Source organism: Lethenteron reissneri, chromosome 69 (genome assembly GCF_015708825.2).
Source record: "Lethenteron reissneri isolate LAM-NWPU_2019-01 chromosome 69, ASM1570882v1, whole genome shotgun sequence".
In the NCBI taxonomy this organism is placed as follows: domain Eukaryota; kingdom Metazoa; phylum Chordata; class Hyperoartia; order Petromyzontiformes; family Petromyzontidae; genus Lethenteron; species Lethenteron reissneri.
In genome coordinates this window covers 6,096,043-6,159,674 of record NC_083847.1, presented here as the reverse complement: position 1 = coordinate 6,159,674, position 63,632 = coordinate 6,096,043, and the positions used below count along the sequence as shown (strand labels likewise).

Genomic DNA, 63,632 nt, shown 5'->3' with positions numbered 1-63,632 from the left:
CGTTGCTTTTAAAAAACGTTTTAAAAGGAATTTATTAGAATGGACGTCTCCAAAGAGCATCTTTACGACTGCAATGTAGAATGATAATAATTTAGGAACGAACACGTCTCACGTCTATTCTAAGTATCAACAATCGTAATGGGTTGTTTTTTTGGGTTAGATCGCGTAAATATATGAATGTGTCGTTAAAACCTGCCACCACCTGCCACAGCCAACTAGTAAGGGTTTTAGCGACACATTTATATATTTATGCAATCTAACCCCCAACAAAAACCTTATGGATGATATTGGTTGCGAAAGCCTGCTACGTGTTAAATCGTAATGTATTTTGCGAATTGAATGGATGCACTTAAGGCGGCGAGGTGCATCAACACAGTGACATGTATAAAGACGAGCATGTTACATCTATGATGAGGTGCCTGTGTAATGAGACGTGGGAAATCGCGTCATCTTTTGTGTGTGTATAGCAGGTGTGATATAAGCCCATTGTCTCACCATACCTGTCAACCCCTTATCAGTACCCTGCTTTATTACAGACCAATTCAGACCTTATTGGTCACCCCGTGCCCCTTATACATCTCAACGTTTAGCCCACAAAGCCCCATCACGAGGAGAGAAACAAACACATAGACAATATTTGTTGCCCGTATTGAAACGGCTGCACGCACGTATGGACTTGAACATAAAATTTCCCTGTACTAGAATACGATTAAACCCAATAGGTTGACAGGTATGTCTCACGATTTCTAGAAAGTGGTGTATTTTGGTTTCTCGTTCAACCACGACGACCCCTGTGTGGAGGCATATGTGAATTTGCCATGCAATAAACAATAACCTATACAGTCAATCCGTTTTCTGTTTTGTGTGCATTTGGTTTTCCCTGATGTTCCGGGCTCGTGCACGGGTGATTGGCCCTTCGTGATGACTTTTGTCACCGTAGTTCTTGGGGTTTAGGCGCTACCGTCGTTCCTGAAGAGAGAAAATTCTGGGTTAGGTAGAGACGAGCGCACGGACGGCAGTGGTGCAGACAGATCGGAGCCTTACTTTTTGGTTCTTTCGGTAAAGTCACGGAGGTATAAAATAAAATAAATTAAATCACGACGTTTCGGACGCAACACAAGCGTCCGTCATCAGGTGGGACAACCACAGCAAATCTAGATTATATCGGAGCCTGGTGAGTTTTGTGTGCATGGCAGGTTTGTTGACTCGTAGAAGGCAGATCTTTCAGCCTAGACGGGTGAACAAACCACTGGCCAGGCAATTGGCCAGCGACTGTAGTACTCAACTCCCACCAGCAGAGAGCGATGTCCCCGAGACGTTGGAGGAAATGGACCCAGAATGTCTGACGCTACGATGTCGTTAACTCGACTGCAGTGGCGGAATGATTTTCTCCGGTGAGGGCTTCCTTTGTGCGCACTCAATGGCATTTTTGCATGCATGCATGCGTGCATAGTGACTAACTCGGAGACAGTACTACTTGGAGGCACTTTTATTTCACGGACACCATTGGCATAACACCCTCCATGGGTGCACACTCTACAGTCACTAGCCTATACACAACTCCAACCCTCTAACACTGACGGCACTGAATGGAGACAGCCAACAACTGGCAGCGCAATATCGAGCGAAGAAGACAGCGACGATGTTGACGAGATGGTAACGACGATCTAGAACAGCCACGAGGTCTTCCACAGAGGCCCCTCTTATAGTCTCAGCGTGGCCTCGCACTGCCCCGGTGTAACAGGCCGTAGTATACCCCCAGGCCGTAGTATACCCGGGGTTAAAACGGCCTAGGCTAGATTATACCCGGGTATATTATGGCCTAGGCGAATTTATACTCTGGGGTATATTATGGCCTAGGCCAAATTATACCCCTCTAGGCCAAATCATACCCCCATGATAGTAATAGTGTTGAGCGATATACACAAGAATTACTAAATTTTTCCAACATTTTATTTAAAACTGTAAACACAGACTTTGATTGCTTCAACCAGAAAAACGTAAATAATAACCCTAACCCTATCCCTAACCCTATCCATATCCCTAACCCTAAAAATTCTTCAATTGATCAAATTGAGATTCTTCCATTTATACGCGTTTTAGATATCGATTGAAGTTCGTTTGAACTTTCACATGGGGCATATTCTGGCCTGGAGGGGTATGGTCTGGCCCAGTCGAGTTTAAACCCCCGGGTATAGTTTAGCCGAGGACACTTTATCCCCCCGGGTATACTCTGGCCTGGGCCAAACTATACCCGGGTTTAATCGGGGCAGGGGTTATTTTAGCCTGTTACACCGGGCACGCCACCGCCTCTGGAAACCTACTAGCGGGTTCCCGAGGCTTTCCGATGGGACTCCTCTGTGACCTTTCCCCTAGATGTCTCCATCTCGTGTCTATCGTGGCCTGCTGACTTGGAGGGGGGGGGGGGGGCAAATGTGACTCAGACCATCACTTGTCGGTGGCAACCCTGAAGGTTAAACTAAAGAAGGAAGCAAGACAAAGTCCTATCCCACCACTGAACCTTGAGGAATTTAAAGAGGATAGAGCAGCACAGTACACGGTAGAAATGTCTAACAGGTTCAAGGATCTGGAGTTGTTGAAAGAGAAAGAAACACCCAAGAACTTTGGAAGAGCACAAAAAACAGTACCCTTGGATGTTGCAAATGTAACAATCCATCAAGGCTAAGAGACAGAAAACCTGGATTTCTGATGAGACCTTCTTAATCGAAGAGAAAAGGGAAGCGAAGAGCAAAATACCTCAAACAATATCAAGATTTGAAGGCCGAAATACAGAAGAAGCTGCGAATTGGATAAGCAGATGTAGATAGTTGGATGATGTGTGGGTGAAGAACTGGAATCAGCAAACCAAAAAGGAAACGCGAGGAAACGTTTTTTTTTCCAGGCAGCCAGGACAATCACAATGAAATTTCAACCACGACCGCAATGCATCCAAAATGCGACTGGGGAAAAATCTCATGGAAGCTTCGCAGATTTGTCGTCGAGCCGTGGCGAGAGTATTGCGAAGACCTATATGATGAAACATAAATTAGCTGTTTTTATTGAAAATGCTATATTTGATATCTCAAAAACATGATGTGATAGACAAAAACAGATGCCAGATTTGGAATCAGCACCCCAAAATTACCTTAAAACCGTTAGAATACCTTATGCCAGAAAAAGTGTGTTGACCAGTATTATCAGACGAATCCAAGCAAACAAAGACAAAGATCCCCCATATAGCCTGTAACAGACTGTTGGGGCAAGTGCTGTTAGCGAGCAGCACCTATGAAGGCCGGTACGGCACACGAGGGGGTGGGTAGTCCAACACTACGCCCGACCGCCTTTGTCAACCCAGTGGCAATGCTTTTACGCATCGCACCGGGTACTCATTTGAGGCTGTCTCGACCTAGGGGAGGTTTAGATAATGGTCACTGGGTGTTGGTGACCGTGAGTGGGAATCGAACTTGGGTCGCCGGGTTCGCAGAGCAGCGTAGCGTTGACCGCTTGCAACACCGCTCCCCCATCACAACCACCACTTGTCAGACGAATCCAAAGCAAACAACACGACCCTTGCTCGTATTTCACACCGATGTTAATTACCAGCGTTGTGACCTCCATGGTGGTGGGGTCCTGTGGTGGGGGTCCCGTGGTGGGGGTCTCATGGTGGGGGTCTGGGCTGTCGTGGCTTCCTCTGGCGTGCCGAGATAATTAGAGGCACCAGTTTGGCAAGCGTACATCACAGACCGACGTTTACACTATGGGGACCTCATTTGCCAGTAAAAATATGATAATTGGTTCTTTACCCTTCTATCTGGCAACAAAACTGACACCTTTTTGCAAGGAGTCATGTTTGCATAGACCGCAATACCTGCAGTCATAAATACAAACAAAAGACATAACTCTGATAATGTGCACATTATCAGAGTTATGTCTTTTGTTTGTATTTATGACTGCAGGTATTGCGGTCTATGCAAACATGACTCCTTGCAAAAAGGTGTCAGTTTTGTTGCCAGATAGAAGGGTAAAGAACCAATTATCAGACCGACGTTTGTTTGGTCATTGGGCATTGCTGCTCTAAGGGACCCCGCGTGAACCTTTAGACTCGAGTCAATTAACAAACTCTGTGTTTGTGTCTCTATATAAACAGACTGTGTGTGTGTATATGTAATGGGTTCAACTGAGTCGCAGTTCAATCTTAATTTTGGAGCTTTCGTGACTGCAGGAATTATTCTTTAGTTTTTTCGGTAAAGTCACGTATAAAAATAAAATAATAAATTAAATAATAGCATACGACGTTTCGATTGCAACACAAGCAATCATCATCAGGTATAATGAAATAGCGACATATTTCATTATACCTGATGATGATTGCTTGTGTTGCAATCGAAACGTCGTATGCTATTATTTAATTTATTATTTTATTTTTATACGTGACTTTACCGAAAAAACCAAAGAATGAGTCGCAGTTGTAGACTTGAAGGCAACACATTTAATCAGTTCCAACACACGGGGTAACTTTCCCCTTAACAGAATAACAACCGATGGTTGTGACCACCAGGCTATCTACACTAGTTACAACATAACTGCTACTCCGGACCGGGACCAAAAGCTTCGGTCCGGGTCCACGTGTTGGAGACTCGTTGAATGGAGAACGTAGACTAAGGGGTTCTCTGTGGCGTGGCTGGCTCTGCCCTTGGCCACGGCCACCTTCCAGAATCCTCGGGAAGGATCTTGGTCCCAATCACGTGACCACCCCTAGCCCCCTCTTGGGGCCCCTTTGTAGACTTAACTGGTCACGTGCTCTCCCGGGTCAACCAGAGTGCCATGGCCTCGAATAACCTAATCCTTCGGCCGACACCCACACACCCTGTCCTGTAGGGTCGGCACTGCACGCAAAGCGTGATGCCATCCAGCGCTATCATTCAGCACTCACCGGGCCCCTCTAGGGCCGGACTACATCCACACCACTGTGGTATCCGCGATGTCGTTACACCGCACGCCGTGCCCCTCTGAGGACGGCACTGCACCCAGCATGTTGACATCCAGCGATATCACTACATATAGATAAGTAACTCACAATTGCCTGTCCTTCCGTCACACTCTGAATCACCCAAACTGTAAGTAACACCTAATAGAGGTTATTTTTTTAGGTGGTTAGATTGCGTAAATGTAAATGTTGTGTCGTTAAGTCCTCCACCGCCAGACGTAGTATTCAGTAAAAAGGTGGCTTGTCACGTCAACAAAACATGGCCAATTCGTTACTGACTATTGTATGTAGGGTGTTGATTTTAAGCTTTCGTGACTGCAGGAATCCATACTCTTTGGTTCTTTCGGTAAAGTAACGTAGGTATAAAATAAAATAAATCACGACGTTTCGGGCACAACACAAGCGTCCGTCATGAGGTGGGAAAGCATGGTCTGCTGCTGAGGCAGACTTTTAAAAGGTTTGAAATGAGTGTAGTCCAAGGGTCATAAAGAAGTGGCCGGGGCTATTGATGTTAATGTGAGAATTTAGCATGTAACTGTAAGATAGAAGAGCGGCCTCCTGGACGAGGGCACGGAAGTGGCTATGTTAATGTGAGAGATTAGCATGAAATAATAGCTGACACAGGCAGGTAGGATGGAAACATCACAGTCAGTTAAGACTTTACCTGGTTAATAACGTCCTTCCAATGATTGCTCAGTTTGTATCCATCCGCTTGGTTGAAGTTGTGTCCTTATTTATATATCTGGATGACTTCATGAACAAATCTCTGAAGGTAGCCGGTAGGTTTGCAGAGTACCTCCGTCTTGGAAAAATCTATTTCGTGTGAGCCCACAGCGTTTAAACAATGATCAGCAACGGCAGAGGTATTGGTCCTACCGTGTTTCAGATCTGCCTTGTGTTCACGAACGCGGTCCGAAACGTCGTTTCGTTCCCCCAATGTAACTTCTGCCACAACCACAAGTCAGTTTGTAGACACCAAGGTATTGCATGTCAGGAATCACATCCTTTACAGATGGGATTAAATCAAGGATTTTGTGTACTGTGTAGAAACGAACCTGGATCCTGTGTTTGTTTAAGATTTTGGAAATCTTTTTGATAACGCCTGCTATGTATGGCCAAGTGATAGTTTTGGTTGGATCCTCAGAAGGTTGTCTCCCCATGGCCGGGGAGGCAGTCTTGCGGATTGTACGGTCCTAGTATCCGTTCATCCTGAGGGCTTGGTGTACGTGCTCCAACTCACTAGCTAGGCGGTGCTGGTCGGAGATGCAACGGGCCCTATGGTGTCGTGTTTTGATGAGGGAATTCTTCTGGGCTGGATGGTGGTGGGAGTCAGGCTTTAGATAGGCATTCGTGTGGGTGGATTTCCTGTATAACGAATGTCCCAACGAGCCATCAGGTCTCTTCTCGATCAAAACATCCAGGAATGGTAGCTTGCCATACTTTTCCACTTCCATGGTGAATTTGATAGACGGGTGTATGGAATTGATGTGGTTGAGAAATTGGTTCAGTGCTGGCAGGCCATTTGGCCAGATGACGAACTACGTATCTCTTCCACAAGGTAGGACGTAGGGTGTGTGTCTGGATGGCATCTGTCTCAAATTTTTCCATGAAAACATTCGCTACCACTGGCGATAAGGGAAAACCCATTGGGGTACCCTCATTTTTTTGTAGAATGTACCATTCCAGGCGAAGTATGTGTTGGTAAGACAGTGCCTTACCAAAGTTAGTACATCTGGATGCAGTCCTTGTTGGACCAAGTCTTCAATGATTGCAATTGTGTCAAGTACAGGTACATTGGTGAACAGAGAGACTACATCGAAACTGAAAAGCAAATCATCCGGAGACAGTGAGATGTCCTTGATTAGAGAAACCAAGTGAGCTGAGTTAAGTACAGCTGAGGTGGACTTGCCCGTGAAAGGAAGCAGGGTCTCAGACAGAAATCGGGCCAGTTTGTAGGTGGGTGAGTTAATGGTGGAGATGATAGGACGGAGCAGGTTACCTACTTTTTCGATTTTTGGAAGGCCATAAAATCTGGGTGGTCGAGCAGCCGAATGGTTTAGGGAGCTCTGCTTGGTCTGATTGATTAGAGAAGTCTATTTAGTGATGATATTGTTGGTTTTAGTGGCTAGGCAGTTGGTGGGATCTCTGTTGTTTTTGGTATAGCTGCCATCATTAAGAAGGTCCTGAATTTTGTTGTTGTAAGTGGTTTTATCTATGATGACAGTGGCATTGCCCTTGTCGGCTGAGAGGATGACAATGTCATCTCTGTTTTTTTATTTAGAGAGTTCAAAACGCTCGTCCTTGCTGATGTTGCTAATGGGGTTCTCAGCGTTTTTGAGGACAGCAGCAATTTCAGATCTAGCAACGTCTGCCGAGATGTGTCCCAAGCCTTTGAGGGCTACGTCGACCTGGGCGATTATATCATCCCCTGGGATATGTTTAGGGGTGACTGCGAAATTCAACCCTTTAGCTAGTACCGATTTTAGGCTGTCGGAAATTGGGATGTTACTCTGATTGATGGCAATCTTGTTAACATCTAACTTTTGAACGTGTTGGTCTGGCTTCTTTTTTGACAGGCGGTTGAATTTAGCGATCAAGTTAACTTTACATTTGGTTGACATTGAAGTAGCAGAAGAGACTGTCATGTTATCTACATGGTCCCATGTAGATAACATGGAGGATGTGTAGTAGATACTACTGACTCTATTGTGTGTAGGGTGTGTAGTGATACTACTGACTCTATTGTATGTAGGGTGTGTAGTAGATACTACTGACTCTATTGTGTGTAGGGTGTGTAGTGATACTACTGACTCTATTGTGTGTAGGGTGTGTAGTGATACTACTGACTCTATAGGGTGTGTAGGGTGTGTAGTGATACTACTGACTCTATTGTATGTAGGGTGTGTAGTGATACTACTGACTCTATTGTGTGTAGGGTGTGTAGTAGATACTACTGACTCTATTGTATGTAGGGTGTGTAGTAGATACTACTGACTCTATTGTATGTAGGGTGTGTAGTGATACTACTGACTCTATTGTATGTAGGGTCTGTAGTAGATACGACTGACTCTATAGGATGTGTAGTAGATACTACTGACTCTATTGTATGTAGGGTGTGTAGTGATACTACTGACTCTATTGTATGTAGGGTGTGTAGTAGATACTACTGACTCTATTGTATATAGGGTGTGTAGTGATACTACTGACTCTATTGTGTGTAGGGTGTGTAGTAGATACTACTGACTTTATAGTATGTAGGGTGTGTAGTATATACTACTGACTATTGTATGTAGGGTGTGTAGGCATATACACTACCACCTATTGGAGAGACAAAGACAAAGATCCCCCGTACTGCCTGTAACAGATTGTTGGGGCAAGTGCTCTTAGTCGCGAGCAGCAGCGCACTGTGGCAACACGAGGGGTGGGTGGCCAGCACCACACCCGGTCGCCTTTGTCTCCCCCAGTGGCGATGTTTACGACACCACACTACTACACCAGGGATTCATTTCAGGCTGAGCAACGCACACACGCAAACACACACTGACACTGTGTGTGTACGAAGAGCGATGGGATTGGATTTTGCGCGTTCCACAGCTAATTTCAAATATCCATAATTCATTTCAGGCCTCTGGCCACAATGGGGATCACTTATCAGACGAATCCAAGCAAACAAAGACAAAGATCCCCCGTGTAGCCTGTAACAGACTGTTGGGGAAAGTGCTGTTTGCGAGCAGCACCTATGAAGGCCGGCAAGGCACACGAGGGGGTGGGTAGTCCAACGCCACGCCCGGCCGCCTTTGTCTCCCCAGTGGCGATGCTTTTACGCACTGCACCAGGTACTCATTTGAGGCTGAATCGACCCAGGGGAGGTTCAAATAATGGTCACTGGGTGTTGACCGCTTACACCACCACGCCTCCACCACCACCACCACTTGTCAGACGAATCCAAAGAAAACAACATGACCCTTGCTCGTATATCACGCCGGGGTTAATTACCAGTGTCGTGACCCCCGTGGTGGGGTCCCGTGGTGGGGGTCCCGTGGACACCCCACAACGGGGGTCTGGGCTGTTGTGGCTTTCTCTGGCGTGTCGAAATAATTAGTGGCAGCAGTCTGGCGCGCGTCCATCACGGCTGCTCTAAGGGACCCCGCGTGAACTTTTAGACTCGAGTCAATTAGCAGTCTCTCTCTCTCTGTGTTTGTGTCTCTATATAAACAGGCTATGTGTGTAGATAAGTAACTCACAATTGTCTGTCAGTCCGTCACACTCTGTATCACCCAAACGGTAAGTGACACCTAATAGAGGTTATTTCTTTTGGGGGTGGTTAGAACGCGTAAATGTAAATGTTGTGTCGTTAAATCCTCCACCACCCGACGTAGCCAATCAGTAAAAAGGTGGCGTGTCACGTCAACAAAACGTGGCCAATTCGTTACTGAGTACAGCACCGACCGGTTGTTGTGCGTTGGAGAGTCAAACCCACATTTTAATGGGTTTAACGACACACATTAATATACTGTACATACGAGATCTAACCACCCCCATAAAAAATAAATCTGTATTATGGATATTGCTCGCGAAATCCTACGACTTGCTGAACTGGTAAGTCACACACCGCATGGACTGTGGCTTGCTAACCCCATGCAGCTGCTGATGCCGCTGCTATCATTTGTGGTAACCAGGGTGGCTTCAGAAATGATAACCTCATAGGTCAGTGGGGCTTTGCCCGCTCAAAATAAAATCATGAAATTTTTGTTTAGTGATTTGCTCACAATTTCCTTCACTCTGCCCTCCTGTCGTGTGTTTAGTGTTGTGTTTGTTGTTGTAGTTTCTTTGACCCGACTGGACATCTGTGGACAAAGAGCTTCATAGCTCATCAGATTCCTCCTGCAGTATAAATACAATATTCTGATTCTGTCATTAATTGGATCATAAAGACGGCAGCTTGCATCGCTGCAATGCCATCGCACAGCAGTCGATGGCTCTCGTAGGGAGATAGAGAGAGATATGGAGAGAGATGGAGAGAGATAGAAAGAGATAGTGAGATAGACCTTTCACTTTAAAATAACTATTATTGCCGCAGAGAGAGATAGAGAGAGGGATAGAGAGAGATAGACATTTAAACAACTTTCATTGCCGCCAGCAGCAACAGCACTGGAAGCGATTCCGATACGAAACATACAAAGTCACCAGCAAACAAATAACCGCTATAAATCCACGCGCTGTGGCGCTAAATGCGCCGCGCACAACAAAAAATGAAAGTCACGTGGTGGTGGTCATCGTGCCCGACACTGTGACGAGCGAGCGCTTCAGAAGGTAAACACGAGGGTGCCGTGCACGCTGGTACAGAGGGCTTTTCCGGCTCCCCAGTGTTCGAAGAAGACTGGTATGTGTGTGGTATGCGTGCTCCAGCCGGAGCCGTGCCTTGAGCAGGCCCCTGAACACTGGACGCACAGAGCAGCCGTCAGTGTCACCTTCCAGCATCTTTTTCCTCGTTCTGTACACCGCCATCTTCGCCTGAACACAGGCGAAGATGGCAAGGTCATGGCGCTTGTTAGCCAGGTAAGGCACCACCCCATATACGAAGCTGCTGTTGTAGAAGGGAAGCCCCAGTTTCCTGAAGATTTCCCCCAAAAGGTTTGAGCCGCTAGCAACCTAAGTACCGGTGGGGCAGATCCTCCCTGGCACCGCAGGAAATGCACAAATCTGTTACCCCCGGCGAGATTCGGCTGAGCCACACGGCCGATGGCAACGTGCAGTGTGCCAATCTCCACTGGAGGTCACCACAGCGTTTGGCTACGGGAGACTTGTACATTTGTTTCCACTGGGGGGCGGCCGCAATGAGGGGAGAGAAATGGTCTCTCCATTTTGTGTCCGGTAGGTCAGCCATGTCCCGGGAATACAGCGCCTTGACACAGCCACGTGTAGAGCGCTTTGTTCGGCGTGCTCTTCAGGGGCATGTTCCTGCAGCGTCGGAGCATCAGTAGCTTGCCGGAGTCGCTGTGGTCAGGGGGGTGCATGCAGGAGACATACAACTCCGGGAAGGAGGAGGAGGGGAGGGGGGGGAGGGCCGCCACCATCCCCCGCTTCAGGCACAGCTCCTTCATGGTGCGGAGCGACCTCTCGCAGCAGCTTCTCCCCGGCGAGCGTGGAGCAGAGTCCCGTGGTGCTGGCGATCTCAGCTGCGGCCTTCCACTTGCGCTGGTGGGGCCTGCACGAGGTCGAAGACTGTCCGCAGCCCTGCTGATGTGAGGCATAGAGCCAGGGTCCTCTCTCCTCTGATCCCCTGGAAGAGGCCATTGCAGAACAAGGGCTCGTTCAGGAACTGCGCGAGGTCGTAGGGCGCGTGCGTTCTGCTCCACTCGAAGCTCCGCCACGCATCCAAGAAGCTCTGGTGATAACCTGGTAGCCTCGTGTAGTCGACCAGGCTCAGGTCCATCAGGAAGAGCTCCTTTCTATACCCCAGGCACCCCCTTGCATTCCTCAGCAGGGCGAGGGCCGGCGACTTCCACGGTAGCTCCTCCCGGTCGTACAGTAGCCGCCTGACTGCCATGAGCCTGAAACTCATGACCCTGGCGGCGACGTCCACCAGACCCTGGCCGCCCTCACCCACCGGCAGGCAGAGAACGCCCGGACAGTGTTTCCCATGCCAGACGAAGTGCGCGAGTGAGCGGTTGACTCTGGTGAGTAGCCAAGCAGGAGGCTGGAGGGCCTTAGTCTTGTGCCACAGCACGGATGCTGCCAGAGTGTTAGCGACAAGCACTCGTCCCCTGAAGGACATCTGCAGAGCGAGGCGTGTCCATGTCAGTAATTTAGCCTCGATTGTGTTGGCCAGCTCGGTCCAGTTGTTCAGAGCGACGTGTGGTTTCCCCAGGTAAACGCCCAGGTACTTGAAGAGATAGAGATTTAGAGAGAGATAGAGAGAGAGAGGTCGACTTGGGGGGCGGGGGAGAGGACGACTCAGAGAGAGATGGCGAGAGAGGACGACTAACACCACCACTACTAACCACCACTACTACCACCACCACTACCACCACCACCCCTACTACTACCACCACTACCACCTCCCCACCCTCTCCCCGCAGGGAGTGACTGGCGATGTCTCGTCTCTGGCTGCTATCGCTGCTGCTGCTGCTGAGCTTGCAAGCGCTGCCATCTGATGGTGCCATGGAGCTGGAACCGGCGAAGTGCTCCTGCACTTGCTCGAATGGTGAGGCGGGTGTAGACCAATCAATTTCAAGGACAGTGCCTCGGGTGTAGACCAATCAATTTCAAGGACAGTGCCTCGGGTGTAGACCAATCAATTTCAAGGACAGTGCCTCGGGTGTAGACCAATCAATTTCAAGGACAGCGCATACATTATCAGAGTTGTCTTTTTGTTTGCATTTTGACCGCAAGTGTTGTGGTTAATGCAAACATGATCCTTTGTATAAATGTATAAGTTTTGTTGCCAGGTAAAAGGGTAAAAACATATTACTATATCTTGCTACTGGCAAATGAGGTCTCATAATGTTTATGAGCTTACTTAAGAACGTAACATAAACGACTCAGAGGGAGACAGAACGACTCAGAGAGAGAGGCAATGGGGCACAAACCAGGGGTTATATATATTGAGTTAATGTGGAGAATATGGGGAGAGATATTAGGGAAGATATTAGCAAGTCAAAATTAATGAGAACGACTCGGAGGGAGACAAAACGACTCAGAGAGAGAGGTCAATGGGGCACAATCCAGGGGTTATATATATATTGAGTTAATGTAGAGAATATGGGGAGAGAGATTAGGGAAGAGATTAGCAAGTCAAAGTTAATTAGAACGACTCAGAGAGGCATAACGACTCAGAGAAAGACAGAACGACTCAGAGAGAGACAGAACGACTCAGAGAGAGAGAGAGAATGGCTCAGAGAGTAGCCGCGCCAGTGAGACACACAGCCTGTAGGATATCAAGGGCCATCGATACATCTAGGCTAAGGGAGGCCATGTTGGTGATACCTCAGCCCGTTATTGTAAAGGCATCAAACAGGTCAATGCAACTCAGAAAGTCGGAGGGTAACAGCCAAACGGTAGGCAGGATGGAAGCATCACAGCAAGTTATGACTAACCTGGTGAATAACGTCCTTCCAATGGTTGCTCAGCTTATGTCGATCTTCTCGGTTGAAGTTGTCTCTGTGTCAGTGGCGGCTCCTGCAAAATCTCTCAGGGGGGGCAAATGTCTGGATGATTGATAAGGATAAGGTCCACCCATGCAATGGATAAATTAACAGCTTAAGCATGTAAAGGCAACTTCACTTCTTTAATTTTAATGAAAAATAAAGTGACTCTTACAATACATCTTGTTTGTTTCTATACTCACTATTATTACAATCCACTCAGTTTTTTTTATTAGAGATTCCACTAGGTGGCGACAAATAATATTGTTGACTGAAACGTTCTTACGTATGATGACGTAAGCACGTTAGTGCGAGCCCTCCCGGAAGCCATAGAGAATGCATTGGAGCGCCCGCCGTTCTAAAAAAAACATCTTTGAATGTAAGTCTATGGGAACACTCTGGGCGATTCTCAGCCAGAGTGAAATCGCCCAAAAAGAGGCAGAACTCCACAGAACGTGACATGAAGCTGATTGGACTATATCCAGAGGCACAATAACGGCTAGCGTAACTCTGGTTGAATGACATTGGTGGTGCGTCGCCCAATCGCCCTAATGAAGAAACCGCCCCTGCTCTGTGTTTATATATCTGGATGGCTTCATGGATAAATCTTTGATGGTAGCCAGAAGGTTTGCAGAGTACCTTGTCTCGGAAAAAATAATGTCGTGTGAGCCCACTGCGTTATAACAATGGTCAGCCACGACAGAGGTATTGGTTCTGCCGTGTTTCAAATCTGCTTTGTGTTCGCGGACACGGTCCGAGACATGTCGTTTTGTTTTCCCAATGTAACTGCTACTGCAGACGCCACGGTACTCAAGTCCGCCTTCACAGCCAAGCTGTCGACGCCCAGACCGGCGTCGGGATTGCCCATAAAGTTCGACATGATACTCACCAACAGCGGGAATCACTACAATCCGAGCACGGGCAAGTTCACGTGCGTCTACCCGGGCACCTACTACTTCGTGATGCACGTGTGCGTGTTCTGGGAGAGCGTGTACGCGAACCTGAAGAGAAACGGGGAGGTGGTGAACAGGTACCACAGCGCTTGGGTGCATGGCTGGCCTGGAGTGGCCGTGAGTGGTGGGTCCGTGCTAAGTCTCAAGGCGGGGGATCAGGTCTGGTTGGAGGTGACGGGTGCCTACAACGGTATCTTCGTGCGCAATGATATAGACAGCTCCTTTTCTGGCTTTCTCCTGTCACCCGAGTGAATCAGACTTGAGAGTGCAACAAAGGGCGTTTGCAGGTAGAATTATGATACTATAAATCTAAATGCATAATTTTCTGAAGGCGATCATCATTTATAATCACTTTGATTTCGGAATAAAAAAAAACTTCATGAATTAACAGTTAAATTTGAATGATTTAAAAAAGGCTTCACGCTTTTCTGGCATAAAATGAAGACATTCTATAACAAGGCATAAAGTCTGCATTCACTACACAGACGTGTGGTAAAACATTCAAACTTGCTTTAATACTGTACGCACTATCCTTGAAACTGATTGGACTACACCAGAGATAGCCTCCTTCGTGGCTTCGTTTCACCACCAGTGTTAGACCAGAGGCTGCCAAGAGGAGGACAGTACATGGACAATGCAAACCCTGAAATTATCAACAGCTCCGGTTAAGCAGTTATAAAAAATGGGGCCCTTTTTGCCAGTCTTATTGAATACCTTTCTACTGGTGTAAGGATAAATCTTTACTTAAAGCTTTCGTGACTGCAGGATTTCGTATTCTTTGGGTCTTTCGGTAAAGTCACGTAGATAGGTAAAAAAATGACAAAAAACTAGGACGTTTCGATCGCAACACAAGCGATCGTCATCAGGTGGAGATGATCGCTTGTGTTGCGATTGAAACGTCGTAGTTTTTGTATAAATTTTTTTACCTATCTACGTGACTTTACCGAAAGACCCAAAGAATATAGTATAATGATGTTAAGACATCCTTGGATAGCGTCTTCGTAAGACATTGGGTTTACATGGATATTATAAACACCATAACCGCCACGAGGGGGCAGTACTGCATAAGGATAGCGAGGCTGTGGCCTGCTAGATGGTAATTGGTTGGAAGGTTTGAAAGAGGGGGAAGCCAGGAATACAGGTAGTCCCCGAGTTACGATGGTCCGACTTACGATATTTCGATTTTACGATGGCGATAGCGGTACGACAAAATTTCCATCAACAACCTAACATCGTTCAAGTATGCAGACGACGGACAGAATCTTGGTGAGTACAGTAATGATATGTTACGATACGTTCAATGCATGTATTATACGTAGCTTTAGCGATTTCATTTTAAGGTTACCACGATACGATACGTTCAATGCATGTTAAAAGTCTTTTTTTTTAGCAGATAGGATTGTTTCCTGAAAAAAAACTTTCTATTAATTTGCAGTTCATATAGGTAGGGTAAGAATTTACCTTGTTTTTTTACTTTACATTTTACTGTGCAATACAGTATTGTAATTAATACATACATACAGTATATAGTTTATACAGTACGGTACTGTAAATTGCTCTGTTTTGCCAAATTATCACCATGCTGTAAGACTCCTGGGTAGGCTAGGCCATTTTCGACTTACGATATTTTCGACTTAAGATGGGGTCGTCGTAACGCATCTCCATCGTAAGTAGAGGACTACCTTATTTGAAAGAGGCAATAAGGGGGAGGATCCGTCGGGGACTGTTAGAAGGGCAGCAGAGAGATTGGTTAGAAGGAAAGCATGGGCTAGGATTGGAGAGGGGAATAGGGAGGAGAAAAGGGAACAGGGAGGGGGGAACGACGGGCGCTCGGGAGAGAGAAGAAAGGGAATGGAGTTGGCTGGTGGTAGCCACTGGACGTTGTTGTTGTTAAGACAATAAACTTCATCCAAGATGTGACGCCTTTGGAGGCCTTCATTGCACTGGCAATCAGGGTACCAAAGAGGCATATTTATGCATTTTTTTCTTGAAAGTATTTTTCTGTAAAAGTGAGATTCAATAACTCCGCGCACACCGGAGCCACTAACCCCCATAACAAAGTTGACAACTCGCTGCCGTTAAGGTTTGTGAAGTGACGATTCTGTAATCTGTAAAGTGTATTCCTAAATGTGATTAAAGTGCACTCCTAAACTCTTTTATTGTACTGGTGTTTTTGTTGTTGTTCTCTCGCTGAGATCGCAACGTCTGTCGTTCTTACCAAACGTCATCGTACAAAAAACCCCTTAAAGAAGAACCGACCTCGTGGTGTTTGTTTGCAACATCGGAGTAAAGGCGTCTCTGGGTTTGTGTGCAAGACAAAGTTACATCTGTCGCAGAAGCCAAAAGAGATGCTCGCATTGTGAACACCGATTCTCAATACACCAAAACCTTGCCCATCGTGGGCGGTTCATCAGCATCACATCCATGTGCAGATAGCCCCGTAGTAGTTGGTATCCACTGCACATTTCGTCATTTGTTACCACTTTCTTTTTTCTTGTAGTGCCAATATGCTCAAGTAGAGCCACATCTTTCTGGTAACCAACCTCTTTTGATGTTGTCGTCAAGCCATTCTGTTAGGCCTTACTCTCCGTCTGATTCCTTACATTTTTCTTAACCACACACTTTTAATTTCCCTGTTGTGGTGTGGGTGAGGGCGAGAGGCCGCAAGCGTGCCCTGAGTGCGGCAAGGCCTTCTCCCTGCGCTCGGATTTAGAGCGAGACTAGTTTTTGAATTGTGTATACCGTGCCAAATCCTACTCTTGATTTTTTAGTTTTTCCTAAACTCTAGCTAATTCGTCAATTACTCCCTCAATATATGGTATTTTATATTGCTCAACGAAGTGGCTTATCATCGTCATCACGTGTACATTATAGCAGAATGCAAATAACTCGAAATGCGTGATGTTGAATATAAACTAAACTATATTTATTTTACCAGGTAAGGCCCCACTGAGCTGCAATGTGGTAGCTCTTTTTCATAAGCGATGTGGCTATCGCAAATGTTAGCTCAACGAAGTGGCTTATCACATGGAAATGGATAGCAGCCAAATCACTCTGAACGCGTGACCTTGATTCTAAATGTGGAGGGGAAAAGCGGAGGACCCGGAGAAAAATCCACGCGACCACGAGGAGAGAGAGAAAGACGCAAACTCCAAATCTACAGCAGCAGGCATTCTCAGGGTCGGGATCCAACCCACGACCTCCTGCACACCAGGCGAGGTAGTTAACATCTCGCCACACTCGTCGACGCGTGAGCGCGACTGAACATCAACAACGTTCGACGGTCGTGAGCTGCACGCGGATGACAGACTTCCAATCGTCGAGCGTGGTGGTCATCACTCGACTGGTAAGCTGTGCGTTACATTAGCTCCAATAATATATAGCTGTTGAATCGATATTACTTGAATGTCGATCGACTAACAGGAACTCGGTAATGTTAATTGACCGTCGATTGAGTTGTTGGTGGAAATGAAGATACGCACAACGAAGACTTTGATATTCAAGTTGATTTCAATAACAAAATACTGGTAACACTATGTAACACGATTTTTGTCCCTGGGTAGTAAGTGTTATTTACTAATTGATTATGCCTAAAAAGTACAGAAAATGGCTATTATTCCCCACAAACTTTGTGACCAGGACCGTGATAGTTTGAAATGTACCTATTTTCAATGAGAAAACGTGGTGTGCATTTGTGTCTTTCGTTCACGAAAGCTTTAAGTCAAGATCTCTTTACTCTTCTGTAAATCTTGATTTGAAGATTGTACATTTTCTTCAAACTTTTTTTCACCTTTCGCTTTTGCGTCTGAGGAGAAGAAATATGGTGCACGTGCAGAAAAGTATTCATATGGTACGTAATGGGTTTCCAGGAACGGAACCCCAATGTATAACATTGCGCCTACAGGAAACGAGGGGTTCGACTTACGACGCCTCGACTTGCGGCCATTGCCCAGGAACCAATTAGGTCGTAGTCGCGGGGGTCGCCTTTAGATTGCCGTTTTTGCGCGGAAATCTAATAATAAAATGGCGTTGCACCTCGTGCCGAGTTACTTTATTATTACAAGTGTAGAGACACAGTTGGATGTCTCTGTGGGTCGTGCTAATGGCACGTGACCGGAAGCCGGCCTCGATTGGACGAGCTAAAGTTTAGAGATGGGCGGGGCAGCTGATGTTGATGTGAACCTTTATAAACAGCTTGCCCTCAGAGACGAACCTCCCTGTTCCTGATGACGACCGCTTGTGTTGTGATCGAAACATTGTGATATTAGTATTTTTGTATTCACTTAATTTTCATTTTTGTTATTTAATTATAACATTTTCTATCTACGTGACTTTACCGAAAGAACCACAGAATATGAATTCCTGCAGCCACGAAAGTTTTAAGTCAAACTGTAACAGACTGTTGGGGCAAGTGCTCTTAGTCGCGAGCAGCAACGCACTGTGGCAACACGAGGGGGTGGGTGGCCAGCACCACGCCCGGCCGCCTTTGTCTCCCCCAGTGGCGTTGTTTACGACACCACGCCCGCCCTCTTACCCTGAGGCTGCACCCATCTCAGGCCTATATAAGACCTTGTTTCAGTACCTTTCTCTCTGTCACCTGAAGACGGTCGCTTGTGTTGCGATCGAAACGTCGTGAGCTATTCATTTTCTATCGACGTGACTTTACCGAAAGAACCAAAGGGTATGGATTCCTGCAGTCACGAAAGCTTCAAATTAAGATTACACCACACCCTTGCACTGATAACTATTTTGAGGCTGAGCGACACACACACACTGGTGCTGTGTGTGCACGAGGGGCGATGGGATTGGACTTTGCGCGTTCCACAGCTAATTCCAAATATCCATGATTCATTTCAGGCCTCTGACCACAATGGGGATCACTGATCAGACGAATCCAAGCAAACAAAGAAAAAAATCCCCCGTGTAGCCTGTAACAGACTGTTGGGGCAAGTGCTATTAGCGAGCAGCACCTATGAAGGCCGGCACGGCGCACGAGGGGGTGGGTGGTCCAACACCACGCCCGGCCGCCTTTGTCTCCCCAGTGGCGATGCTTTTACGCACCGCACCAGGCTGAGTCGACCTAGGGGAGGTTCAGATAATGGTCACTGGGTATTAATTCTAGATTTGAAGCTTTCGTGACTGCAAGGAACCATATTCTTAGGTTTTTTCGGTAAAGTCACGTAGGTAAAACATCAAAATTAATATTTTATTTTATTTTCATTAATTTTGATGTTTTACCTACGTGACTTTACCGAAAAAAACCTAAGAATATGGTCACTGGGTGTTGGTGACCGTGAGCGGGAATCGAACTCGGGTCGCCGGGTTCGCAGAGCGGCGTAGCGCTGACCGCTTGCACCACCGCTCCCCCACCACCACCACTACTTGTCAGACGAATTCGGGGCTAATCACCAGCGTCGTGACCCCCGTGGTGGAGTCCCGTGGTGGAGACCCGTGGTGGAGTCCCGTGGTGGAGACCCGTGGTGGGGTCCCGTGGTGGGGGTCCCGTGGACAGCCCACAACGGGGGTCTGGGCATTGCTGCTGCTCTAAGGGACCCCCCGCGTGAACGTTTTAGACTCGAGTCATTTAGCAGTCTCTCTCTGTGTGGATGTCTCTATATAAACAGGCTATGTGTATAGATAAGTAACTCACAATTGTCCGCCCGTCGCACTCTGTATCATCCAAACGGTAAGTGACACCTAATAGAGGTTATTTTTTTGGGGGTGGTTAGAACGCGTAAATGTCAATGTTGTGTCGTTAAATCCTCCACCACCTGACGTAGCCAATCAGTAAAAAGGTGGCGTGTCACGTCAACAAAACGTGGCCAATTCATTACTGAGTACAGCACCGACCAGTTGTTGTGCGTTGGAGAGTCAAACCTACAACATTTTAACGGGTTTAACGACACACATTTATATACATACGAGATCTAACCACCCCCATAAAAAATAAATGTATTATGAATGATATTGCTCGCGAAATCCTACGACTTGCTGAACTCGTAAGTCAGTGGGGCTTTGCCTGCTAAAAATAATTATATTTTAGTTTAGTGATCAGCTCGCAATTTCCAACACTCTGTCCTCCTGTCGTGTGTTTAGTGTTGTGTTTGTTGTTATAGCTTTTGTGACCCAAATGAATATCTGTGGACAAAGAGCTTTATAGTTAATCGGATTCCTCCTCCAGTATAAATACAATATTCTGATTCTGTCATGAATTGGATAATAAAGGCGGCAGCTTGCAACGCTGCAATGCCATCGCACAGCAGTCGATGGTTCTCGTAGGGAGATAGAGAGAGATAGAAAGATGGAGAACGATGGAGGGAGATGGAGAGAGATGGAGAGATATCAGTTCAGTTCATGTATTAGGTATAGCCCTGTGAGCCATTCGGCTCTTGACTCGGGTGCAACCGCAACAAACAAAAACATGAACAAGAAACATCTTAAAGTGACTACGCCCAACAGAAAAATCCAGGAAAAAACAGCAAATTCTTCCAGAAAAAGCACCGCATATCAATGCTGTGTGCAAAAATCCCAGTGGGATGCAAGTCAAACAATAAAAACCATAAGACAATTTCGATTAAAGTTATTAGTCTAACTCTGTACTACAACAAACAAATATGGCTAAACCAAAACGTTTTCGAAATCACCAAAATAAAGCTATAATGACAATGTAACAGTGATCATAGGAACTGTGATTCAAATTTAACATATACATAACATGTACGACCAAACTTTGCAGCCATAGAAGGCAGCATTAATCACTCCATAACAGCAGGAGTATCAGTAGGAGTATCAACATTTTTCAATGCACCTTTAAAGATCAGCACACTATAATAAAAACTGAAGATCATACTTTGCAGTGGTCATCCGGAGCGATACATTTGATTTCAGGCCACTGAATAGCAGTGGCAGCTAGGGGTGTACAACTCCTCTAGAGCAGTTTTGAGTGAAGAGAGAGAGGGGTTGACTCGGGGGGGGGGGGGGCGGGGGAGAGGACGACTAGTGGTCGCAACCGGGTACCTGATACCCGTACCCTACCCGATACCCGGCTACCCGTACTCAGCCGGGTACGGGTACCCGTTTACGACCCTGGTGCGGCCGGGTACGGGTAGACCGTGAGTCACTGGTGAGTAACTGATTGTCACTCATTTCCCAACGTCTTGTCTCTACTCACAATTCAAGTTCCTAGAATCAACCCACCCGCGCCTGCAACATGGCTTCATCCCAGAGGTCGCAATCAGGTACCCGATACCCGTACCCTACCCGTACCCGGCCGAGTATGGGTACGGCCGGGTACGGGTACCCGTTTGCGACCCTGGTGCGGCCGGGTACGGGTAAGGAATCAAAACCCGTTTGCGACCTCTGCTACCACCACTACCACCGCCACCATTACTACCACCTCCACCACCACCCCTACTACTGTCACCACTACCACTACTACCACCACCACTACCACCACTACCACCCCACCACTACCACCACTATCACCACTACCACCACCACCCCACCACGACTACCACCACTGCCACAACTACCAACACCACCACCACTACCACCACCACGACTACCACCACTACCACCCCACCACCACCACCACTACCGCCACTACCACCACCACCCCACCACCACTACCACCACCACCACTACCACCACCACCACCACGACTACCACCACTACCACCACCACCCCTACTACTACCACTACCATCACCACCATTACCACCACCACCACTACCATTACCACCACCGCCACTACTACCACCACTAACACCTCCTCACCCTCTCCCCGCAGGGATTGACTGGCGATGTCTCGCCTCTGGCTGCTGCCGCTGCTGCTGCTGAGCTCGCACGCACCGGCAGCTGCTGGTGCCCAGGAGGAGCCGGGCGTGGCGGAGTGCCCGGGCCAGCGCTGCGCCTGCGGTTGCGCTGGCGCCGCGGGCATCCCCGGACTGCACGGGCAGCTCGGAGCCGCGGGCAGAGACGGCAGGGACGGTGAGGCGGGGAATAGGTGGTGGTGGTGGTAGTGGTGGTAGTGGTGGCAGTAGTGGTGGTTGCGTGTGAGTGGACCCGCGTACTGAGCCCTTTACTGTAATTATTTTTTTTAACGCCAAGAAATGTGGGCCATTGATTGTGACCACTGAAGCAAAGCGACTCGATGAACATTAAAAAATAACGCAAATTTCATTTGCAGGGGGCGTCGGTCCACCCGGACCAAAGGGAGATGTCGGGAATTCCGCAGTCGACGGAGCGAAAGGAGAGCCCGGTGAGAGTGTGGATGACTTCGTCGCAACGGGGTTACGGCAAGATCCGACACCCGTGGTCCATCCGGTGCTCGTGCGAGCTTCGTTGGCTTTGGATTGCCAAGCGAATATCCAGCAGTGTTGTTATGAGGTCGCACTCATTACACTGCGCAGAGCTCTTGCCACGAGAGAACCGCGATACCGCGCTGCTGATCTCGCCAAAGGAGCGTTAACCATTTTCACCCGAACTCTGCTCGTCCAAGCAGCAGTGGTGGCTTTTGGCTCAGGCATGGAACAAAGATGGTCACCGCATTATGCACTTTCAGATGAGGTTCTGCGGCCATCTGGAACGCTCTTCTGATATTAGGAAGCCACCGGGGCCATGCTATTTTAAATGTACAATTATGATTTTTTCTTGTAAACTGCTTTTTGTGTTTATTTTATCCTTCCCCTGCACCTACGATTGTCACGCTTGGCAACGTACGCTGCGAAGAAGCTCAACAAACATATACGCATACATATGCCGAATTTCATATGTTCAGGTTTTCCGGGGAGGACTGGAATGCATGGCGAGTTAGGGCGTCCGGGACAGCCTGGCATGAAGGGCGACCCAGGCGACTGCGCCACGATGCCCAAGTCCGCCTTCACAGCCAAGCTGTCGGCGCCCAGACCGGCGTCGGGATCACCCATAAAGTTCGACGTGATACTCACCAACAGCGGGAACCACTACGATCCGAGCACGGGCAAGTTCACGTGCGTCCACCCAGGCGCCTACTACTTCGTATTCCACGCGTGCGTGTACTCGGAGAGCGTGTTCACGCACCTGAAGAGAAACGGGGAGGTGGTGCACAAGTTCCACAGCGCTTGGATGGGCAACTGGCCTGGAGTGGCCCTGAGTGGTGGTGCCGTGCTGAGTCTCAAGGCGGGGGATCAGGTCTGGTTGGAGGTGCCGGATGCCCACAACGGTATCTTCTCGCGCAGTGATATAGACAGCTCCTTTTCTGGCTTTCTCCTGTCGCCCGAGTGAATCGGACTCGAGAGCGCAACACGGGGCGTTTGCAGGTATAATTATGATACTATAAATCTAAATGCATACTTCTCTGAAGGCGATCATCATTTATTAATCACTATTTGATTTTGGGATGAAAAAAAACTCCCTTTATGAATGAACAATTATATTATTTAAAAAAGGATTCACGCTTTTCTGGCATAAATACAGGTGTTAAGATGTAAAAAAAAGAAGACATTCTATAACAAGGCATAAAGTCTGCATTCACTACACAGACTTGTGGTAAAACATTCAAACTTGCGTTGATACTGTACGCTAGGCCTCAGTAAGGTAAGGTAATTTACCCTTTTACCGGGGTAAGGTAAAAGGTAGGGTAAAGGTAGCTCGGAAGAATTACCCGGTAGGTTAAAGGTAGCGCGAAGTATTACCCGGTAAATACAGTACCTTGTTTCCGCTAAAAGCTCCATGGCGCAGTCCGTGGCTTCCATTTAATAAGGAATATGTAAAATAAATACATTTTAAACACTCTTTTATGAAATGTACGAGTAATGGTAGAACTCCACGACTCCAGGAAGTGGCCCCGAAGCTTGCTATAGCATAAGGGGCCGTGGCCAATTACAGCCAACGTCAGTTTACCGTGGACAATTAGACCCAAGCCAAAACATAACATACAAAAAAGAATGTTTAAAAATATATATTTTAAATTTTTATGATAGAATCTAGTATTGTCATCAGTATGACATAAGTATACCACGTTTGCAGTCGACACCACATTGGGAAGTGGGTTAAAATTGAGTAACAATATTTGAGGATACAACGACAACAACAACAACAACAAGCGTGTAAAATTGGAATCATCGAGAATATTCTATATGAATATTATTTTTGAACCATAACAAAGTGGACACATAGCTTGCCATTAAGGTTTGTGAAGTGACAATTCTGTAATCTGTAAAGTATATTCCTAAATGTGATTAAAGTGCACTCCTAAACTCTTTTATTGTTTTCGTTTTTTCAGTTTCATTTATTAGGTATAACCCTGTGAGCCATGCGGTTCTTGACTCGGATGCAACCGCAACAAAACAAAAACATGAACAAGAAACATCTTAAAGTGACTACACGCAACAGAAAAAAATCCTGGAAAAAAACATCAAAGTCTTCCAGATAAAACACTGCATTTCAACGCTGTGCAAAAATCACAGTTGGATGCAAGTCAAACAATAACAACCATAAGATAATGTAGATTAAAGGTATCAGGCCAACTCTGTACTACAACAAACAAACATGGCCAGACCAAACCGTCCTCAAAATCACCAAAATAAAGCCACAAAACAATGTAACAGTAATCATAAGATCAGTGATTCAAATCCAACAACAAACGATATACGTAACATGTACGACCAAACCCCGCAGCCATAGCTGGCTGCATGATTCACTCCATAATATCAGGAGCATCAGTAGCAGAATCAACATTTCTCAATACACATTTAAAGATCAGCACACCACAATCAAAACTCAAGATCAGACTTTTTGTAGTACTGGTAGTTTTTGTGTACTGGTAGTTACAGGACCGCCGCGTGACATCGTGTTGTTGGTGTTTTTGTTGTTCTCTCACTGAGATCGCAACGTCTTACCAAACGTCATCGTACAAAAAAAAACCCTTAAAGAAGAACCGACCTCGTGGTGTGTGTTTGCAACGTGGGAGTGCAGGCGTCTCTGGGTTTGTGTAAAAGACAAAATTACATCTGTCGCAGAAGTCAAAAGAGATGCTCGCATTGTGAACGCCGATTCTCAATACACCAAAACCTTGCCCATCGTGGGCGAGTTCATCATCATCAGCATCACGATCCATGTGCAGATAGCCCCGTAGTAGTTGGTATCCACTGCACATTTCGTCATTTGTTTCCACTTTCCTTTTTCTTGTAGTGCCAATATGCTCAAGTAGAGCCGCATCTTTCTGGTACCAACCTCTTATGAGGTTGTCGTCAAGCCATTCTGTTAGGTCTTAGGGGTCGTCCATAAATGACGTCATGCGATTTTGGACGATTTTTGACCCCCCCCCCTAGTCACACGGCGTCACAAAAAGTCAGACCCCCCTCAATATGACGTCACAAAGCTCTGCCCTCCCCCCCCCCAAAATAAAACATGCTTCAAATCGCTTTACACTATTGTCATTGTAGTGCGTATTTAATGTGGCGCTGAACTCTGATGTTGTAGGAGAAAACATTTATTAAAAAGGCGATTTAATTAAGTAGAACGTGTATTTATTTAAGGTTATGCATTTTGATGTGACGTCACATTTCTCAAACCCCTCCCCCTCGTCACAAATCGTCACAAATGTCTAACCCCCACCCCCTCCTAGGTGCGTGACGTCATTTATGGACGGCCACTTACTCTCTTTCCGATTCCTTACATTTTTCTTAACTACACACTTTTAATTTTCCTGTTGTGGTGGGGCGGGGGGCGAGAGGCCACAAGCGTGCCCTGAGTGCGGCAGGGCCTTCTCACTGCGCTCGAATTCAGAGCGATACTAGTTTTAGAATTATGTACCGTGACAAATCTTACTCTGATTTAGTTTTTCCTAAACTCTCGCTATTTCGTCAATTACTCTTGCAATATATTTTATATGGCTCAACGAAGTGGCTTATCGTCATCACGTGGACATTATAGCAGAAGCCAAACAACTTAAAATGCGTGATGTTGAATATAAACGGGGCTCGTTCGGGGATAAAGCGAGTTAACTCACAGGCACATAGTGAGCAGCCTAGGGCAAGTTAGCCACACTTAGCAACAGAACCCGGTGTACATTGAATTGTTTAATAAACGCGTTGCCTCCTACAACAGTGTGTGCGCACCTCAGTTGACATACACTGCACAAGTGTTAATAACTTGTTTATTTTTATCAATCCAACTGGAGTTGGAAGATGATTAGAGTGTTTTGGTGATGAAAATAGAAGTTGTTTTGGTAATTTCTGATATCATTTTGTATGTTTAACACGTAGGGTTTCGCGACCAATATCCGTTATAGAGGCTTTTGGGTTAGATTTTGTAAATCTAAATGTGTCGTTAAACCCTACACCAACCAACAAAGCCAATTAGTAACGTTTGTCACGTAAACAAAGAATGTCACTTTTTTTGTAAATGCAAATCTGGATTTACTCTCCAACACACCGGTGTGCTGTACCAGTAAAGAATTGGCCACGTTTTGTTTACATGAAAAACCTTTACTAATAGGAGAAAAATCCACGCGACCACGGGGAGAGAGACACACACGCAAACTCCAATTATACAACAGGCGATAGGGTCTGGATCGGAACCCACGGCCTCCTGCATACCAGGCGAGGTAGTTAAAATCTCCTAGCCACCATGGTAATGATGATGATACGCGAGAGAGAGAGACACGTAAACTCCAAATATACAACAAGCGTTAGGATCGGAATGGAACTCATGGCCTTCTGCATACCAGGCGAGGTAGTTAACATCTCCTAGCCACCATGGTGATGGTGATGATGATACGACAGACACGCAAACTCCAAATATACAACAGGCATCAGGGTCGGGATCGAACCCACGGCCTCCTGCATACCAGGTGAGGTAGTTAACTAGCCACCATGGGGTTACACGCCCGTGAGCTGCACGCGGATGATAGACCTATGCTCGTCGAGCATTGTGGCTGTCACCGCGAGATTCATCGCGCTGTTGGTGACCGTGGCGGGGGAGTCGCCGGCCTTCTTCTTGTCGAAATCGTACGGCTTGTCCCGGGAGTGGTCCATCTCCTCCAGGAGTCGATTCGACGCTCTGACGTAGGTCTTGCCCATGTTCTCCAGCTGAATGCCGACCATTCGGTCGTAGACGATGCACGCGTAAGGGCTGCTGAAGAAGATGTCCAGGCACCTTTCGGTGTCCCGGATGGCGTAGCGCAGCACTCCAAGGCAGCCCTTCACGCCTACCTTGTGCTTGCGGAATCCGCAGGCGTACTTCTCCCCGGGTTTGATTTCTGTCTCCAGGGAGTAATCCAAAACGCCGTGAGATGTCACGTAGCTGGAGGGAGAATCACACACAGGTCACGTTGCGAGCGGTTCGGATTCAAAATCTTTGTTTATCCTGGGCAATGCTTGTGCTGTCTGTTTCTATGTCTCGCACACAAGACAAAGATCCCTTGTATAGCCTTAGTACACTGCTGGGACAAGTGCTGTTAGTGAGCACCTATGAAGGCTTTACCCGGTAAAGTAACAAGTTTAATTTTAGTATATTTAAGTATTTATTTTTAGTGATTTGCTTACCTTTACTATACTTTGCACTCCTATCGTTTTTTTCTTAGTATTGTTTTTTTTGTAACTTTCTGACTGCGCCCAACTGGGACATCTGTGAAAAAGAGCTTCATATCTCATCGGATTTTTCCAAGGATAAACGAAGTTGTAACTTTCAAGTTGAAACTGTTAATAATGGATAAATAAAGTTGTAACTGTCAAGTTGCACCTTTATTTATCCTGGAGAAATCCGATGAGCTATGAAGCTCTTTTTCACAGATGCCCCGGTCGGGCGCAGTCAGAAAGTTAAAACTAGAAACAATGCAAAGAAAACAACGATATGAATCCAAAGTATGGTAAAGGTAAGCAACTCGCTGAAAATAAATATGTAAAAACTACTAAAATTTAACTTTTTTACATTACCAGTGTAGTGTAGCACAAGTCGGAGACGAGGTAGTTGCAGGAGGCACCTTCTTTTACTGTAACACCTTTCGGCCGTTCACAAACCGGATCGCCTCCTTCTCGCTCCTGTTACCCTACAGCCCAGCCTAGACACAACACTCACCGCTTTGCACCGACGGCGTTGACCGAGACAGCCAACAATTGTCTGGCCACGCAATTATCCAGTGAAGACGGCAGTGACGAAGGTGGCGAAGATGACAGCGGCGGCGAGACGAGTCCACTCCCAGAACCGGCAGCCCAGAGCTCTCGCTCTCCGCTGCTTTTAATCTACTCGGCGCGGCCTGGCTCCGCCCTGGCCGCACCTCCTTTCTTGAACCCACTAGCGGGTTCCAGGGGCTTCCCAATGAGGTCTTCCTCTGCCCTGCCGGCACGCCCTGTGCACCACAGTTGCCGCAGCTGGACAGCAGTCGGTGCTGTGTCACTATACCAGGTAAAGCTTTCATAGATGCTACTCGCTAACAGTACTTGTACCAGCGGTCTGTTAAGGCCATACGGAGGATCTTTGTCTTGTGTGTGAGACAGAAAGACAGCACAAGCATTGTCCAGATCCACCTGATCGATTTTCGTGTTTAGTTTATTGTCCTTCCCCCACACCTCAGATTACCATGGTTGGCTAAGTACGGTGCGAAATAAGTTTAACAATCATGCGCGTACTCACGTTGGATGTTCGAGTGTGTACGTCGATAGGTTGGTGATCTCTATGGCAACCGCGACACTTGTGGGCATCCCGGCCAGAATAGCCTCGACTGTCTTGCCCTTGTACTCGGCCTTGCTCGGCGACGATTTGTGGGACATGGCTCCCTCTGACGCTCACCCTCACAGTCCGCGTGCGCGATTTCTGAGCACGTGGCAAGACATACGCACATAACGACGACAACACCAAGACGTGACATCACAATCAGAGCATAGTATTTCTACTGCAGGAGGAATCTGATGAGCTATGAAGCGCTTTGTTCACAGATGTACAGTAGGGGGCATGGGGTCAGAACGTTACAACAACAAACACAATACATAAACACGATAGCAGTCCAAAGTACAAGAAAGGTAAACAAATCACCCAAATTACATAAATATATAATACATCATAGAGGTTTTTTTTGGGTTAGATCGCGTGAATATGAACGTGCATCGTTAAACCCGCCACCACCCGACATGGCCAGTTAGTAAAGGGTCTGTCACGTAAACGGGCAGCAGCGGGTTTAACGACACAACATTTATGTTTACGTGATCTAACGCCCCCCAAAAAAATCTCCATTATGGATAACATAGCTCAAGCGTTAAAGCTTTTGCGATGAACGCGTTCATGTATTTCGCGTGACATCAAGAGGGTGCCAGCCTTTGTTACAATATACCTACAGTTGTATAAACTATGCAACTATAAAGGATATTTGTATTTATGTTACCATGTAGAAAGCCCCTCTAAGCTGCTATGTTGCTCTTTCAGAATCGACCTATCACAAATGATAGCCCAACGAAGCGACTTATCATCATGATGTGGACATTTATATCAGCAGCCGAATAACTATAAACGCGTGAGATGCTGATTTTAAACGTGGTGAGGAAAAACAACCGGAGGATGCGGAGAAAAATCCACGCGACCACGGGAGACAGACACGCAAACTGAAAATATACAACAGGCGTCATGGTCGAGATCTAACCCACCACGACCTCCTGCATACCAAGCGAGGTAGTTAACATATCCTAGCCACCCTGGCACCCCACTATGGACAGACGTACGCGCAAGTGGACGCTTTAATGCATCGACGTTTGAACTGGCCTCGACTCACTTCAGTCAGCCAGTTCACCCTTACATTCACAAACGTATTATTGGAATGCACAAATGAGCAAATGAAAAGGCTGTGGTGCGAGTATAAAATTTCGGCTGGGTTGACTTAGCCCATAATTGAGTTTTTTTGGGTTAGATCGCGTAAATATATAAATGTGTCGTTAAAACCAGCCGACACCCGACACAGCCAACTAGTAAGGGTTGCCACGTAAACAGAACGTGCCAATTCGTCACTAGTACAGCACACCGGTGTGTTAGAGAGCCAAGCCACAACATTTACAATCTGAATATGACGTTTCGCCAGTAATTACAACTAGCTTCATCAGGCGACAAACAGATTTATGGATAAGTCTAACTGTTTCGTTCCTTTTATAGAGGCGTAGATGTGGTGACCACACTTCTACACTTTTACACAAAGTGTGGGGGGGGATTAATGAGTCAACGTACATGATGCATGTGCATTGTGCGAGCCTTTTGCTTTTGTTCTTCCTGTCCATGATGTGTATTAAAACAGCTGTACCAACGGTAATCCCTATTTAAGTACGGTGCCCTTTATAGGCATGTATTTAAGTAATGTATTATTTGATGATTCGCTTCCACGGAGCACTAAGGCGGTAGCTATCAGAACGGTTAAAATAATTTAATTTCTTTCAATTTCGATAGATTATCTACTTAGTCTTGGCCAGTAGTAGCTAGTTTTGCACAGAACTTCAACATTATCAAAATCATTTGAGTGTCCTTGTTGGCAAGCGTGTTCTGCTACTGCTGACAGTTGTGTTTGGGAATATTTAATATTTCTCTGATGTTCTTTCTCGTGCTAATCATTCGTCATGTTTGCCCAACACAGCATTTGACACAAGTACAGTTAATCCTGTACACACCTTCTGTTCATAGTTTTGATAATACATATTTATTTTGTACCAGATATTAATTTCTGTATTTATGTACTGTGCCAAATCTCACTCAGATGTTTGTTTTCCAAACATTTGGTTAGTTTATCAATTACTCCCGCAATGTATGGTATTTTGATAAAACAATGTATAATGTTAATAAATACATAGAGGTTTTCATGAAACAAAGTAGATGTTTTACGTGCCCGTGCTTAGTTTTGATGATTTACCTTCTAATCAAAATCTGGACATGTCTCGCACACACCTAAAATGGGCATCTCGCACCTCCCAGGGCGTGCGTGCACCCCAGGTTAAGAACCACTGGTGTAGTGTGTAGTAGTGTATAATGTAATGCATATTCTTGGTTATTTCGGTAAAGTCACGTAGAAGGGAAATAATGAAATAATAAAAATAAAACATCATAAAAATTTTCTCACGACGTTTCAGCCACAACGCAAGCAGCCGTCCTCAGGTGAAGAACAGGTCTGTCGGAAAGACAGCGTCTGAATGGGCACCACCACGCTTGGCAGCGTATATTTAAGCTGGGTTGGAGGGGGAAGAGCGCCTTGACAAAGGAATTTGCAAATCAAGAGGAATTTAGCATATTTATGGGAAATGCAGATATGGGATTAGTCACTACTTGTGGAATGCGTAGACGGTGGGCGGGGGGTTTCAAAGTCATTTTATGCCCGTGCATTATGCAGTATGCAGGATTAGCAGCAACAAAGGGAGGGAGTAGGGTTAGCATTAATAAAGGGAAGGAATGTTAATAGTATGGAGCTGCAGCAGCTAAACCACCACGTGAAAAAAACTAAAATATAAACTACATCAGTATCATGAATATACTAAATATACTCTCCAATAAGCTGAGCTACTAACAGTAAGTCATACATTACAATTCTATGTCGCAAAAAATATAATATGCCTCCTTCGGCATCTGCGGCTATCGTGACCCTCACTTTTCCCCCACGAGTCATCTGAACGGGGACCCTTTGGCGGAGTGGAATTCGGGGCCAGTGGCACGTTGTGTACGTGCAGGACTCGTTGGCGCGCGAAAGAAATGATGAGAATGTGAACGAAAGTCTCACCGGAGCACGCGCGCGACCTCGGTTCAAACCGGCATAAGAAGGCAGGGAGTTGGAGTCATACCGGTTCAGTCAGGGTGCCGCGGTGGTTGGGAGATCTTAACTTCCTCGTCTGGTATACAAAAGGTCTTGGTTTCGAAAACGACCCTAACGCCACGGTGGCGAGATGTTATCTACCTCGCCTGGTGTACAGGAGTTCGTGGGTTCGATTTCCACCCTCACGCCTGTAGTATATTTAGCGATTGCGCGTCTCGCTATCTCCCTTCCCTGGTTGCTTGGATTTTTCTCCGGGTTCTCCGTTTTTTTTCTCCACATTTAGAAACGATGTCACGCGCTTAGATTATTTTTCTGCTGCTGCTATATATTTCCACGTGATAAGCCACTTGGTTGAGCTATCATTTGTGATAGTCATATCGCTTTTTAATAAGAGCTACATAGCAGCTATGAATGACATTTGCAATTATACTGCACTGTTACAAGTGTAGGCCTGTTTCTTCTAGATTGATTTGAAAGCTGTGAGTCCATGGGTCTCTGTGTGAGATTGTGGGTCTCTTTATGAGTAAGTTGATCTATGTGAGTTAGTGGGTCACTGTGCGAGTCCATGGGTCTCTGTGTGAGTCTATGGGTCTCTCTGCGAGTCTATGGGTCTCTGTGCGAGTCCATGGGTTTCTGTGTTAGTCTGTGGGTCTGTCTGCGAGTCCATGGGTCTCTGTGTGGGTCTATGGGTCTCTCTGCAAGTCCATGGGTCTCGGTATTAGTGCATGGGTCTCTCTGAGTTTATGGGCTCTCTGCGAGTCCATGGGTCTCGGTGAAGTCCATCTGTCTCTCTGTGAGTCTAAGGGTCTATGAGTGAACAATTACAAAAGCTTCAAATCAAGATTAATTACAAATACCCTACAAAGCAAACGGGAAGCAACAGAAGTATTTTTCGCAAGCAGGATAATATTAAGCATTGCATAGTAGTGTAGTGTATCGTGTAGTGTATAGTAGTGTATCGTGTAATATAGAGTCGTGTATATAGCATCAGACAGCACGCGATGCGGTAACCCTCTTTGTTTGATGGCCAGCCAAAAGCCACTGGTGCTGTGAGGATTATTAGTTCGGTTTATTTAGAATTACCCTGTGAGCCAAGAAGCTCTTAACTCATGACCAGAGTTTGCGTGACGCGATGTTTATAGCTCCTTGACGAGATGAGCAGCGAGTGGCATCGTGTGGTTCCTTTTATCCCAAGCACACTTTTGGTGTGTGTATGTGTAGTGTAACGAGTAGCGACCTTGTAACAATGAGAGTGACGAGTGCATACCTGTCAACACTTATCAGAGCCGACGTTAAGACAGAGCAATTCAGACCTTATTGGTCATAAATCTCAACTTTCATCCTACAAAGTCCCATCACAAGGAGAGAAACACAAACAAATAGACAAACACGTTTTTTTGTTTTGCCCGTATTGAAACAGATATATAGACCTTAAAACTGAATTTCCCTCTCCAAGAATACGGCTCAACCGTATGGGTTGACATGTATGCGAGTGCGACCTCATAATAATTATAACAGCGGGAAGTTAACCGCTACTCACCGTACCAGCGAGTGTCCGCCTCCGCCTGACTGAATCCCGGAACCCTCCGAACTCGTGCAACCCAGGTAAAGCACAGGGGGCGTGCTGCCAACTCACGGTCACCAGTACACTCGTCCAATAGGCGATACCTATTTTGTTCAAAGGGTGATGATGCGCATGGCCAGAACAGATACGAACCGGCTTGCATTTACCCTTCTCCAGCTAGATTCATTCAGAATATGCCGACTGAAAGTTCCGTGCTGCTGCTACAATGTTGCGTTGAATTGTTCAAGATAAAGTTGCATCAGTAGGCTCCTCCAGCTGGCAAGGTCGAATTCAATGGTTCATGACCCCCCACCAATCATTGCCTCTCTTAACCTCACCTGGCCTAACCGTCCCACCTGACGCTCATGCAACCCTCCCGCTCTTTTCCCTTTTGAATGTTGCGGCCAATCTTCCTGGCTCCTTGTGCCCGCTAACCAATCAGAGCGTGGAGTGTTGGCTTTCCAGCCTTCTTGATTACTGTGTCCCAGGGTTCATGTGGACAATTGCTACACATGGAGCATACTCGACAAAAGAAAACAGGGCGACATTTATGAAGGTCTCACCTGACTGCCCGAGATGGCACTCTCGGTAAAAACACAAACCTACTCCCACGCGTCATGTTTTTGCCCAGGCATTGATAAATGTTACCGTGATGTCCCGAATTGTTTTCCCCTTCAATAAACTGTGCGGCACAAACCTTTTACGATGGAGGAGCCACTGGTGGGGCCTGAAGCATTGAAAAGGTATAGAATCCTCAGCGTGCACTACTCCAGACCTTTCACTTAATAGCCATAGAGACCATTCACTTGCACCGGAGAGATCATGAACCTCCACCATCTACCTGGAAATGGCGGTACAACTCGCTCCTGGCATGTGTGAGTATGGAGCACCCTAAGCTATAACCTCAAGAGGAAGGAGTTTGATGCCAAATGGCATCCTCTGATACAACAAATAAATAGACAATCACCATTACTACACTCATCACTGGCATAGTCACCACTACACCCACCACTAGTACATTCACCACTAGTACCCTCACCATGACATACCTGTCAACCTCTTACCAGTGCCTACCTTATTAGAGACCCCAATTCAGACTTTATTGGTCACCCCGTGCCCCTTATTAATCTCAACGTTCATCCTACAAAGTTTCATCACAAGGCAGAAAGACAAATGGACAATTTTGGTTTGCCCGTATTGAAACGGCTGTACGGCGTATGGACCTTTAAACTACATTTCCTTGTACAGGAATACGGCTAAACCGTATGGGTTGAGAGGTATGTGAGTGCGACCTCATAATAATTATAACAGCGGGAGATTAACCGCTACTCACCGTGCCAGCGAGTGTCCGCCTCCGCCTGACTGAATCCCGGAACCCTCCGAACTCGTGCAACCCAGGTAAAGCACAGGGGGCGTGCTGCCAACTCACGGTCACCAATACACTCGTCCAATAGGCGATACCTGTTTTGTTCAATTGGGTGATGATGCGCATGTATATATTTTGGCAAGAACAGACACGAACCGGCTCGCATTTACCCTGCTCCAGCTAGAATAATTCAGAATATGCTAACTGAAAGCTCGTTGCTGCTGCTACAATGTTTTGTTGAATTGTTCAAGACAAAGTTGCATCAGTGGGCTCCTCCAGCAGCCAAGGTCAAATTCAATGGTTGACGACCCCCACCAATTATCGCCTCTCTCACCCTCACCTGGCCTAACCGTCCCACCTGACGCTCACCCACTCACTCACCCATCCACCCGCTGCCTATTTTAACCTCTTCTTAGCTCCGCACGTCCTTGCATTCCGTCTCTACTAATCATCGTCCTCTCTTACCTTTACCTGGCTGATCTCCGGACCGGTAAGCTGCGTGTTAAATTAGCTCCAATAATATATAGCTGTTAAATCGATATTACTTGAATGTTGATCGACTGACAGGAACTTGGTAATATTAATTGACTCGATTGAGTTGTTGGTGGAAATGAAGATACGCACAATGAAGACTTTGACATTAAAGTTGATTTCAATAAAAAAAATACTGGCAATACTATGTAACACGATTTTTGTCCCTGGGTAGTGTTATTTTTTAATTGCTTATGCCTAAAAAGTAAATAAAATGGCTATTATTCTCCACAAACTTTGCTTTTGTGACCTGGACATTGATATTTTGAACTGTACCTATTTTCAATGAGAAAACGTGTGTATTTGTGTATTTCGTTCACATAAAGTCCGGGTAACAAAAGCAAAGTTTGTGGGGAATAATAGCCATTTTCTGTACTTTTTAGGCATAAGCAATTAGGAAATAACACTTCCTACCCAGGAACAACATTTTTTCGTTACACAGTGTAATCATTGCATCTAGATTAATAACACTGGCACTTAATCCCACTAACAGAGGAACTGAGAAGCGATGTTGTGACGTGGAGAGTTTTGGTGATCGCTATTGAAGGCATTAGATGTTCACTTGACTTGCGACCCTCTGCTTTTAAGACCTTTATTCATGTAATTAGGACCCCATGATAAGGACCAAAACTCGTAACTACGACTGCCAAACGACTGCTACAGACGACGAGTCGATTGGTGACGAGCATGCGTATGCCATGCGCTGCTTTGCTCTACTGCCGTGTGCGTTCGTACAATGTAGCCCGACAGTCTGCAGCTGCGCCGAGAGCGAACGCAGCAGTGTCGCTTTTGTAAAGTTCTTCACTCTAATTCTTTGAGTATAATCACGTAGATAGGTTGAAAGAAAATAACAAAAACATTTTCGTTCAACCTATCTACGTGACTTTACCGAAAGACCCAAATAATGTGATTCCTGCAGTCACGAAAGCTTTAAGTCAAGATCTCTTCACTCTTATGTACATTTTTTTCAATGTTTTTTTTCACCTTTCGCTTTTGCGTCTGAGGAGAGGAAATGTGGTGCACGTGCAGAAAAGTACTTAAGGGTTTTCAAAGGAAAGCGTTTGTTTTAACTTAACAAATGTTAGTAAAAGTTATGTTAAGTTACAATAAATGTTTTTTATGGTTAATATTAGTTTATTTTCCTGGTAAATTTAGGTATTCATATTGTACGTAATGGGTTTCCAGGAACGGAACCCCAATGTATAACATTGCGCCTACGGGAAACGAGGGGTTCGACTTATGATGGTTCGTCTTGCAGTCGTTGCCCAGGAACCAATTAGGTCGTAGGCGCGGGAGTCGCCTTTAGATTGTTTGCTGTTATTGCACGGAAATCTAATAATAAAATGGCGTTGCACCTTGTGCCGAGTTACTTTAACAGGACCCTGCGGGGTGGGCTGGTAGGAATAATACTTAGTACCGGTACAGGGATATCGGCCGGGTATAGAGGAGTTAAAGAAAAAATTACTCTATTCTAGTGTAACGTTCATTAAAAGTGTTTGTTTTTACAATACACGCTGTGAGATTTAAAGACTCGTAGTCTTTCATTTCCAAACGATCACATCTGAGATTAATTGACCACCACCTTCTGCACTAGGCCTCGCGAAGCCTCCCGCACTAGGCCTCGCGAAGCCTGCCGTACTAGGCCTCGCGAAGCCTGCTGCACTAGGCCTCGCGAAGCCTTCTCTGCAGTAGACTTAGCGAAGCCTTCTGCACTAGGCCTCGCGAAGCCTCTGCAGTAGGCCTCGCGAAGCCTTCCCTGCAGTAGGCCTCGCGAAGCCTTCTCTGCAGTAGGCCTCACGATGCCTTTTCTGCAGTAGGCCTCGCAAAGCCTGCCGCACTAGGCCTCGCGAAGCCTGCCGCACTAGGCCTCGCGCCGTGCTTTTCGTGCACAAATAAGGCGATTAAATGTATCTCGTCTCTGTGTTAATAAATGTATCTTGTCTCTGTGTTAAAAAAAAACTTGCTGCGTTTCAGTAAAGTAAATTTGAAGCGAAGTTTAAAGTTTCGCCGTGAGGCGCCGGAAGCGACGGCCATCTTGTTTAGTTCACAGATCGCAGGGGGAGCGGGCGGCCATCTTGTCGGACAGACGGACGGACACATTAATCTATTGGTGGTCTGGTCCACTTCGTTCCTACCAGTATTATTACAAGTGTATAGACACAGTTGGATGTCTCTGTGGTCGTGCTAAGGGCGTGACCGGAAACGGGTCTCGATTGGACGAGCTAAGGGCATGTGACCGGAAGCGGTGCCCGATTGGACGAGCTAAAGACACGTGGCAGAAAACGGTGCCTCGATTAGACGAGCTAGGGGCACGTGACCAGAAGTGGGCCCCGATTGGAGGAGTCAGGGGCACGTGAACTGAAGCGGTGTCTCGATTGGAGGAGTTAAGGACACGTGGCCGAAAGTGGGGGTTGCCGTCCTTGATACAGCAAGGGGGGGGGGGGTGCCGGGGAGATTCGGGGCTCGTTCTGGGATCAAGTGAGCTAACTCACAGGCACATAGTGAGCAGCCTAGGGCAAGTTAGCCACAGTTAGCAATAGAACCCGGTGTACATTGAATTGTTTAATAAACGCGTTGCCTCCTACAATAGTGTGTGTGCGCCTCCGTTGACATACACTGCACAAGTGTTAATAACTTGTTTATTTTGATCGATCCAACTGGAGTTGGAAGATGATTAGAATGTTTTGGTGATGAAAATAGAAGTTGTTTTGGTAATTTCTGATTTCATTTTGTATGTTTAACACGTAGGGCTTCGCGACCAATATCCGTTAAAGAGGCTTTTGGGTTAGATTGTGTAAATCTAAATTGTTCGTTAAACCCTACACCAACCAACAAAGCCAATTAGTAACGTTTGTCACGTAAAAAAAGCATGTCACTTCTTTTGTAAATGCAAATTTTGTGGGTTTACTCTCAGACACACCGGTGTGCTGTACCAGTAAACAATTGGTCATGTTTTGTCGACATGACAAACCTTTACTAATAGGAGAAAAATCCACGCGACCACGGGGAGAGAGAGACACACGCAACCTCCAAATACACAACAGGCGTTATGGTCGGGATCGAACCCACACGACCTCCTGTATACCAGGCGAGGTAGTTCACATCCTGCCACACTCAATGGGCTTTGTGCCAATCTTTTCACAGCCCCGTGAACCAAGTGCGTGTACGTTCCGCAATATTTTTTTGCGATGCATATTGATTTATTCCAGAGGACAATAACCATTGTGATCTTTACAAACAGTTATACCGATTATATCTGTAAAATGTGCGTTTTCCAGTAACAAGGTTAAGCTGAAAGGCAGCCCCGTTCGCAACATAATACAGCCAATGAATCAACAAAGGCAATTGATACACGTTGCTACCAAGTGCGTACCATATACACGAATTATACTCATTGGATTAGCATTCGCGGTGGGTTGACAGCTAAAATACACACTGTCCAATACCACGCAGCGTATTACAATTATAATAATCACATCTATTGCACGATATTGTTCTCAATCTGATGGACAGGAAGAAAAACATCAAACACGCATCCTACGAGCTCCTATTGTAAGGTCGAATGAATTCATGTGACATTTTCATTCCGTTTACATCAATTCTTAAAGAATATAGTCTGTGTGTGTGAATACATTGGAAACTCATTTCTAAATTAAAAATGCAATTCTTTAGAACTGCTGCTTGTTGTTGTCGTTGTGTTTAGTTTGTTGTCCTTCCCACCGCACCTCCACTAAGCGCGGTTGGCTACGTTACGGTGATGCTAAATAAATTCAACAAACAAGCAATACGATGTGCGAGGGATATTTCAAAATGAGTGCCCCTTGTATTTCTTACCCATTGTGTTTCATCGCTCAACTGAACCTATCCCCCCCAAAGACGAGTAGATATTCAGATTTAATTTGTTTGTGTAGTCCGGTTGGATTACTCAGCAATTGTTATTATTCGCTTTTCCCGTAGTTCTTCATTTTCATGGAATTTCGAGAGCCGTCTTCGATATTGTGAATAAATCAGCGTTTCTATTTCGCTCAGATCTTAGTTATTTTTAACGGACAGCGCTTTGAAATACTTCAAGAGAAAAAAGTCTGATTGGAGAATATATCGAAATTTGAGAGATATTTAAATATTTTTTACCATTCGGATAGTTACAGGAGTAGTGCTGATTGGAAGTAAATCGCCAAGTAAAATGCACTGTTTAACTGCACACCTGGTTTCCATACGTCGACGGTGATTGACTGTGAGCAGACAACAACAGGAAGTGGCCACTGTCTGTTGTTGTCTGCTCCAAAGTCTACGTCTGCGACTCAGTTGAACCCACTACACATGTGTACGGTTTAAGCACTTGATTTATGATTAACATTTCCAAGAATAATGTTGTATAACTGTTTTTAGATTATTAATTTAGGCTGAAGGGAAATCTATGAGTTATTAATTCATGTCAAAATCTCAGGTGTCATGGTTAATGCGCAAACTAGATAAACCGCACGTGGATAATCGAGAGTCTACTGAGTATATACATGTATATAAGCCACATATATTTAAGCCGCACTTCAAGTAATCTTAACATGTCATAAGTATGTCGGGCTTATGACGTGTCGGCGGTACTTAACATCAAACTAACATTTTTGTTTGTCCATAATAGTTTTTTTTGTCCGTAATACATTTTTTGGTAACGATTTCTGTTTTACCAGGTAAGGCCCCACTGAGCTGCTATGTAGCCCTTTTATTGAAGCGACTTGTCCCTCACAACTGATAGCTCAACGAAGTGGCTTATCATCACGTGGTAATTTATAGGAGCCAAATACTCTAAAAGCATGTTTCTAAATGTGGAGGGAAAACCCTAAGGAGCTGAAGAAAAATCCACACTACCACGGAGAGAGAGAGAGACACGCAAACTCCAAATACACAATAGGTTTGAGGGTCGGGATCGGACCCACGACCTCCCATATACCAGGCGAGGTAGTTAACATCTAGCTGACGTGATGATGCAGAAAGAATGAGATAGGGTCTGGATAGAAACCCACGGCCTCTTGCATACCAGGTGAGGTAGTAAACACCTCCTAGCCACCATGGGGTTACAAGCCCATGAGCTGCACGCGGATGATAGACCTGTAATCGTCGATCATGGTGGCCGTCACCGCGAGATTCATCGTGCTATTGGTGACTGTGGCGGCGGAGTTGCCGGCCTTCTTCTTGTCAAAATCGTACGGCTTGTCCCGGGAGTGGTCGATCTCCTCCAAGAGTCGATTCGACGCTCCGACGTAGATCTTGCCCACGTTCTCCAGCTGAACGGCGACCGTTCGGTCGTAGACGATGCACGCGTAAGGGCTGCTGAAGAAGATGTCCAGGCACCTTTCGGTGTCCCGGATGGCGTAGCGCAGCACTCCGAGGCAGCCCTTCAAGCCTACAGTGTGCTTGCGGAATCCGCAGGCGCGCGTCTCCCCGGGTTTGATTTCCGTGTGCGGGGGGTAATCCACCACGCCGTGCGGGGACACGTAGCTGGAGGGAGAACGACACAACGGTCGCGTTGCGAGCGGTTCGGAATCAGAATCTTTGATAGTTGTTTTTTACCCTTCTATTAGGCAACAAAACTGACATCTTTTTACAAGGAGTCATGTTTGCATAGACCGCAATACCTGCAGTCATAATACAAACAAAAACACAACTCTGATAATGTATGTACTGTCCTTGAAGTTGATTGGCCCATACCCGAGACAGCTTTCCTTAGAGCCTAGTCTCACATGGGTTGGACCAGATGACGCCAAAAGGCGCACAACTCAAAGACAATGCACCATCAGAGTATGAGAGTTCGGGGCAAGCATCTACACTATGGGAACCTCTATGCAAACATGACTCCTTGTAAAAAGGTGTCAGTTTTGTTGCCTAATAAAAGGGTAAAAAACAATTATCATATTTTTACTGGCAAATGAGGTTCCCATAGTATCAGAATCTTTGTTTATCCTGGATAATGCGTGTGCTGTCTGTGTCTTTGTCTCACACACAAGTCAAAGGTCATCTGTATAGAATTAACATACTGCTGGGACAAGTGCTGTTAGCGAGTAGCATCTAAAAACGGTAGGAGTGCAAAGTATAGTAAAGGTAAGCAAATCACTAACAATAAATACGTAAAAATACTAAAATTAAACTTTTTTACATTACCAGATAAAGCTTCCATAGATGCTACTCGCTAACAGCACTTGTCCCAGCAGTATGTTAAGTCCATACCGAGGACCTTTGACTTGTGTGTGAGACAAAGACACAGACAGCACACGCATTGTCCAGATCCACGTGAGTGATTTTCGTGTTTAGTTTATTGTTCTTCTCCCGCACCTCATATTAGCACGGTTGGCTACGTACGGTGCGAAAGAAGTTCAACATACATACACAGAGACCCACAGACACCCAGACCCACAGAGACTCACAGAGACACCCACAGAGACCCATAGAGACCCACAGATTAGCACGGTAGGCGACGTAGGGTGCGAAAGAAGTTCAAAGTGCGTGCGCGTACTCACGTCGGATTCTCGAGTGTGTATGTCGATTGGTTGGTGATCTCTATGGCAACCGCGACACTTGCGGACATCCCGGCCAGAATAGCCTCGACCGCCTTGCCCTTGTACTCGGCCTCGCTCGGCGATGATTTGTGGGACATGGCTCCCTCTGACGCTCACCCTCACAGTCCACGTGCGCGATTTCTGAGCACGTGGCAAGACATACGCACATAACGACGACAACAGCAAGAAGTGACGTCACAATCAGAACATTATATTTCTACTGCAGGAGGAATCGGATGAGCTATGAGGCTCTTTGTTCACAGATGTTCAATAGGAGGCACGGGGTAAGAACGTCACAGCAACAAACACAATAGACACAAACATGATAGCAGTCCAAAGCTAAACAAATCACCCAAACTACACACAGAGAGAACACTAAGCCATCCGCCATCCGACCAGGCAAAGCCCACTGAGGCATCAACTTATTTTTGTAGAACCTACCTGGCCATCACAAATTGATAGCCGCTCACGAGAATGGCCTCTCGTCATCTGGTCACTCGTAGCGTCACAGGATGACGTGTGCAAAATCAATCGACGTCACGTTTAAAGGAAGCGTGTTTGATTAAAAAAACTCCTTTAAAAAAGTAGTTTTTAAAACAACGATTTAATTAACAACTTCGTTTAACTCGCGGTCGAGAAGTACGTCAATGATGCGACGGCTGCTCCCACATCAACGCTTGCTTGAATTAATTGATGACTTCCGTAACTCGTTCACACGGAGCAGGCGATTCGAGAGTTTAGGGACCGCGGCGTTTTTTGACCTACACAAATATATATAAATAATACGGCGTCCATACAAAATGTGAATTGTTTTAAAGTAGCGAATTACTGTAATTGATTAATTTATGCCGATTTTGATACAGGCATGCATTGTCGCCGGATCTGAGTACGTGTGTCAATGGAATTGATTGGACAACAGGAAGTAGACTACATTTTGATTACAAGATTTGACCACGACAAACATAGGAATCAAGTTAAGAAACCCGTTGAAAAAAAGTGAATTCAAATTACGTGAAGGAAAAGAGTCGGCCTTGTCGAGCAAAATGACATTTGTTTTTCATTTCGTCCACCAGTGGGCCAACTGTAGCGATGTCGCTTGGGCTTTTTTAAATCCTTTATATTAAGTTCACTTGCTTGCTTGCGCGCTTACGGCTGTGCAAATCTTTCGGTCGTTTTTTAACCCACTTCCCGTGATCCAATCGAGCTGACATTTTGCACACAGACTCGTTGTGCGTGACAATGTATTTTCGTAAAACATTTTTTCAAAATTTTCCTGTTTTTAGGATTTTTTTTTTTTATAAATCCTTTATATTAAGTTCACTTGCTTGCTTGCGCGCTTACGACCGTGCAAATATTTCGGTCGTTTTTTAATCCACTTCCCGTGATCCAATCGAGCTGACATTGTGCGTGACAATTTATTTTCGTAAAAAAATTTTTCCAAAATTTTCCACTTTTTAGGAATTTTTTTTCATATTTAATTTAAAATATCAATGTGATAAAAATGAAACTCTTACTCAAGAAAAACAGAAATGAATAATAAAATAAAACCGATGCCACGCATATAAAGGATTAATAGTGAAAAACTTTGTTTTTACGGGTACATTTTTTCCATTCCGCCAGCAGAAACAATTTCAGCGAACCGGATTTCGGCGACACGTGAACGCTGCCATGACCGGATTCGGGGTGTTTTCTTTTTTGTGGCTTAGATCGCGTGAATATGAACGTGTGTTGTTAAACCCGCCACCACCAGACATGGCCAGTTAGTAAAGGGCCTGTCACGTAAACGGGCAGCAGCGGGTTTAACGATACGACATCTATGTTTACGCGATCTAACGCCCCCAAAAAATCTCTATTATGTATAACATTGTTCAAACGTTACAGTTTGTCGCGTGACATCAAGATAGTGCCAGCCTTTGTTACAATATACCTACAGTTGTATAAACTATGCAACTTTATGTTACCAGGTGGAAGCTGCTGTTTTGCTCTTTTTCAGAAGCGACCTGGCTATCATCAGCACGTAGACATTCATAGTGACCAAATAATCTAAATGCATGTAAAATCTAAACTGAACTATTTTTATTTTATTTTGCCAGGTAAAGCCCCACTAAGCTGCTATGTATCTCTTTTTCAGAATCGACCTGACTATCACAAATGATAGTCCAACGAAGCGACTTATCATCATGATGTGGATATTTATATCAGCAGCCGAGTAACTATTAACGCGTGAGATGCTGATTCTAAACGTGGTGGGGAAAAACAACCGGAGGATGCTGAGAAAAATCCACGCGACCACGGGGAGACAGATACGCAAACTGCAAATATACAACAGGCGTCATGGTCGAGATCTAGCCCACCACGACCTCCTGCATACCAGGCGAGGTAGTTAACATCTCCTAACCACCTCGGTTCAAACCGGCATAAGAAGACAGGGAGTTGAAGTCATACCGGTTCAGTCAGGGTGCCGCGCTGGCTGGGAGATCTTAACTACCTCGCCTGGTATACAAAAGGTCTTTGTTTCAATCCCGACCCTAACGCCACGGTGGCCAGATGTTAACTACCTCGCCTGGTGTACAAGAGGTCGTGGGTTCAATCCAGACCCTAACGCCACGGTGGCTGGGAGATGTTAACTACCTCGCCTGGTATACAGGAGGTCGTGGGTTCGATTTCCACGCCGGCGGTATATTTAGAGATTGCGCGTCTCGCTCTCTCCCCCGTGCTCTATAGGTCTCTGTGTGAGTCTGTGGGTCTCTGTATGAGTCAGTGGGTCTCTGTGAATCAGTGGGTCACTGTGTGAGTCAGTGGGTCACTTTGCGAGTCCATGGGTCTCAGTGTAAGTCCATGGGTCTTTATGAAAGCTGAAAAATTACAAATACCCTACAAAGAAAACTGGAAGCAACATAAGTTTTTTTTCGCAAACAGGATAATTTTAAACATGTCATAGTAGTGTAGTGTATCGTGTAGTGTACAATAGTGTATAGTGTAGTATAGAGGAGTATATATTGTAGTGTATCGTCTAATGTACGGTAGTGTATAGTGTAGTGTATATTAGTGTTATAGTGGAAATATATTATGTACTGTATAGTGTATATTGTAGTTTAGAGAAGTGTATATAGCATCAGACAGCGCGCGATGCGGTGACCCTCTTTCTTCGATGGCTAGCCAAAAGCCGCTGGTGCTGTGATGATTATCAGTTCGGTTTATTTAGAATTACCCTGTGAGCCAAGAAGCTCTGAAATCATGACCAGAGTTTGCGTGACGCGATGTTTATAGCTCCTTGACGAGGTCAGCAGCGAGGTGGCATCGTGTGGTTCATTTCATCGCAAGAACACTTTTTGTGTGTGTATGTGTAGTGTAACGAGTTGCGACCTTGTAACAATGAGAGTGACGAGTGCATACCTGTCAACCCCTTATCAGATCCTACCTTAAGACAGAGCAATTCAGACCTTATTGGTCATAAATCTCAACTTTCATCCTACAAAGTCCCATCACAAGGAGGGAAACACAAACAAATAGACAAACACGTTTATTTGTTTTGCCCATATTGAAACAGATATATAGACCTTAAAACTCAATTTCCCTCTCCAAGAATACGGCTCAACCGTATGGGTTGACATGTATGCGAGTGCGACTTAATAATAATTATAACAGCGGGAGGTTAACCGCTACTCACCGTGCCAGCGAGTGTCCGCCTCCGCCTGACTGAATCCCGGAACCCTCCGAAATCGTGCAACCCAGGTAAAGCACAGGGGGCGTGCTGCCAACTCACGGTAGCCAGTACACTCGTCCAATAGGCGATACCTGTATTGTTCAAAGGGTGATGATGCGCATGGCCAGAACAGACACGAACCGGCTCGCATTTACCCTGCTCCAGCTAGATTCATTCAGAAAATGCCGACTGAAAGTTCTGTGCTGCTGCTACAATGTTGCGTTGAATTGTTCAAGACAAAGTTGCATTAGTGGGCTCCTCCAACAGGCAAGGTCAAATGCAATGGTTCATGACCCCCCCCCCCCACAATCATCGCTTCCCCTACCCTCACCTGGCCTAACCGTCCCACCTGACACTCACCCAACCCTCCAGCTCTGTTCCCTTTTGACTCCCCGTGCCCCCTTACCAATCAGAGTGTGGAGTGTTTGCTTTCCAGCCTTTTTGATTACTGTGTCCCAGGGTTCATGTGGACAATTGCTACACACGGAGCATACTTGACAAAAGAAAACAGGGCAACATTTATGAAGGTCTCACCTGACTGCCGGAGATGGCACTCTCGGTAAAACACAAACCTACCGCCACGCGTCATGGTCTTGCCCAGGAATTGATAAACATTACCGTGATGTTCCGACTTGTTTTCCCCTTCAATAAACTGCGTGGCACAAACCTTTCACGACGGAGGAGCCACTGGTGGGGTTTGAAGCACTGAAAAGGTATCGAATTCTCAGTATGCACTACTCCAGACCTTTCACTTAATAGCCATAGAGACAATTCACTTGAACCAGAGAGACCATATACCTGGAAACGGTGGTTAAACTTGCTCCTGGCACGTGTGAGCATGGAGCACCCTGAGCTACGACCTCAAGAGGAAGGAGTTTGATGCCACATGGCATCCTCTGATACAACAGAGCCTGCATAGCAATCAACCCCTTATCAGTGCCTACCGTATTCCAGACCAATTCAGACTTTATTGGTCAACCTGTGCCCTTATACATCTGTAGTGTCATAGCCCCGGCTGGTGGACAGCAGTGGTAACTGTGGTGGACAGACAGTACGCACGCCGGTGAGGGCATACACGGGGTGATCGCAGAGTAGAGGAATAGGGGCAAGGGTCACAGAGGACCCGGCTGGATGCCACTGGAACCTGCTAGCGGGTTCGAGAAGGCGGGCGCGGTCAGGGTGGAGCCTGGCCGCGCTGGTAGCATAAAAGGAGCTGAGAGCGGGAGCTCAGGGCTGCCGGATCTGGGAATGGACTCGTCTCGTCGTTGCTGTCATCTCGTTGCCGTCGTCGCTGCCATCTTCACTAGATATTGCACTGCTGGAAGTTGTTGGATATCTCATTCAGCGCCATCAGTGTTTGACGGTTAGGGTTGTCTACAGGCTAGGCTAAAGTAACTGTGGAGAGTGTAAGGACGAGTCCATGAAAGGTGTTAATAAAGAAGGTGCCTCTTCGAAACTCTTTCTCTGAATAATTGACACTACACATCTCAGCGTTTATCCTACAAAGTCCCATCACAAGGTAAAAAGACAAATGGACAATTTTGGTTTGCCCGTATTGAAACGGCTGCAAGCCGTATGGACCTAAAAACTCGATTTGCCTATACAAGAATACGGCTAAACCGTACAGGTTGACAGGTATGCGCGTGCGATCTTATAATAATTATAACAGCGGCAGGTTAACGCGACTCACCGTGCCAGTGAGTGTCCGCCTCCGCCTGACTGAATCCCGGACCCCTCCGAACGACCCAGGTATAGCGCAGGGGGCGTGCTGCCAACTCAGGTCACCAGTACACTCGTCCAATAGGCGATACCTTTTTTGTTCAAAGGGTGATGATGTGCATGTATATATATGTCCAGAACAGACACGAACCGGCTCACATTTACCCTGCTCCAGCTAGATTCATTCAGAATATGCCGACTGAAAGGTCCGTGCTGCTGCTACAATGTTGTGTTGAATTGTTCAAAACAAAGTTGCATCAGTGGGCTCCTCCAGCTGATAAGGTCAAATTCAATGGTTCATGACCCCCCCCCCCACAATCATCGCTTCCCCTACCCTCACCTGGCCTAACCGTCCCACCTGACACCCAACCCTCCAGCTCTTTTCCTTTTTGACTCCCTGTGCCCCCTAACCAATCAGAGTGTGGCCCCCCCTCCCCCTCTCTGTCCAATACGTTGGCATGTGCAGCAGTAGTTGCTTGCGCACAACCACGTCCACGCCGCCGCCCTCGTGTACCACGTCGTGCATTCTTTTGGCCCCGCCCCCCTCCCCCTCCCGATGCGTTCTACGTGGCACTTCGTGCCGTCTTTGAGCCCCGCCCCCCTCCCCCCCGATACGTTCCATTCATTGGCTACCACATTCTGATGAGCCCCCCCCCCTCTCCTCCCCCCTCAACTTGCTTTTAAGGGATTACATCTTGAATCATTGCCTCACTTGATGCAGCAAATCTGGCTGTGACGGTCCCACCTGATGACGGAGACTTGTGTTGCCTCCGAAACGTCGTGATTTTTATTTTATTTTACTTTTATTAATTTGAATGTTTTACCTACGTGACTTTGCCGAAAACACCTAAGAATAGAGTGTGGAGTGTTTGCTCTCCAGCCTTCTTGATTCATCTGTCCGAGGGATAGTGAGGGATAATCGCTACACACTGAGCATACTCGATGAACGAAAACAGGGCAACATGAAGGTCTCACCCGACTGCCCGAGATGCCCTCCCGGTACAACACAAACCTACTCCCTCTCTTCATGATCTTGCCCAGGCATTTGAGAAACGTTACCGTGATGTCCCGAATTGTTTTCCCCTTCAAAAAATTACGCGGCACGAACCTTTCGCCCATCGACGGAGGAGCCACTGGTGGGGTCTGAAGCACTGAAAAGGTATCGAATCCTCAGCGTGTACTGCTCCAGACCTTTCACATAATTTGCCGGAGAGATCATGAACCTCTACCAGCTACCTGGAAATGACGCTACAACTCGATCCTGGCACGTGTGAGCATGGAGCATCCTGAGCTACAAGCTCAAGAGAAAGGAGTTCGATGACACATGGCATCCCCTCATGCAACAGGGCCTGTATAGCTGTCAGTCCCCTACCAGTGCCTATCTTATTACAGCCCCCAATTTAGACCTTATTCATATTCTTAGGTTTTTTCGGTAAAGTCACGTAGGTAAAACATCAAAATTAATGAAAATAAAATAAAATAAAGATCACGACGTTTCGGAGGCAACACAAGTCTCCGTCATCAGGTGGGACCGTCACAGCCAGATTCGCTGCATCAAGTGAGGCAATGATTCAAGATGTAATCCCTTAAAAGCGAGTTGAGGGGGGAGGAGAAGGGGGGGGGGGAGCTCATCAGAATGTGGTAGCCAATGAATGGAACGTATCGGGAGGGAGGGGGGCGGGGCCAAAAGGGTGGGCGACGGCGTGGAAGCGATTGTGTCCCACCTGATGACGGAGACTTGTGTTGCCTCCGAAACGTCGTGATCTTTATTTTATTTTATTTTTATTAATTTTGATGTTTTACCTACGTGACTTTACCGAAAAAACCTAAGAATATGAATCCTTGCAGTCACGAAAGCTTCAAATCTAGAATTTAGACCTTATTTGTCATTCGGTGTCCCTTATAAATTTCAACGTTTATCCTACAAAGTTCCATCACAAGAGAGAAACACGAACAAATAGACATTATTATTTCTAAATTTGAAATTTTCCTGACTGCAAGGATCCATACTCTTTGTTTTTTTCGGTAAAGTCACGTAGGTGAAAATAAAATGAAAACAACTAAATAAAATCACGACGTTTCGGAGGCAACACAAGCCTCTGTCATCAGGTGGAACTGCTACAGAAAAACTTACTGTAGTGAGTAGATATAACTATTTGAGACACGTGATTATATAGGATGATAAGGGGGGAGGAGCCAGGGAGGATTAATGAAATATTTTTTTTATGATGCAGGGGAGGGGAGGGTGAATATTGGGGGATAGGGATAAGAGAGATCCTGGGCATACTGCGCATGTAACACGGATGGCGGGGGGCGGCAGCAACTGTTACATTGTGTAAATATAAATGCGTCGTTAAACCCGCCACCACCCGACACAGCCAATTGGTAAGGCTTGTCACGTAAGCAGGACGTGCCAAACCTTACTAATTGGCTATGTCTCGCAGCCCACAGAAAGAGCATTACGCAACCTGGCGTTCGTGATGCACGCCAGGTTAAGAACCACTGGTCGACGCGTTGACATCCAGTCCGACATTTGACTATTTTCGAGCACGAGCCTATAAATGGACACCTGCTGACCTATGAGTCTGATATTGAGGCTTCGGTTTCTGGCTGTAATTAGTATTTTGCTCTCCGGCCAAGTTGAAGAGCAACGTTCATTGGACACACGCGGCCCCATGGTCGCTTGCCGCGTGGATGAACATAGTGAACATTGACTTAAAGCTTTCGTGACTGCAGGAGTTCATATTCTTTGGGTCTTTCGGTAAAGTCACGTAGAACAAAACATTTTTTAAACAAAAAAACTACGACGTTTCGATCGCAACGCAAGCAATCGTCATCAGGAGGAAAAACATGATGATGATGATGATTGCTTGTGTTGCCATCGAAACGTCGTAGTTTTTTGTATTTTTTTTTTGTTCTACGTGACTTTACCGAAAGACCCAAAGAATATATTGAACATTACTAATTGGCCGCGTCGGGTGGTGGCGGGTTTAACGACACATTTATATTTACGCGATCTAACCCCCAAAACACTTCTGTGATTGATGCTATTGGTCGCGAAAGACCCTACGATGTGTACAGCAGAACATCTACTAGCAAAAATATGTTTTAATAATCACACACAATGCTACGAGGGTCATGGATGACTCTAAGGTAAAGCGCGGAGATTAGAGGACGCTTGGGATGATAATAATGACAATAATTCAAATCTACAATGCGCATTCCATCCTAGGAGCCTAATGCACAATGCATGAAAGGCAGGGCGAAAGACCTATACTTATCGTTGGAGTGATGGACGGGATCATTTGTTGTTTACTGGAGTTCACAACCATGGCGTGGGAAGCGAGCAAATGCCGAAACACCCTAGGTTCGATTAAGAATGCAGAAAGGCCGGGGGCTGGTCAAAACGTTCTTCGTCGACGCTCGACAAAGGGGCCGCGTGTGTGCGATGAACGGTGCTCTTCAACTTGCCCGGAGAACAGGAACAAAAAACGAATTACAGCCTGAAACCGAAGCGTCAATATCACACTCATAGGTCAGGAGGTATCCATTTATAGCAGGGGTGGGGAACCTTTTTTCTGCCAAGGGCCATTTGAATATTTATAACATCATTCGCGGGCCATACAAAAGTATCAACTTAAAAATGTGCCTGTTATATTTGGTCAAACATTTAATTAACTCACCCCTAATACCCCTAATGTGATGGCTGGAACTGCTTCCCTTTGGCGAAGCGTGTGATGTTAGCTGCTTTTCCAGGTTTGCTTCTAGATTTATTGAATTTCGAGTCCCGCCTGCTGTTGCCTTGGCAGGGCCAGACACCAAATGATTTCGCGGGCCTCATACGGCCCGTGGGCCGGACGTTCCCCACCCCTGATTTATAGGCTCGTGCAAGAAAATAGTCAAATGTCGGACTGCATGTCATCGCGTAGACAAGTACTTATTAACCTGGCGTGCATCTCGCAACCGCTGGGGGTGCGAGATGCCCTTTCTGGGGTGTGCGAGACATGGGCAGATTGTTTTTATAGAAGGCAATTGTCGACAACACGAATTAAGTACGGGGCAGCTTCCTTTGTTTCATTAACCCTCCTCTGTGTGTATTAACATTGCACATCGTTTTACCGATTAAGAATCAAAGGGGTGCAAAGGCTGCAGTCGAGGTTGACAATAGTGCAATAACGAGCACGGCACGGGCTGCTGGATTAAGCGTGCGGGTGGAGATGGCGGAGGCGAGGCAGAAGAAGACGCAAACGTGATACGAGGTGAGCTCAATGATAACCTCTACAAGCGACGAAGAAGCTCAGCAGGTGGTTGAAGCGTGCAGAGATCTCTCAAGCAAGGCCGTAGCCATGGAATCAACATTGGGGGGGGGGGGGGGGGCAAATCTTCCAGGGGATCTGGGGGTCCCAACCCAAAAAAAAAAATCTAAATTTAAAAACTAATTTCCTGCCTAAAAATATTGTAAAATTCACTAACAGATAGGATGGACTCTTTGGTTCTTTCGGTGAAGTCACGTAGAAATAAAATACATTAAATAATAGAGTACGACGTTTCGATTGCAACACAATCAACCGTCATCAGATATAACTAAATTTGAGAGAGAGACCAAACACAGACACACAGACACACAAGCATAGAGAGACAACACAGACACACAGAGTACATGGGATAGACTTTTTTATTTTATTTTTTACAATAATGTCGAATAGTGTATTGTATTACATTGCTCTGTTTTTACTTTTTTACCATTTCTTGTTTCATTGTATGTAATGGCAGAGATTAGGGATTAATAAAGTACAACCATAACCACAATCATATAAACAGAAATCTATGCATTGATTTACATAATGACAAGTCCAGATATTGTGGCCAAGGTTAGCAAATTGTTATTTTGATTTACATAGCATAGCAATTATTATTACTTTTAATATTTTTATAACAATATATTGGGGGGGACATTTTGAGAATATTTGAATATTATAATTACGGCCTTGCTCTCAAGCGATGAGGATAATTGCGAGAAGATGAATCAGACCCCCCCCCCCACCATCTCCACCCACTCGTCCCTCCACAGAGGAGAGAAAGAAAACAAAACAACACACAAACTATCGAAGACGCCTTAACAAGCAATGCCCGCCGGTGCATCCCTAAAGGAGGTTGATGATTGGCATTTGGACGAAGGAAGACTGAACCGCCCCCGCGCGATGTGGACATCGCGTGAAGATGAGTCACGGAGGTTGAATGCGAAAACCTCCGTTCGAGAAAAATACTACGGATGATGTATCCCAGAGGACGAAGCAGATTTTGGAGGTGACATTATTCTTTGGTTCTTTCGGTAAAGTCACGTATAAAGATAAAATAATAAATTAAATACTAGCATACTACGACGTTTCGATTGCAACACAAGCAACCATCATCAGGTATAAAAGAAATAGCAACAAACATCTAACCAGAAAACTATAGACAGACATGTAAGCAGACAGATATATCTTTGTAATATCTGTCTGCTTATATGTCTGTCTATAGTTTTCTTTCTTTCTTTTATACCTGATGATGATTGCTTGTGTTGCAATCGAAACGTCGTAGTATGCTATTACTGAAAGAACCAAAGAATAATTCCTGCAGTCACGAAAGCTCCAAATTAAGATTGAAGGTGACGTTTCAGAGCTGACACTTAACAAAGTAAAACAAACACTGAATCAGTGTTTTATACTGCAGGAGGAATCCGATGAGTTATGCAGGTCTTTTTCACAGATGTCAAGTCGGGGCACGGGGTAAGAACGTTGCAATAACAAACAACACACAGACACGATAGGAGTGCTAAGTACAAGAAATGTAAACAAATCACCCAACACACATACAAAAACAATACTAAACCATCCCCATCCATCCAGGCAGAAGCTACCTGGCCACAAATGACAGCTAAACGAAGCAGCCTATCGCGTGGAGATTGAGAGCAGCAAAATTATATCGATGCACGATTGTAAATGTGGAGGGGAAAAACCAAAGGAGAAATAAACAAGTATAACCCGTAAAAACAAAGTTTTTCACTCTAAATCCTTTATATGCGTGGCGGCTAGAGTCCTCTCGTCCTCTGGCTTGAGATGGCTGCCACCTATGGGTCAGATGATTGTCTGCAGTATTAAACAATTGGTAATTAAATATTTAATTTGTTTTCCCTAAACAGTGTAAAATTTTGGAAAAAATGTTTTCACGAACTTTAATTGTCTCGCACAACGAGTCTGTGTGCAAAATGTCAGCTCGATTGGATCACGGGAAGTGGGTTAAAAAACGACCGAAAGGTTTGCACTGTCGTAAGCAAGCAAGCATGCAAGCGAACTTAATATAAAGGATTTAAAAATCCACGCGACCACGGGGAGAGAGGCACGCAAACTCCAAGCTCTTGTATACCAGGCAAGGTAGTTAACATCTCCTGGCCCACTCACCCACCCACCAGGGCCGTATTATGCAATAAGCAACAGTAGGCAGTGTGCCTGGGGCTTACTCACTCACCCACTCATTCAGCCACCCACCCACTCACCCACGCACTCACCCACCCACCCACTCATTCACCCACTCACCCACCCACTCACTCATTCAGCCACCCACCCACTAACCCACCAACTAATTCAGCCACCCACCCACTTACCCACCAACTCATTCACCCACTCACCCACTCATTCAGCCACCCACCCACTCACCCATCCACTCATTCACCCACCAACTCATTCATCCACTCATCCACTCATTCAGCCACCCACCCACTCATTCACCCACCTACTCATTCAACCACCCACCCACTCACCCACGCACTCATCCACTCACCCACCCACTCACTCATTCAGCCACCCACCCACTCACCCACCAACTCATTCACCCACTCACCCACCCACTCAATCATTCACCCACTCAGCCACCCACTCACTCATTCACCCACTCAGCCACCCACTCAGCCACCCACTCACTCAGTCACCCACTCAGCCACCCACTCAACTACCCACTCGCTCAGTCACCCACTCAGCCACCCACTCACTCATTCAGCCACCCACCCACTCACCCACCAACTCATTCACCCACTCACTCAATCATTCACCCACTCAGCCACCCACTCACTCATTCACCCACTCAGCCACCCACTCACTCAGCCACCCACTCAACTACCCACTCGCTCAGTCACCCACTCAGCCACCCACTCACTCATTCAGCCACCCACCCACTCACCCACCAACTCATTCACCCACTCACCCACCCACTCAATCATTCACCCACTCAGCCACCCACTCACTCATTCACCCACTCAACTACCCACTCACTCAGTCACCCACTCAGCCACCCACTCACTCATTCACCCACTCAGCCACCCACTCACTCATTCATCCACTCAGCCACCCACTCACTCATTCAGGCACCCACCCACTAACCCACCAACTAATTCAGCCACCCACTCACTCACCCACCAACTCATTCACCCACTCACCCACTCATTCAGCCACCCACCCACTCACCCACCCACTCATTCACCCACCAACTCATTCAGCCACCCACCCACTCACCCACCAACTCATTCACCTACTCACCCACTCATTCAGCCACCCACCCACTCACCCACCCACTCATTCACCCACCCACTCATTCAGCCACCCACCCACTCACCCACGCAATCACCCACCCACCCACTCACCCACCCACTCATTCACCTACTCACCCACCCACTCACTCATTCAGCCACCCACCCACTCACCCACCTACTCATTCACCCACTCACCCACCCACTCACTCATTCACCCACTCAGCCACCCACTCACTCATTCACCCAGCCACCCACTCACTCATTCACCAGGCCACCCACTCACTCATTCACCCACTCAGCCACCCACTCACTCATTCACCCACTCATCCACTCACTCACTCATTCACCCACTCAGCCACCCACCCACTCAGCCACCCACTCAGCCACCCACTCACTCATTCACCCACTCAGCCACCCACTCACTCATTCACCAGGCCACCCACTCACTCATTCACCCACTCACCCACCAGGGCCGTTGTCATCTAATAGGCCACAGTAGGCACTGTGCCAAGGGCTTACGAAAGAAACATGACCGCGTGTTTTTTTTGTATGATTAACCAAAAAAATGTAACCGAGACATCTTGAATAAATGTGTATTTATATAGCAAAGATAGGCACGGCGGTTATACAAAGAGGCAAGAGTCGTCTCAATGTCAATTCTGTTTTTATCATAAGGTGAGACAGATGAATGACGGGAGATGAACTTTTCGAGATTTGTTTTTTTCCATTGCAAAATGATCAAAATGAACATCTTTCAAAGTGGTGTTTTTTGCACACCCACCCATGGATTGTGTCAAGTATGTTCGTGATCACTGATATTATACTGCGACCTTCATTTAGCCCAAGGCTATCACGAATGCGCTGATGTTAACTACCTCGCCTGGTGTGCAGGAGGTCGTGGGTTCGATCCCGACCCTGACGCCTGCTGCTGCTGTATATTTGGAGTTTGCGTGTCTCTCTTTCTCATCATTATCACGGTGGCTAGAAGATGTTAACTACCTCGCCTGGTGTGCAGGAGGTCAGGGCTTCGATCCCGACGAACATGGCTCAACCAAAACTTTTCGAAATCACCAAAATAAAGCTATAAAACAATGTAACGGTGATCATAGGAACTGTGATTCAAATGTAACAATTAACGATATACGTAACATGTACGACCAAACTTTGCAGCCATAGCTGGCAGCATGAGTCACTCCATAACAGCAGGAGTATCAACATTTTTCAATGCACCTTTAAACATCAGCACACTATAATCAAAACTCAAGATCATACTTTGCAGCGGTCATCCGGAGTGATTCATTTGATTTCGGTCCACTCTGCATAGCAGTGGCAGCTCAGACGCAGCAGCAGCAGCAGCGGTTATCCTTCTGTAGCAGGGGTCGGGAACCTTTTTGACTGGGAGAGCCATAAAAGCCAAATATTTCTAAATATATTGCATTGAGAGCCATATAGTATTTTTAACGTATAATAAATTAAATATGTCTTACTTTTAATGCGACTTCTGGTGCTGCATGGTTTTGCTGATGGCCTTGTAGTCTGGTACGTACGTGGTGAGGTTGAGCTTCATGCAGGCGTTGAGGCCCCGTGACCCGTGAAATGTATCTTCAAAACTAATTTCTGTTTACTTTAAAATGACACGGTATTATTAAGCAATATCACAAGTATTTTAAAATCAGTTCCAAACTGATTTTTTCATTTTATTTTTTTCAACTGGAAATTGTCTGGGAGCCATATTCCGTCACCGGAAGAGCCATATATGGCTCGCGAGCCATGGGTTCCCGACCGCTGTTCTGTAGCGATAAACATTTGGAATGCCGACTGCATGGCACACAAACGGTAGTGCGGCCAGCAACCGCTGCCTTTTATGCCCCAGTGTAGCGGTGATTGTAGTGATGAGTGTACTAGTGGTGAGTGTACTAGTGGTGAGTGTACTAGTGGTGACTATACCAGTGGTGAGTGTACTACTGGTGAGTGTAGCGATTGTCTATTTGTTTGTGTATCTCCCTTGTGATGGGACTTTGTAGGATGAAGTATAGTGATAGATTTTTACCCTTTCAACTGATACAACAACTGAGACCTTTATACAAGGCATCATCTTTGCAATAACCACAACACAAGCAGTCAAAATGCAAACAAAAATAATCAACTCGGATAATGATATGCACTGTCCTTGAAGTTGATTGGTCCACACCCGAGACAGCTTTTCTTAGAGCATAGTCTCCATTGGTGTTGGACCAGATGATGCCAAAAGGCGTACAACTTTAAAAAAAACAGCGCACTATCAGAGTATTGAGAGCTCCGGGTAGGAATTTATACTATGAGACCTCCTTTACCAGTGGCAAAATATAATGATAGGTTTTTACCCTTTCAACTGGTACAACAACTGAGACCTTTATACAAGGCATCATGTTTGTAGGATGAACTTTGAGATTTATAAGGGCACGGGGTGACCAATCAGGTCTGAATTGGTCTGTAATAAGGTAGGGCATTGATAAGGGGTTGACAGGTATGTAGTGATGAGTGTACTAGAGGTGAGTGTGCTAGTGGTGAGTGTAGTAGTGGTGATTGTCTATTTGTCTGTATTTCTCCCTTGTGATGGGACTTTGTAGACTTTGATATTATTAATAAGGGGCACGGGGTGAGCAGTAAGGTCTGACTTGGTCTGTAATAATGTAGGGCACTGATTAGGGGTTTACAGCTATGCAGGCGCTTCTGTATCAGGGGATGCCACGTGGCATCGAACTCTTTCCTCTTGACGGTGGAGGTTCACGATCTCTCCAGTTCAGGAGAATGGTCCTTCTGGCTATTATGGTCATGCACCGCACCAGGTACCCATTTAAAAGGACTTCATTTCGTTTGTACCAGGTAAGTCCCCCACTCCCCCCCCCCCCCCCCCCCATTGAGTGTCGCTCTTTTTCAGAAGCGACCTGGCCATCGCGAATGATAACGGCTCAGTGACGTGGCTTATCATCATTATCATCATCACCATCACGTGGAAATTTATGGTAGCAGCCAAATAAAAAAAACCGGAGGGCCCGGAGAAAAACCCACGCGACCACGGGGAAGACCGACAGAGAGAGATATACGCCAACTCCAAATACACAGCAGCAGGCATAGTCAGAGTTGGGATCGGAATCGGGATCGAACCCATGACCTCCTGTTTACGAGACGAGGGGATTCACATCTCACCACCGTGGCTGAGTCGACTTAGGGGAGGCCCACGACCAGTTTTCTATATCCTTCTATATTTGGCTCACAGCTCATACTGCCACTGGGCATGATGACGCGCAGAAAGGGGAGCAGACATATTGATCTTTAATGATCGCGCTTTGTGATTTAAGTGCCTCCACACCGGCGTGCACTTTGTCGTGATAACAACAGTCTCGTGATTGATGGACAGGGCTTCTCCTTGTGGGCACATAGATGTAGTCACGTATTCCGGCCCTTCAAAGGGTAACCAGGAAACGCACCCCCTCTGTTCCACGCTGCGAGAGCCAATCGGCGCTGTGAACAGATCACGATCTCGAACATTTAACGCTGTAGGCGGGGGGGGGGCACACTCTCCCGCTCTTTGCAAAAGATGCAGCCGCCCACCAACGGCTCCGTCGGGGGCGGACCAGGCGGTGGCAGTGGCAGAGATGGGGATTTTACGGCGGATGTTGGTGTTTAATAAGGAAGAACAGGGAGGGGAAAAATTAAGAAGTGAGACGAAAACTCGAGGTGGTAGAAATGACGGAGAAGACTAGAGAGAGAGCTATAGAGAGAGAGAAAAGGCTCTGGTTGTGGGTTCGGTCATGTTGGGAGACGAAGGGGAAAATTACGTGGGGGGGGGGGGGGGTCAGTCAAGAAGGTGGCAAGTGATGCAAGTTCAAGTTCATGTATTAGGTGTAGCCCTGTGAGCCATTCGGCTCTTGAATCGGGTGCAACCGCAACAAAAAAAATAAAAACATGAACAAGAAAACATCTTAAAGTGAATATGTGACTAAGTGCAAACAGAAAATCCAAGAAAAGACAGCAAAATATTGCAGATAAAGCACCGTACACCAACGCTGTGTGCAAAAATCCCAGTGGGATGCAAGTCAAACAACAACAACAACCACAAGACAACTTAGATTAAGGCCATCAGTCTTACTCCGTACTACGACAAACAAACATGGCCAAACCAATAAACTTTTCGAAATCACCAAGTGGAAGGAATGAGATGAAGAGGAAGAAGGCAGAAGAAGAGGTGGAGAGGGGTGTAGCGATCAGAGGTGGTGGCACGAGGAGCGGAAAGAAAGATGGCGCAGGACGGGGCAACGTGGAGGAGGTTGGCAAGGACAGCCGGACCCCCCCCCCCTTGCTGCAGCACATGAGAAGAAGATTACGACTACGACTGCAGCTCTGCTGGATACCGTACACCGTGGTGGCGATGACGATGACGACAGCGTAGAAACAAACGCACGATGGCGGCAATTTTGTGGAAGCCGAACAAGGGGTGGTCTCCCCCCACCCACCACCAACTCGTAGCATTGGCCACTAGGGGGGGTGGTGGCCAAGGCACCCCAATCAAACGATAACGAGTTCATTGTCAAGCCGCTTAACAACCAATATTCCGATCCGTAGAGCCATAGGGAGATATATATATATGATATCAATTTAATAATCGTGATCATAATGATTGAGTCATCCAGGAGAGTCGTGATGAGTCGTGGTATCGTCCCGTCGTTTTTTCGGGACGGGTTTGCTCCGACTGGATCGGTAAATAACTTTACAGGCAAACTCGAGTTGAAAATAAAACGCACGCACACACACACCGCGTTTGGTTGCAAAAATTCGACTCACGCGATGCGCGCGCACCTGGTACGCAAAGACAACATTTATATACATAAAAGCGAAATTTGTGAATGTGTGTCTGTTCGAAATGCTTAGCATACTTCCCAACATGTAACAAACTTAAAATTTGGCATGTGGGTAGCTTCCAGAGTGTACACAATGCAAAAGGTCTAAAAAAAGATTTTGGTATTTTTTTGGGGGGGGGGGGGGGCGCAATAATGGATATATTTTGCACGGCAAGTGAGCGGTGACGTCACATCTGTGATGTCACCCGCATGCGGCAGCGTCAACCAGTGTGCCTGCTGACGTCACGTATCCCTCCCCCCCACCCTCCGCGTAGGCCATGTTTTAATCCAAGACAAGAATCCAAGTCTCGGGCGAAGCCGGGTAAGTAAAGCTAGTTTATAATATAGGTTTTTTTTGGGGTTATCTCGCATAAATATAAATGCGTCGTTAAACCCGCCACCGCCCGACACAGCCAATTATTAAAGGTTTGTTACGTACACCGAACGTGCCAATTCGTTACTGGTACAGCACTAACCGGTTGCGTGTTGGAGAGCTATTCCACAACAACATTTACAATCTGAGAACGACGTTTCGCCAATAATTACGACCGGCATCATCAGGCGGACAGCCATATCTGTGTGGAGCAATCCTCCCGTTTGGTTCCTTAAATAGAGCAGTGGATGTGATGACGTCACTTGTGAGCCCTTCATATTAATGACAATGGGTATCCATTGGGTTTAACGACACATTCACATTTACGCGATCTAACACAAATAAAACCGACATTATGGATGCCATTGGTCGCGAAAGCCTGCGTAGAATGCATTTCCATGCATGCCGAGTTTCAAATCCCACGCGTTATCATCGTCAGCGGCCTGCCGTGATTAATGTATCGGTTCAACCTTATTCGATACAAATTTATTGGTTCAACTTTATTCGATACAAATTTATTGGTTCAACCTTATTCGATACAAATGTGTATTGGTTCAACCTTACTCGATACAAATGTATTGGTTTAACCTTATTCGATACAAATGTATTGGTTTAACCTTGTTCGATACAAATGTATTGGTTCACCCTTTTTTGATACAAATGTATTGGTTCAACCTTATTCGATACAAATGTATTGGTTCAAGCTTATTCGATACAAATGTATTGGTTCACCCTTTTTTGATACAAATGTATTGGTTCAACCTTATTCGATACAAATGTATTGGTTTAACCTTATTCGATACAAATGTATTGGTTTAACCTTGTTCGATACAAATGTATTGGTTCAAGCTTATTCGATACAAATTTATTGGTTCAACTTCATTGGATACAAATGTATTAATTTAACCTTATTCGAGTACATTGACATTCGACCCCCGCCGAGAGGCACGCTGATGATGACGTGCTTCCCCGCGTCGACCTTCGTGTGATCAATTGCTTTGTTGTCGTGGAAAGGTCGCCGCTACAATAGAAATATCTCACGGCGTGTAGAGCAGCCACGGTGGCTAGGGAGATGTTAACTACCCCGCCTGGTGTGCAGGAGGTCGTGGGTTCGATCCCGTCCCCGACGATGCTTGCTGCTGTAGATTTGGAGTTTGCGTCTCTCTCTCTCTCATCATCATTACGGTGGCTATGAGATGTTAACTACCTCGCCTGGTATACGGTAGATCGTGGGTTCGATCCTGTCCCTGACGATGCCTGCTGCTGTATATTTGGAGTTTGCGTCTCTCTCTCATCATCATCACGGTGGCTATGAGATGTTAACTACCTCGCCTGGTGTGCAGGAGGTCGTAGGTTCGAGCCCGACCCTGACGATGCCTGCTGCTGTATATTTGGAGTTTGCGTCTCTCTCTCATCATCATCATCACGGTGGCTATGATATGTTAACTACCTCGCCTGGTATACAGTAGATCGTGGGTTCGATCCCGACCCTGACTTATGGTTGTTATTTTTTGACTTGCATCCCACTGGGATTTTTGCGCACAGAATTGATTTACGGTGCTTTTTCTGCAATACTTAGTTGTTTTTTCCTGGATTTTTCTGTTGCGCGTAGTCACTTTAAGATGTTTCTTGTTCATGTTTTTGTTTGTTGCGGTTGCACCCGAGTCAAGAGCCGAATGGCTCACAGGGCTATACCTAATAATTGAACTGAACTGAAAAACAAATTAACTGAACTGAAGACCTGCTGTATATTTGGAGTTTTTAGTGTCTCTCTCTCTCCCCGTGGTCGCGTGGATTTTGCTCGGGTTCCTCCGGGTCTTTCTTTCCTCCCACATTTAGAATCGACGTGACCACGCGTTTAAAGTGATTTGGCTGCTGCTATACATTTCCACGAGATGGTGATGATGAGCCAATTCGTCGAGTTGCTACCAGGGTCGCTTCTGAAACAGAGCTACTACACAGCAGCTCAGCGGGGCCTTACCTGGTCAAATAAAATAGTTTAGTATTAGTAAGGGTCTCTGTGGATCTCTATGGGTAACTGTGGGTCTCTATGGGTCTCTGTGGGTTTCTATGGGATTATATGGGTCTTTATGGGTAACTGTGGGACTCTATGGGTCTCTGTGGGTTTCTATGTGATTCTATGAGTCTCTATGGGTCTCTATGGGTAACTGTGTATCTATATGGGTCTCTGTGGATTTCTATGGGATTCTATGGGTCTCTATGGGTCTCTATGGGTAACTGTGGGTCTCTATGGGTCTCTGTGGGTTTCTATGTGATTCTATGGGTCTCTATGGGTCTCTATGGGTAACTGTGGGTCTCTATGGGTTTATGTGGGTTTTTATGGGATTATATGGGTTTCTATGGGTCTCTGTGGGTCTCTATGGGTATCTGTGGGTTTCTATGGGTATCTGTGGGTTTCTATTGGTGTCTGTGGGTTTTTACGGGATTCTATGGGTCTTTATGGATCTCTGTGGGGTTCTATGGATCTTTATGGGTCTCTGTGGGTCTCTATGGGTGTCTGTGGGTTTCTATGGGATTATATGGGTCTATATGGATATCTGTGGGGTTCTATGGATCTCTATGGGTCTCTGTGGGTCTCTATGGGTCTCTACGGGTCTCTCTGAGTCTGTAGAAACACACGTTTAGAGTTATTTGTCGACTGCTATGAATTTCCCTGATGATGATGACGATGATCCCACTTGGTGAAGCTGCTATCATTTGTGATATCCAGGGTCGCTGCTGAAACAGAGCTGCTACATAGCAGCTTAGTTGGGAGTAACTTGGTAAAATAAAATAAATCAGTTTAGTTAAATTTATTTAAAAAATTAAAACCGGTTTAAAATGTTGAGGTGGAGGGTGTGGTTTAATCAGGGGTATTCTACCTTGCTTCATTTTTTAAAAATTAAATATCACAAGTAGAACATTAATTCATGTCCGACACAAATGGTATGAACATCGTTATTATTTTTACGTGTGTGTATGTTGCAATAATTGGTTCATCATCATCATCATGTGGAAATTCAAAAAAGCAGCAAAATAACCATCTACGCGCGTGACGACGTTTATTCTAAATGTGGAGGGGGAAAAATAGCAGGACCAGGAGAAAAATCCACGCGACCATGGGGAGAAAAAAACGCAAACTCCAAATGTACAGCAGCAGGCATCGTCAGGGTCGGGATCGAACCCACGACCTCCTGCGTACCAGGCGAGGTAGTTAACATCTCCTAGCCACCGTGATGATGATGATGATGAGAGAGAGAGAGACGCAAACTCCAAATCTACAGCAGCAGGCATCGTCAGGGTCGGGATCAAACCCACGACCTCCTGCACACCAGGCGAGGTAGTTAACATCTCATAGCCACCGTGATGATGATGAGAGAGAGACGCAGACTGCAAATCTACAGCAGCAGGCATCGTCAGGGGTCGGGATCGAACCCACGACCTCCTGCACACCAGGCGAGGTAGTTAACATCTCCGAGCCACTGTGATGATGATGAGAGAGAGAGACGCAGACTGCAAATCTACAGCAGCAGG

General features: G+C 46.1%; 2 protein-coding genes across 2 annotated transcripts; both read left to right on the top strand.

Moving 5' to 3' along the window:
- Window positions 1-9,144: 9,144 nt before the first annotated feature.
- On the top strand, window positions 9,145-16,241 carry LOC133360575 (complement C1q and tumor necrosis factor-related protein 9A-like). Its single transcript, XM_061579375.1, has 3 exons — window positions 9,145-9,271; window positions 12,070-12,194; window positions 13,933-16,241. The coding sequence occupies exons 2-3, from the start codon at window positions 12,083-12,085 to the stop codon at window positions 14,337-14,339; spliced, it is 519 nt and encodes a 172-aa protein (XP_061435359.1). The 5' UTR covers window positions 9,145-9,271; window positions 12,070-12,082; the 3' UTR covers window positions 14,340-16,241.
- Window positions 16,242-19,642: 3,401 nt separating this feature from the next.
- On the top strand, window positions 19,643-24,329 carry LOC133360567 (complement C1q tumor necrosis factor-related protein 5-like). Its single transcript, XM_061579362.1, has 4 exons — window positions 19,643-19,773; window positions 21,876-22,075; window positions 22,275-22,346; window positions 22,866-24,329. Exons 2-4 carry the CDS (start codon window positions 21,889-21,891, stop codon window positions 23,348-23,350), a joined length of 744 nt encoding a protein of 247 aa, XP_061435346.1. The 5' UTR covers window positions 19,643-19,773; window positions 21,876-21,888; the 3' UTR covers window positions 23,351-24,329.
- The last annotated feature ends 39,303 nt before the right edge of the window (window positions 24,330-63,632 follow it).

Coding starts and splice junctions, on each gene's coding strand:
- LOC133360575 (XM_061579375.1), top strand. CDS start 12,083: ATGTCTCGTCTCTGGCTGCTATCGCTGCTGCTGCTGCTGAGCTTGCAA. Junction 12,195..13,932: donor CTCCTGCACTTGCTCGAATG/GTGAGGCGGGTG, acceptor CTGCTACTGCAG/ACGCCACGGTACTCAAGTCC.
- LOC133360567 (XM_061579362.1), top strand. CDS start 21,889: ATGTCTCGCCTCTGGCTGCTGCCGCTGCTGCTGCTGAGCTCGCACGCA. Junction 22,076..22,274: donor GGGCAGAGACGGCAGGGACG/GTGAGGCGGGGA, acceptor TTTCATTTGCAG/GGGGCGTCGGTCCACCCGGA. Junction 22,347..22,865: donor CGGAGCGAAAGGAGAGCCCG/GTGAGAGTGTGG, acceptor TCATATGTTCAG/GTTTTCCGGGGAGGACTGGA.